Genomic DNA, 72,089 nt, shown 5'->3' on the forward strand with positions numbered 1-72,089 from the left:
TGCCCCTGGTGCTTGCAGAGTAGGGGAAGCTGCCACTGCTGATGCGCAATGTGCTTCTCCTAGCCTACAGCACCTACAGCCTCCTTGCCTGCCTCATTGTCTCCAGTGCCAGTGGGCTGTGCCTGTGTGGTGGAAGGCGGGGGCACCGCCCAACTATAGTACTGTACTGTATGGAAAAAAAGGGTCCCTGGAACCTAACCCCCCATTTACATTCATGCTTATGGGGAAATTCAATTTGCTTAACATCGTTTCACTTAAAGTCACATTTTTCAGAAACATAACTACAACGTTACATGAGGAGTTACTGTATCAGATTTGATGGAACACTGGCCCATTTTAGTCTGGCAATCCAATAATCCTGGAGATAAAATCTGGTAAGAGAAGAGAGAGAACCACTCACCCCTCACTTACCTGTACTATGTATTTTGTAAAGGAACCACTCATTAGACAAGAACCACTTTACTTACAATACCGCAGTCTGGGAACATGGTGCTTTATTCACCTACAGAACAGTGAGGTAGGGATACACATTAACTAAACAGAAAATAAGGGAGAGGTGGAATATGGCTCCAATCCATAATACTGAGTAACCTAGTTAACCTCTTGATGATCACTTTACTTCAAGAACAAGGAATAGAAACACTAGAAGTCCATGGCCCATAAGCAAGAAAGTTTTTTATTCACTATGGATAAGTGAGTAAATGCATTTTTCAAGCCCAGCATTATAATCCTTCCTTTTCTCACGTGATCTTAAGAAACAAAGTTTACCAAAATCATAAAATCCTGATGAGGGCTGGCTTCTACTTTCCAGATTTGGGAACCCCACATGTTGTGTTAAATGGAAACAAGTCAGAATTAGGCTAAATATTGCATCAGAGACCCGAAAATGATCATAAAACCAACAGTAAAAGGTTCTATAGCCATATAAACAAGAAGAAAACAAAGAAAGAAGAAGTGGGACCACTAAACGCTGAGGTTGGAGTGTAGGTTAAGGATAATCTAGGCATGGCCCAATATCTAAACGAATACTTTGCCTCAGTCTTTAATGAGGCTAATGAGGCACTTAGGGATAATGGTAGGATTACAAATGAGAATGAGGATAGGGAGGTAGATATTACCACATCCGAGGTAGCAGCAAACTCAAACAGCTTAATGGAACAAAATCGGAGGGCCCAGATAATCTTCATCCAAGAATATTAAAGGAACTGGCACATGAAATTGCAAGTCCATTAGCAGGAATTTTTACTGAATTGGTAAACTCAGGGGTTGTACCATATGACTGGAGAATTGCTAACATAGTTCCTAGTTTTAAGAAAGAGAAAAAAGTGATCCAAGCAACTATAGGCCTGTTAGTTTGATATCTGTAGTATGCAAGGTCTTGGAAAAAATTTTGAAGGAAAAAGTAGTTAAAGACATTGAGGTCAATGGTAATTGGGACAAAATACAACATGCTTTTACAAAAAGTAGATCATGCCAAACCAACCTGATCTCCTCCTTTGAGAGGGTAACAGATTTTTTAGACAAATGAAAGGCAGTGGATCAAATTTACCTTGATTTCAGTAAGGCATTTGTTACGGTTCCACGTGGGGAATTATTAGTTAAATTGAAAAAGATGGAGATCAATATGAAAATTGAAAGGTGGATAAGGAGCTGGTTAAAGGGGAGACTACAATGGGTCATACTGAAGAGTGAACTATCAGGCTGGAAGGAGGTTACTAGTGGAGTTCCTCAGGGATCGGTTTTGGGACCAATCTTATTTAATCTTTTTGTTACTGAACTTGGCACAAAAAGTGGAAATGTTCTAATAAAGTTTGCGGATGACACAAAGCTGGGAGGTATTGCTAATACAGAGAAGGACCAGGATATCATACAGGAAGATCTGGATGACCTTGTAAACTGGAGTAATAGTAATAGGATGAAATTTAATAGTGAAAAGTACAAGGTACTTTTAGGGATTAATAACAAGAATTTTGATTATAGATTGGGGGAACATCAGTTGGAAGTAACAGAGGAGGAGAAGGACCTTGGAGTATTGGTCGATCACAGGATGACTATGAGCTGCCAATGTGATATTGCCGTTAAAAAAGCTAATGTGGTTTTAGGATGCATCAGGCGAGGTATTTCCAGCAAAGATAAGGAGGTGTTAGTACCATTATACAAGGCACTTGTGAGACCTCATCTGGAATACTGTGTGCAGTTCTGGTCTCCCATGTTTAAGAAGAATGTATTCAAACTGGAACAGGTTCAGAGAAGGGCTACTACAATGATCTGAGGAATGGAAAACCTGTCTTATGAAAGTATCAGAAGGATAGCCGTGTTAGTCTGGATCTGTAAAAGCAGCAAAGAGTCCTGTGGCACCTGTGATAAACTCAGACAGGCAGCTGCAAGGGAGGGGTAGAAATCAGTCTCAGAAGGTTAAAAGACCCTTCTCCCTATCAATTGGGGGGTAACTACGGGTCAATCAGGTTCAGCTGAGAAGGGATTACCAAAGTATCACTTAGAATCAGATGAGAAGGAGCTACCTGAGGTTAATTAGGATCAGTTGATCCCAACTAAGGGCTGCCTGAGACCTTTTTAAACCCTCCCCTGGGGGGAAGGAGAGGAGGAGACAAGAGAGAGAAGGAGCCCTGCTGGCAGGAGGTTAGGAGCAGCAAGACAGTGAGCCTCACCAGGAGGAGAGGCAGTATTCTCTCCCACAAGGGAGAACAATACGCTAAAAAGAACTGGTGGAGACAAGGAACAGACTTCCCCTGTGTCCCAAGGGGGACCATATTACCCAGGCCTTTCTCACCAGGGCTAAAAGCAGCAGAGGCTGAGGAGACTGAGAAGGTGCCTTGCTACACATGGTGTTAGGGGTGGGATTTGTGAGTGAGACTTCGTGGCAAACCATCTCAGGGCAGGGTAAAACACCCCCTATATAAAAAAAATGGAGGATATAGTGAAGGCATTGGTGCAGGCCACTGTGGCCCAACAAGAGGCTACCAGGGTGCAGATAGTTGCCCATCAGGAATCAGTGCGAATACAGCAGGAGACAAATCAACTACTGATGAGCCAGGCGGCTCAGGATTGAGCCACCCTGCATGAGATTGTGAACCAGCTAAAGGCCCTGACCACCCTAACGGACGGCCCCCATAGGACTCGGCCCCTGCGGGTAAGCCACTACTTACAGAAGATGATGATGGATGATGAGGTAGAGGCCTATCTCCTTCAGTTTGAGAGAACGGCCCAGCAGGAGGCCTGGCCCCAAGACGATTGGGCCAGTATCCTTGCTCCTTTTCTATGTGAGGAGGCACAGAAAGCCTATTTTGATATGACAACAGAAGCAGCTTCAGATTACTCCCAGCTAAAGGCAGAGATCCTGGCAAGGTCTGGCGTGATGATAGCTATAAGGGCACAGCGGTTCCATGAGTAGAAATACTGCGTCAGCAAAGCACCAAAGTCCTAGCTGTTTGACCTGATCCACCTAGCCAGGAAGTGGCTGCGCCCCAAGACCCACCGGCAGGAGAAAGTAGTGGAAACCATAGTTGTGGACAGATACATGAGAGGGCTACCACTGGACATACGAGGATGGGTCAGTCAAAATGATTCCTCCTCTTATGATGAGCTAGTTGCCCTCATAGAGAGACGTCTAGCAGCCCAGGAACTTTCTCGGACCACCGGCGAAGGGAGGCACCAGAATAGGAGGAAAGTCTATGTACCAAGGGTCTGAGTTGCTGTAGCTCCGGCCGAACTATGGAGGGGAGGAAGGAGGCCGAAGAGTGGCCAGAGTTCTCGGAGGGACTAGGGGACTGGGGGAGAAAGAATCGGCGGGTAAAGTCTAACAGCCCGAAAAATAGGGGGCTGCCCCAAGCAGGGTACCAATGTTATGCATGTGAAGAGATAGGGCATATAGCTGCCCAGTGTCTAAACCTAGAAGAGGCCATGCAATGCGACCTGGGAAATCTAGAAGAACCATGTGACCTAGTAGGGGTTGTGATGCCCCCTCATAGATATACTAGGCCAGTTAAAGTGAAGAGTATAAAGAACACTGTGTTAGTAGACTCAGGAAGTGCAGTCACGCTGGTCTCAGGAAAGTTGGTGGGGAAATATCAACTATCCCAGGCCAAGCGCATAGGAATATCATGTGCACATGGGGATGTCAATTACTACCTGACCAGTAGGTAGTAATTGACTACCTACTGGTAGTAATTGACTACCAAGAGAGGTCCTGGGAAACCCCACTAAGGTGACAGTGGGGGTGGTCCCGAAACTCCCCTACCCAGTCCTCATAGGACAAGACTTCCCAGGGTTTCGCGGTCTACTTCCTGGAGAGGAGTCAGAAGAAAGTAATAACCCAGAGAGCAATGGGATGACCAAGGCCGGCGCTTCCATTTAGGTGACCTAGGCAGTCGCCTAGGGCGCCAGGATTTGCGGGGGCAGCATTTTGCCACCCTCAGCAGCAATTTGGCGGCAGGGGCTCCTGCCACGCTCTGGGTCTTCGGCGGCAATTCTGCAGTGGGTCCTTCACTTGCTCCAGGACCCGCCGTTGAAGTGCCCTGAAGACCGGGAGGGTGAAAGGACCCCTCCCCCACCGCAGAATTGCCGCCAACTGGGAGCGTGGAGGGATCCCCGCCTAGGACGCCAAAAACCCTGGCGCCGCTCCTGGGGATGACCTCGATAGTTAGCACCACCCCGGTCTTCCATGAATTTGCCCAGGATTTATTCTCACCCCTTGGGAAGACCAGGAAGACTCAGCGAGAAAGGAGGAGAGATAAGAGGAAGGGAACGAGAGTCTTGACCCAGAACCAGAAACCTATACTCGTAGGGGAAAGAGGTGGCCCGACTGACAAGGGGACTAGGCAGAAGGTCGATGAGCCAGCAGCCGGGCCCAGTTCCCCAGGTACCTCCCTCGAGAGGGAGAGGGAAATAGAACCCCCTGAGTTTGGGCAAATTGGACCTTCACTGCAGAATTTTGGACAGGATCAGGCCAATGATCCAGTATATAACAATATTTGCGACGAAGTAGTTGAGGTGAATGGGGTCCCTGTAGAAGGAAGAGCCAAGGGCTAAGGGCCATATTATATGATGAAGAAGGATCTGCTATACAGAGTAGTCCGGGTCCAAGAGCAAGTCGTGGAACAGCTCTTAGTACCACAGAAACATCTGAGGGATGTGATGGAGCTAGCCCACAGCCATCTGTTCAGGGGGCATCTAGGGGTAGATAAAACCCTGGATTGAATTCTGCAGAGGTTTTTTTGGCCTGGAATAGATGCGGCAGTCCGACAATATTGTGCCTCCTGCCCGGAATGCCAATTACATGGACCCCAACCACACTTAAGGGCACCTTTGGTACCTCTGCCGATTATTGAAGTCCCCTTTGAGCAAATAGCTATGGACTTAGTAGGGCAGCTAGAGAAATCAGCCTGAGGCCATCAGCACATACTGGTGGTGCTAGATTATGCCACCCGACACCCTGAGGCCGTTCCCCTACGGAACACTACGTCCAAGACCATAGCTAAAGAATTAATCTAATTTTTTGCTAGAGTGGGAATACGCAAAGAGATCCTGACGGATCAAGGAACCCCCATGGTATCTAAATTAATGAAGGATTTATGTGCAATGCTCCACATACGAACCCTAAGGACATCAGTCTATCATCCGCAGACCGATGGCCTTGTCGAATGTTTTAATAGAACATTAAAGAACATGATATAAAAGATGGTGAGCTGGGACGGGAAGAACTGGGACACCCTGCTACCGTACCCAATGTTCGCGATAAGGGAGGTGCCTCAGACTTCAACTGGATTTTCCCCATTTGAACTATTGTATGGTCGCCACCCCAGTGGCATACTGGACATTGCCAAAGAGGGTTGGGAAGAACAGCCAAACCCAGGGAGAAATCTCATCTAGCATGTGTTGCAGATGAAAGACAAGATAGCCCAAGTCACCCCCATAGTGCGGGAACACATGGAGAGGGCACAAGGAGCCAAACAAACATACTACAATCGCCAAGCGATGATCTGAAAATTCCAGGTGGGAGATCGGGGAATGGTGCTCATACCCACAGCGAAGAGCAAACTCCTGGCAAGATGGCAGGGGCCATATGAGATAATAGAAGCCATTGGAGAGGTCAATTACAAGGTCCAACAGCCTGGTAACCGGAAACTGGAACAAATCTATAATATAAACCTGTTGAAACCTTGGCAAGACAGAGAAGCTCATGTGGTCACTCTAGGGTCACTTTCCCTCAAAAGCAACCTGCCTGGCCAAGTGAGAATATCCCCAGAATTGACCCCTGACCAACGAACTGAAGTGATCAATATGATCAAATGCAACCAGGACGTGTTCTCAGAAAAGCCAAGCAGGACTACTGAGGTTCACCATCACATCCTCACAGAGCCTGGAGTGAAGGTGAATGTCAAACCATACCAGATCCCGGAGGCGAAAAGAGAAGAGATCAAGACAGAAGTCAGGAAAATGTTCAAGTTAGGAGTCATTGAAGAGTCTCATAGCCAAAGGTCAAGCCCAGTGGTCCTAGTACCTAAGCCTGATGGCAGCATGAGGTTCTGCAATGACTTCCAGAAACTGAATGAAGTGTCCCAATTTGATGCATACCCTATACCCCGGATAGGTGATTTAATTGACTGACTGGAAAAAGCATGATTTTTGTCCGCCCTTGACCTGACCAAGGGTTATTAGCAAATTCCCTTGGCCAAGGCCGACAAAGAGAAGACGGCCTTTTCAACACCAGAGGGACTGTATCAATACAATGTCCTCCCTTTTGGTTTACATGAGGCTCCTGCAACTTTCCAATGGCTCATAGACAAACTGTTGTGTCCACATGGCAAGTATGCAGCCGCCTATCTTGATGATGTCATTATACATAGCCCAGACTGGGAGATGCACTTGGGGAAGGTGGAAGCAGTCTTGGACACCCTGAGGAAGGCGGGGTTGACTGCAAATCCCTCCAAATGCGCAATTGGACTAGTCGAAGCCAAATACCTCGGGTATATAGTGGGGAGGGGCGTGGTGAAGCCCCAACTCAATAAGTTAGAGGCAATACAGAATTGGCCCTGACCAGTCCGGAAGAAACAGGTCAGGGTGTTCCTGGGGCTGGCTGGATACTACAGACGGTTCATCCCCCACTTTACCACCAGGTCATGCCCATTAACAGACCTAAAAAAAGCCAGAGGCCCAGACATAGTAAGATGGTCTAGTGCGGCTGAGGAGGCTTTTGCAGATCTGCAGACCGCCCTCTGCACCGACCCCACGCTGGTAGCTCCAGACTGGGAGAAAGAGTTTATCTTGCAAACGGATGCCTCTGAGGTTGGCTTGGGAGTGGTTCTTTCACAAATGGTTGGAGCAGAAGAACACCCAGTCCTATTCCTCAGTAGGAAATTCCTGCCCAGGGAACATAAATACGCCGTAGTAGAGAAGGAATGCCTGACAATAAAATGGGTGGTAGAAAGCCTTCGCTACTACCTACTTGGATGGAGGTTTACCCTCGTCATGGATCATGCCCTCTGAAGTGGATGCACCAAAACAAAGAGAAAAATGAGAGAGTGACAAGGTGGTTCCTGTCGCTACAACCCTTCCACTTCAGAGTACAACATAGATCCAGAATCAAGTATGGCAACCCGGATGACCTTTCAAGGGTACACTGTTTGCCAACCCAAGTAGCCCAACCCTGTAGTGTTGAGCGGGGGGAGGAGGGGATATGTGATAAACTCAAGACAGACAGCTGCAAGGCAGGGGTAGAAATCAGTCTCAAAGGGTTAAAAGACCCTCCTCCATATCAATTGGGGGGTAACTATGGTCAATCAGGTTCAGTTGAGAAGGGGTTACCAAGGTATCAATTAGAATCAGCTGAGAGGGAGTTCCTGAGGTTAATTAGGATCAGCTGATCCCAACTGAGGGCTGCCTGAGACCTTTTTAAACCCTTCCCTGGGAGCAAGGGGGAGAGGAGAGAAGAGAGAAAAGGAGTCCTGCTACCAGGAGGTTAGGAGCAGCAAGACAGCGAGCCTCACCAGGAGGAGAGGCAGTATTCTCTCCCACAAGGGAGAACAATATGCTAAAAAGGACTGGTGGAGAGAAGGAACAGACTTCCCCTGTGTCCCAAGGGGGACCATATTACCCAAGCCTGTCTCACCAGGGCTAAAAGCAGCGGAGGTTGGGGAGATCGAAAAGGTGCCTTGCCCACACCTTATAGACTAACCAGACGTATTGGAGCATGAGCTTTCGTGGGTGAATACCCACTTCGTCGGATGCACCAATACGTCTGTTAGTCTATAAGGTGCCACAGGACTCTTTGCTGTCTTATGAAAGGAGACTGAAAGACCTTAGCTTGTTTAGCCTAACCAAAAGAAGGCTGAGGAGAGATATGATTGCTCTCTATAAATATATCAGAGCGATAAATATTAGGGAGGGATAGGAATTATTTAAGCTTAGTACCAGTGTGGACACAAGAACAAATGGATATAAACTGGGCACTAGGAAGTTTAGACTTGAAATTAGATGAAGGTTTCTAACCATTAGAGGAGTGAAGTTCTGGAACAGCCTTCCAAGTGGAGTAGTAGGGGCAAAAGACATATCTGGCTTCAAGACTAAGCTTGAAAAGTTTATGGAGGGGATGGTATAATGGGATAGCATAATTTTGGCAATTAATTTACCTTTGATTTTTAGCAGGTAAATATGCCCAATGGTCTGTGATGAGATGTTAGATGGGGTGGGATCTGAGTTATTACAGAGAATTCTTTCCTGGGTGCTGGCTGGAAAGTCTTGCCCACATGCTCATGGTTTAACTGATCACCATATTTGGGGTCAGGAAGGAATTTTCCTCCAGGGAAGATTGGCAGAGGCCCTGGAGGTTTTTCACCTTTCTCTGCAGCATGGGGCGCAGGTCACTTGCTGGAGGATTCCCTGCACCTTGAGGTCTTTAAACCCTGATTTGAGGACTTCAATAACTCAGACATAGGTTAGGGATTTGTTACAGGAATGGGTGGGTGAGATTCTGTGGGCTGCATTGTACAGAAGGTCAGACTAGATGATCATAATGGTCCCTTACAACCTTAAGTCTATGAATCTATAATCAACATTGTAAAATTTAATAAGCAGCTGTGGAAACAGAGAAATTATAGAGGTTAGCAATAGACATATACATAGTAGTATGCAAATATTATTCATTTCCTTTGTTGTCTGAAGTTCATGAGCTGAGACTAGAGATCAGGGCTGCAATTTAAAATGATATATCCTTCCTCATCTTCCATATCCAACATTTGGGCTGTTCTTTCCTAGTATATTCATCTCCAGGGGCAGGGACACCCTGATTGTCCTGTAAGGCTCATGCGGAGAATAGAAGCATTGTTCATTGCAGTGTTTCCACAAAACCCACACAGGAAATTGGCACTGTGCTCGTCTGAGTACTCACAGAAAAGGGACTTGCGGCTTGAGGAATTAAAGTGACACTGTCTAGGCTAGAGTCTTCTTTCCTTCTCCCTGTATTTTAAGTCCATGTAATTTGAAAGGTGCAATTATGTGTCTGTATAAAGTTAAGAAACATTACATTATATGTCACCTTTTATCTAGGTATCTCAGAGCTTTTAACAAAGGTAGGTCTCATAAGCCACGTTTCACAGGTGGGAAAATTGAGGCACACAGAGCTGAAGAGACTTAGTCAGAGTCTCACAGTGAGTCAGTGGCAAAGCCAGGAACACAGTCTCAGCCTTCACATCAGTATTCATCAACACTGTCCACCCGGCCACAAAGGCTCCTTGTTAATATCTATTTAGATCTTAAGAGAATACAAGGAGGGTGTGATGGTGCCTTTCTTTAAAGTTACTCCATCTTTTATGCTCACACTATAATTGCCATCCCCTGTGTGGTACTGTCACATGCCCAGGCCACGTCCCAGTTTCCCTGTGGTGTTATAACTCAATCCTGAGTGCAACTTTTACTTTTAAGAGCCCCTCCAGAGGATTTTATTCATTAATAACAGAAACTAATACAAAGAAATAGTTTCAGTCTCCAGTCCATCTCATCTGACTGGTTTATCTCTTGCTAGAAACTGTTCTCATTCCCTTGCTTTCTGAGCATCAGCTGCTTAACCCCAGCATGGACAGGGAGATGAGTCTCTTGTTCGTTTGCTCTCCCAGAAGCTAGGCCTTTTATTACATATGCCCTCACCAGGAACCCACTCCTACACAGAGGATTTCAGCGCTTCCTCCTCAGGAGCCAGCATCAAACTGCAGACCTCTTCAAAGGCACCTACCAACTCTCTTCCCAGACCTAACAAACAGATGCCCCCTCCTATCTCCCTTTCCAAAGGCTCTGATAATCATCCCTTCAGGGCTCTCTGTCACCTCCAAGCCATAACTCAGGGCTCCTCCCCAACAGCAGCCAGCTCTGCTTTCTGTGGGTTTCCCCTCTAGCCTATAGTCCCAGGTCTTTCCCACAGCAAGAACTCTCCTCCTTTTTTTCTCTTCCTGATCTGCATAGGTTCTTTTATATACTGCTCAGGCAGTCTCCTTATTGAGCTCAGCTGCTCCCTTGCAAATTGGCTAATAAGCCACCACCACGAGCACTTACCTGCTCCTAGGTATAGTTATGTAAGCAGGGAATGGTCCTGCTATTGTGGGGATCTTTCCTGGCTTATACACTACCCTAGCGAAATGGGCTAACAAAAGGATTTGAGTCCTCACTCCCATTTCATTTACCCAGAGCCTAACCTCAAGGGCTCCCCTTCCACTCTCCTGTGTGGCAGAGTCCTCGTAACCCCAACAAGGCTGGGCCCAGGGTCCCTGGGGGGCTTGACCTCCAATCTTGTTGTGGTCACTTAGGGCAGGGGTTAGGATGTCCCCACTCCAGGGTGCTTTCCTTGCACTGGATGCTTCCCTGACCCACTGATCATTTTATACAGTTTAAAACAAATGTAATTTATTAAACAGCAATCAATTTTTAAAAAGTAAGGGAAAAGTGGGAACGGTTAAAGGAAAACACATCACCCTGCTCTGTGGCATGGGGACATCACAACTAGCATCTCTGGATTGTAAGGGAAATTCAAAGTCTGTTCCTCACATGTCCCAGGCCATCTTCTCAGGCCCTGGCTGTGCTGCAGAGATGCTGCGGGAAGGACACTTGCTCTGGTGGTGGCCACACGCTCTCAGGCTCTAGGTGGCAGGACCCTTCTTCCCAGCATCGCCCTGTCCCTGTGGGGTTACGATCCTCCTCCAAGTCTGGCCTGCAGGGCCTCTTGGCTAGGGGCGTCTCCCTGAACTGGGACCACTGCCCAGAGTCCCCCTTGCTTTCTCCAGCTTTTCACCGCACCCGGCTCTGAAATGCTCCAGCCCCAGCTCCAGCTCCACCACTCTGCCTTAGCTCCAGCTCCACTCTGCCTCAGCACGGCTGCTGCTGCTGCTCTGCCTCCAGCTCCCTGGGCTGCTTCTCTGGCCCCTCTGGCTCTGGGTGCTACAGCTCTGCTCCCAGCACAGGTCTGCTCTGTGGGCTGCTTCTGTGACTCTACTCCCAGCACTGACCTGCTTCCTGGGCTGCTTTTCTGGCCCCTCTGGATCTGACATAGCTCTGCTCCCCAGCTCAGCTTGGGCCCTGGCTTTCTTCTTAGCTTGGACCCACTCTGTCTAACCCAGGCAATTCCAGTTCACATGGACCTTGCTGGCCTCCTGACTCCCTGATTAGCCTGCCCGCCCTGTCAATCAGGCTGATCTGGAGCATTGGCCTCTCCCCATTGTTCCTGGGGACTGTCAGTCTCAGAGTCCTGATTTCCCATCGACCCTTTCCCTTTCTTTTAGTGGTAGGAGCTAGCCAACCAAAACACCCCACTGAGTTTTAGTAAGAGGACAATAGTCCCCTTACAGTTACATGGTTGTCATGGGCAAGTTGAGCCCTAATTCTCTCTGAAGAGCCACTGGCCCAAGATATTCATCTTCAGAGAGCTGAGAACTCTACCTCTCTTAGCTCTTGACTCACATTTACACGCTACTCTCATCAATATTTCTTCTTTCCAGTAAGAAGAGAGTTGACAGTCTCTGTGAAAGCATCTGACAGTAATTTTCTCCTTGAAAATCTCACTCCAGCTGGCATTATGGTTTCCCTAAAGAATTGAGGCTTAAAATATTCAGCAAGTTACAGATGAGACAACACAGATTAAGAGATATTATTCAGGACACTATCCCAGTTCTTATACCTCACCTATCCCTGTGGTATCCCTGAGCACCTAACAAAGTAGCTTCAGTGAGGAGTTGTATTATCACCAAAATGTCAGTATGGAAAATAAAAAGTAAAATATGCATAGGAGAAGAAGTTAGTTCCCTCTTTAGCAGTTACCTCTTCTTGTAGCACAAGCATCTTTGCTTCTTTGTGTTCCTATTAGCCACATGGCTAGTGACAGCCACTTGGGAAGAAAGAGTATGCCTTGAGAGACCTTTCAGAGATATAGGCCAATTCTCTTTCAGAGCACAGGTGATGCATATAACAGAGTGGGACCAACACTGGGAGTTATCAGTATACCACCAACATAAGGTAGTAAGTGGGGTTTGTTTGTTTTGTTTGTTTTGTTCTTTTCTGAAGATCACACAATAGCTTTACTGACAATCACTGGAAAAATGAAATGATGAAGTTATTTATATCCAAACAGATATTAAGATGAGGAAGTTGTGGGTAAATGATACTTTAAAGTGCACGTCTGCTCTGAAGAACAATTCTGTTCATGCACACAAAGGGATAAAATCCAGTTCCCTTTCCTGGAGATGGTCTGTTTCTGAAATTTGAACAGGACTGAAAAACAACAACTTATATCTGTTCCTTAAGCCAGCGGACATGGCTCTAAATATCCACAGGAAGCAGGTGCTCTGAGTAAGAAGTTGTCTTCTCATACTTAACTTTCAAAGTAAACCTGCACTTTTAGAAAATTAGTCCTGTGTAGCAAAGATAATATAATGGTCTTGCTGATTACATCTTAGCCTATATCTCTGTCAGTACAGAAAAATAACACTTGAGATTTTCACACTGATATAGGAGAATTTAGATACACATCTTCCATTCAAATCTGTGTCTTTAAATCCCTAAACTGCTTTGAAAATCTCAAAATGTTTTTTTCCAGTAGAATCTTATTGTTCAGAATGACGAGAGAGAAAAGAGCAATTTAGACATATTAAAGGCATCAAAATATAATCACAATCTAGACAGAGTAATCTGAAAATACATGGAAAATCAGAACTGAATAAATGGAAATAGACATTATGGAGTCAAAACCCACATGCGTACAGTATGCCTTCTGGCTAGACAGTAAATATTGGACATACAAAGGGCAGGTCATAACTCAATTGATTCAGTACATTTTTCTTGGGATGACCTCACTTGTCAAACCATCAGAATTTGAATAAGTGGATTTCTTCATTCTCCTTCACTTTAAGCCAAAAAAAGACAAGGGTGGAAGATCAGAGACAAGAGTCTAAAAATGGCCCCTTTTAAGAGTCTGCTATTTTGTTACAGAAAAGACACACTAGGTGTTGGTATTCATTATTGTTCTCTACAATCCCCTCCTTGCTAGAAAATAATTCACTTGTACCAGTGCAGCTATCAAAAGATCCCCTGTACTCTCATTTTTAATGCATAGTTTCTGATGCCTAGTGTCAGCAGGAGGATATGTGAACAAAATGGAGTACATCTCATGTGATGTGATGTAACAAGAGGTATGGATTTGACATGACTCACAGCCATCTTGTATGCTCAACCACCATAATTTGGAAACAAAAACCATAGAGTAAGAAAATTTGGCCTTGACCTACACAGAATAAAATACCAACTGCATCTGCATTGTTAGTAACAGGGATAGATACAGTAAAATCACACATTCATGGGAATGGAATGGAGTATGGACAAGCTAACGCTGAGTTTCTGCAGATTTCTTATTGAGCACCTGTGTGGGTTTTGTTAAAAGTAGCTTTTGCTGATAAGTAGATATTGTAAAGTTTTGCTGTTGCCAGAGAAATTGTTTTAGCCTATTAGGGATTATGATTGGTTAAAATAATATTGTAAGTAAAATATTTGGTTAAGGCAGAGAGAAGAGGAATGCTCATTTTAATTATATAATGAGGGACAAAAGACAGTCTCGTTGGAACTTAACTCTGGGATACAGCTCAAGACCAACGCTACTAGGACTTTTTAGCCCCTGTACAACCAGACTGTGCAGAAGCTGGAGCCTCAGATGATACAACCCTGACTCACCATTGGGAGAAGTCCATCCCTTTTACTGGGAATGGTGAGCACTAGACTATTGGCATGTGTATTCTGTTGATTAATGGTTGATTGTTAATAAATACATGTTCATATTTAAGAATATTCATTGTGTAATAAAGGCTCTTTCACTGGGAAAAGATTCCGTTAACTATAGAGACCAATTACACCCAGAGAGGGAGGAGAGAGCTGTACATTGTTTGAGTAACAGTGACACATTTTCCTGTTGTTGTTTAGTTGAGGAAGATGCATACTGTAGTTCAGGAGTGTCAGGCACCTGGCCTGTGAATTGGAACTGGCCCACTGGCACTGGACGTATTTTTGTGACCCTTGTGGTATATGCAGATTCTGCAGAGTCTAAACTTTTTTTATTTTTAAAATTAGGTTTCCAGTCCCAAGTTTTGCAGAGAAACACTTGAAAATCTGAACCACCAAGTATCAATTGAAACAGTGTTTTACAGAGTTTGCAGAGAGCCTAAAGTGATCACTGTGAGTTTTCAATTCCACCACATCCCCATTAATCTTATTAAGGACAATAACCATGAGCCTGTTGATGACATTCTAAATATGAGAATTAATATTTTCCTTTTAGATGGAATGCGACAGTATATAAGAATGAAGCCCACAAGAGTGAAAATTAAGAGTTGTTCAAGGTAGGGAAATATATAAGATAGGAGGAGACAGAAAAGAGAGAGAACAGAGTAAGGAGGATGGAAAAGGAAGAGAAGTGATAGGCAAAAATTGCCATGGTCCTAAAGGGGAGTATAATTTACTACTAAGTGATTCTGAATGTGACAATTAGGCATTGAGAAAATGAAAAAATAGTAATAGTAATAATAATAATTAATAATATGCTTAGTTAATGTGTAGAGGCCAAATTCTATCCTTGATCTTTGTGTAAAACTCCAAATGGCACCACTGGGCACTCCATTTTGGACTGACAGGGGTTTTGAGTACTAAATTTAAACACTGATCTATGGACCACAGTGTGTGTGTGTGTGTGTGAAAGAGAGACAATTCTCAGGGTACCCAGGACAGAAAGCCACCTTGTTAGCTCCAGTGAATGGTAGCCTTGCCCAAGTTGCCTGTGATGGCTGGGTGTTAGCTCCTGACACCACCAGCCTTTCAGCCACCCAAGCACTCTTCACTGGGCAATGCCAGCCCTGACTTTGCTTGTCAGGTTAATAATAGGTGCACCCCATTCCCCAAGTCCCTTTGAATTCTTCTCCAGCCCCTGACACTGGCTACTCAGAAATCCCAGATCCTCTATCCCCAAAGGAGCATTGTACCCCAATTTACCAGTTTTATTTAACCACCTCTCCTGTAAACTACATTTATAATAAAACGAAAGATGGTTTATTTAAGAAAGCAGACACATTCAACTACACACAAAAGACAGTGATAGAAACAAATGGTTACAATAAAAAACAAAATCATATAATGCAAACTAGGGCATATGCTTATTATAATAAGTTAACTTTCCTATCTAATAAAGTAGGTTTCTCTCACAAAGTTCAGCCTGCTGCAGAGCTGGCTGGATTCAGTGGAACTAGAATCTAAACTTTTATGAAAAACACCCCAGTGCCATAAGATGTTTCCTCAGTGAATGGATCCAAAGTGTCCCCTCCTCACTCTGTGTTATACTTAAAGACTTAGACAGATCTGGGCAACCCCATGAACTTCACAATAGTAACTTATTGGAACTCAGCAGTTCTAGTGATGATGCACATAGGGGATAGCTCCCACTCCTTCTGCAGGGTAAATAGCTGTAAAAATTCGTATTTTCTGTCTCTCAGATGAGAGGTTCTGATGCTCAATATGCACAAGTTGTAGGGCTTGTCAAAGCAGACTCTCCCTAAGGGCACTAACCATGTGTTACAATCCAATATAGTGCCATTACTGATTCAGTATAAACATACAATTTGTTTGTTTCTGGTGACAGAAGGGAACAATAACATGTTTCTCCAGTAGAATCACATTGTTCAGAGTGAAAGACAAAAAAAGAGGAACTAAGATAGGTGGACGGAATCAACATCTGAGCACAGCCCAGACATAACTGTCACCAGCAGGCTGAAAATATCTGTATTTATTGAATAGAAACTGGCTTTATGTGGTCAGATCATATAAGTAAGTTATGTCTTTTGATTGGAAACAGATGTTGGATATATGAAGCATACTTCTGATCTGATTGCTGCAAGCCTGTTTTCCTGGTAGGATCACAGGAAAAGAGATGTCACAACACCATCATACAGAATTTTATACAAGACAAAATGGGAGGGACCTTCTTTGTTTTGCTGCACCTATAGTCAAAGAACATTTTAATGGAGACCTGAGAGACCTGATGCAGTGAGGTCCTCTCAAGATTCTGTTATGTTGCAATATCAGTACATCAACTGGGGATGTTTGCCTTTTTCAAGATGTACCTGTACCCTCTTGTACCTTGAATCACAGTGGGAATTTGAAACCTAGGACTCTCATATACCAGCTGAGTATCAGCAACCTCTGGCCTGTTGGCTAGCCTCAGGGATCAAGCTTCCCAGACTTCCTACCCCCTGGTTTTGACCAGAAATTCCATCATAGACACGAGATCCCTTCCAATGAAAGATTTGTCAAAATATGATTTTTTTTCTTGCAAAAAGTTTCAGTATTGACATTTGCTGACAAAAAGTTTAATCAAAAAATTCTTGCCCAGCTCTACAGCTTTACAGATTACATCAGTGGGAGCTCCCCTATGGATTGAGGGGTGTTTGAAGTCCTAAATGTATACTTTGATTCATGGACCACAATTAAAAAAGGAATCCAGCCCTCTCCACAGAATAGGTGTGATGGGTATTCCCTAATCCTTGTGTGTGCCCTAATCCTAGTTCTGTTGCCCCATCTGAAAAAGGATATAGTGGAAATGATTTAGAGAATGGTAACAAAGATAATCAAGGGTACAGAATGGCTTTCATATGAGGAGAGACTAAGAAGTTTAAGGCTGTTCAGCTTAGTAAAAGAGATGACTATGAGGGGATATGATGGACGTCTACAAAATCATTAATGGTATAGGAAAAGTGAATGGTGAAATGCTTATCCTTTCACACAATTCAAAAAACCAGGGGTCACCCAATGACATTAATAGGTAGCAGGTTTAATACAAACAAGAGGAAGTCCTTTTTCACACAACCCACAATTAAACTGTTTTTGCCATGGGATGTTGTGATAGCCAAAAGTATAGCTGCATTAAAAAAATAACTAGATAATTTCATGGTGGATAGGCCATTAACGGTTAAGATGGCCAAGGATGCAACCCCATGCCTGGGGTGAATCTAAACCTCTGATTTCCAGAAGCTGGGAGAGGAAGTTGGGGTGGATTACTCCAACCTATTTGGTTCATGTCCCTGATGCTCTGCTATGGGCCACTCTCAGAAACAGGATCCTGGGGTAGATGGACCATTGGTCTGACCCAATATGGCCGTTCTTATCTTATGTTTTTAAAATGAGAGGAGGAGGACCTCCCTCATGACTTTTAGTCCACTGATTATAGGGTTGACAACCCTCCAGGATTGGCCGGAGTCTCCAGGAATTAAAGATTAATCTTTAATTAAAGATTATGTCATGTAATGAAACCTCCAGGAATTTGGCCAACCAGAACTGGCAATCTTAACAGGTTAGGATGCTCATCCTGGTTATAAAAGACTCCTGATTGTCCTGCACCTGAATCTTCCACATCCTAGGTGAGTGCACTAACCACCAGACTAGAGCAATTCTCATGGTTGTGCATGCTGTCTGGCACAAATGTCTCTTTGAGAGGGAGGGTATTGACCCAGGATATGGGACACCACGATACAGTTCCCCTGCTCCAATGGCTCATTATTTATCCACAGTAGGACAGCATCAACAGGAGATAATCAGGGAGCCCCATATCAGAATATCCCATAGACGAGTAAATAGGGCATTCACCTCAGAGATGGCAGACCTCTTAGATGGAGGGGGGACTTGAATTGGGCTCTCCCTCATCCCAGATGAGTAACTAACCTCTGGGCTAAAAGTTACAAGGGAATTCAACCCTTCCCTGCACTTCTTGCAAAAAATAGCATAGGTGCCTAACCTTAAAGAGAGTTTCCAGATGAGAATAAGTAGCAGGGCTAGGCACCTCCCTGCAGCCTGGATTTAGGTGCCTATCTCTGTGAGAAGGGCAGGACTTGCATATACCTCTACTCAGCATCTCCCTTTGGCTAGCTTAAATGGCTCCCTGCCTATCATGCTGGCTTTTGTGTGTCCTATTCTAAGGCTCCTATCTCTCCCCATGCAGTGTATATTAGCCTAGGTGCCTATCTCAGACTTTGTGAATCTCAATGATTTTTCTATGGACTTAAAAGTTAGTGTGACACTGAGCATTGCCATACCAAACACCTGTTTTACATCCAGGCCCTAGAGAATGTACAGAAGTATTGTGACCTGGGCTTCTGGTCACGAAATGTGTCCTAACAGGTCTTTTTATCTCTTTTTATTTCTTTGGTTCTATGATATAGCTGAAGTTCCAAGTTTCAATCTGACATCTGTTACACTCTTCAGAATTGGACTGATAGATTTTGTGTGTTATGTCTAGTGCATGGCAGTAGTACTTGATGCTCACAGTAGCTTATTTTTCCAAGGTACATTCTCAGATTCTTTCCAGTTAGTGTTTCTTTTCCCCAGGTTTCAGTTGTGAAAATCAAAACACAATGAATTCTGGCTTAGCGTCTAATGGAATGCCAGTTTGAACCCCCACTTTGAGAAGTCTGAAACCCCCCCAAACAAAATACTGAGTATATGTAATTTCATACTGAAAGCGCCAATGTGCCTTTTCGTGATATTGCTGTAGCTTAGCTCAACAGCTGCTTTCTCACAGATCCAGAAGTGCTTCTCTGTGCAGTAGTTATTAATAGAGCTGTCAAGCAATTAAAACAATAATTGTGCTTAATCGCGAGATTAAAAAAATTATTTGCAGTTAATCACGCTGTTAAAATATAACAGAATATCATTTATTTAAATATTTTTGGATGTTTTCCACATTTTCAAATATATTTATTTCAATTACAATACAGAATGCAAAGTGTACAGTGCTCACTTTACATTTATTTTTATTATAAATATTTGCTCTGTAAAATAAAAAATAGTATTTTTCAATTCATTTAATACAAGTACTGTAGTGCAATCTATTTATCATGAAAGTTGAACTTAAAAATGTAGAATTATGCACAAAAAAATAACTGCATTCAAAAATAAAACGATGTCAAACTCTATCGCCTATAAGTCCACTCAGTCCTACTTCTTGTTCAGCCAGTTGCTCAGATGAACAAGTTTGTTTACATGTGCAGGAGACAATGCTGCTCGCTTCTTGTTCACAATGTCACCTGAAAGTGAGAATAGGTGTTCGCATGGAATTGTTGTAGCTAGCGTTTCAAGATATTTACGTGCCAGATGCACTAAAGATTCAGATGTCCCTTCATGTTTCAACCACCATTCCAGAGGACATGTGTCTGGGCTGATGATGGGCTCTGATAGATAACATACAAAGCAATGTGGACTGATGCATGTTCATTTTCATCATCAGAGTCAGATGCCACCAGCAGAAGGTTGATTTTCTCTTTTGGTGGTTCAGGTTCTGTAGCTTTTGCATTGGAGTGTTGCTCTTTTAAGACTTCTGAAAGCATGCTCCACACATCATCCCTCTCAGATTTTGGAAGGCACTTCAGATTCTTAAACCTTGGGTTGAGTGCAGTAGCTATCTTTAGAAATCTCACATTAGTACCTTCTTTGAATTTTGACAAATCTGCGGTGAAAGTGTTAAAAAAAACAATATGCTGGGTCATCATCCGAGACTGCTACAACATGAAATATATGGCAGAATGTGGGTAGAACACGGAGCAGGAGAAATACAATTCTCCCCCAAGGAGTTCAGTCACAAATTTAATTAACTCATTGTTTTTTTTTAATGAGCGTCATCAGCATGGAAGCATGTCCTCTGGAATGGTGGCCGAAGCATGCAGGAGCATAGGAACGTTTAGGTTATCTGGCATGTAAATACCTTGCAATGCTGTCTACAAAAGTGCCATGTAAACACCTGTTCTAACTTTCAGGTCACATTGTAATTAAGAAGTGGACAGCATTATCTCCCGTAAGTGTAAACAAACTTACTTGTCTTAGGGATTAGCAGAACAAGAAGTAGGACTGAATGGATTTATAGACTCTAAAGTTTTATATTGTTTTGTTTTTGAGTGCAGTTACGTAACAAAAAAAATCTACATTTGTAAGTTCCACTTTCACGATAAAGAGATTGCACTACAGTACTTGTGTGAGGTGAACTGAAAAATACTATTTCTTTTGTTTATAATTTTTATAGTGCAAATATTTGTAATAAAAATAATATAAAGTGAGCACTGTACACTTGTATTCTGTGTTGTAATTGAAATTAACATATTTGAAAATGTAGAAAAACATCTAAAATATGTAATACATTTCAATTGGTGTTCTATTGTTTAACAGTGTGATTAAAACTATGATTCATTTTTTTAATCACGATTAATTTTTTTGAGTTAATTGCATGAGTTGACTGATTAATCGACAGCCCTCGTTAATAATAATAATTTTAATTCCACATAAGTAGCCACAATTATAGGATGCATACAAGTCAATCCTAGAAAATAAAGCATTTTATGATGTCCTGACATTAGCACTCTGCATGTATTCAGGACACTGTATATTTACCACTTTCCCCGGGGTTAGTAATCTGCACCTACGCTACAACTGGTTCAGATTACTTTTCCCTGCATGCCAGCTCAGCTGTGCCAGCCAGTGCTCTTCAGGGGCAGGGCCAATAGTAATGCTCCACTACTGCTTATACACTCCCTCCTCACCACACAGAATGGCCCTTTGTAGTCACAATTTAGACAACACAGGAGAGTTAAGTGGGTATCATATGCTTCTCCTTTGTGCAAGCACACAGGACAGGCCACAATTGGTAAGTTTTGAATACAGTATTTAGGACCCAGCCTGCTCTCTGTGTCAAAATAGCTGAGCCATCCTCCCAATAGCAGCTATTCCTTTCAGATGTACACAAACCAATCCAGTAATATTGTTTATAGGAGTATTTTGGCGGTACATGGTTCTGTGAGCAAATCACAACATTATTTCCAAAAAGAAACCAAATTCTTATCTTTCATCATTTGTATAAGCTAAAAAACCAAAAACTAACATAAATCAGTAACAGGAGAGCTTCCAGCCAATGACATCCACCCATGCCAGCCAATGACATCCTGATTTTGATGAAATACCCCTGACTTGTATGACAGGACTGTTCAAGTGTCTCAGATTATTGCTATGTTGCAGGACAGATTTAAGAGTCACTGTTCTGGCACCAGGGGACAGATTTTCAAATATATTTAGGAACCTAAAAGTTGCAGATAGACACTTAGTGGGATTTAAAAAATGCTTAGGCACCTATCTGCCCTTGATTTTATTGGGAGCTAGGTACTTTTAAAATCATACTAGCTGTTTATCTGTACCTGTAGGCACCTAAACAAGTGAAAGGTGACAGACAGAGCGCTTTGAATCCAGGGATTTACCATGCCTTATGGCTTCATCCTTGATTTTGAAATGTTTTTTCTGGGCCAGACGATATGGAACCAGACACATTGACTATCTCCATTACCGTGTCCTGAGCAATTCCTGAGATGTGCCTCACATGTTCCTAACGTTTCCTGTCACCACGCGCAATTTCAGTCTCATCCTTCTTCTGTTTTCTGTCTTTCTGGTTTTGTATCTTCTGTCTCCTAAGAGCCTGGCTTAGCCAGCCAGGACAGCACTTTGCTGTGACTGAATTAGCAAGCCATAAATAATACAGAAGTAACATGATCCATGGAAATTTTGCTCTCTAAAATACGTTGAGAATCAGGATAACCCAGTCAGATGTTTTCCTGGTCCAGGGAATTGCAGATGAGGTCAAGGAGTGTCTAAATGACCCAAGGGCCCTAGCAGTCCCTGTAGTCTTCCAGTACCCAACCAGCAACTCGGAGACAGAAGCTTTTTCTTTTCTCTTTTCCCCTTTGTGTATCTGTCTGCTTTTCTCTTAGGCAAATATAGGATCAAAATTTAATGACAACTTAAGATTTGTGAGCTCCTACCTAAAATAGATTTTGTTTCTTCCACCCTGACCCTCTCCCAAGTTCAGCGGATATTATTTAAGAAACTTTTAAGGAAGAGTTTTCTGTTAATTCTCTGTGTAATTTCTGTGCTTCAGGCTCTGGAGTGGTAAAAAACTGAAGGATGGAATCTAAGGTGGGATACCCACATGGCAACTTGTAGATCACTGGATACAGCTGCACAGCATTTCTAGGTAGATAGAGACATAAAAGCAGTGAGAGACTGGGAACAAGGAATTAGGCTCTATTTGCTTGGATGGCAGCACACAGTACTCATCCCAGACTTACCATTCACATCCTCCACAGTGCTCTTCTCCTCAACTGTTGCCAGGGAACTTGAGAGACTGGTGTAGATAGCTTGTTAACAAAGAGCTCTGGCTGGAATTATTTAGTTGGGGTTGGTCCTGCTTTGAGCACGGGGTTGAACTAGATGACCTCCTGAGGTCTCTTCCAACCCTAGTCTTCTTCTATAAGAAATGTATATTTTTCCATGGCTGAGGATAAGGAGTGGATAAAGGGAAGAAGATTGAACTGGAGCATACATTGTCATGGGGCAACTGTGGCATGATTTTGCAAACAGGAGGAGCTATGTGGGGATGCTTGTCACTGATGGATGTGGTACCTACCCATGCCCTAAATTTCGCCCAACTTTAGGCATCCATTGTTAATCTTAGTCCTAAATTATAAAAAAAATTGCCAGTCTTTTTGTGTGTTGCTAGTCCAATAAAATTTATCTGCTTTTATACAGACAGAGATATTCCTATGAGGACACTTTAATAGAACCCCCACTTCTTAGTGATAAGTCAGTAGGTTCAGAATCACTGATGACACCATTGAAAGAAGATGAGTACCACAGTACAGGGTGTAGTTCACCCATTGTGATATCTGTGAGATAGCCCTGCTCTTATGCTTATAGGACCATTAAGTGCCATACGAGAAAGTTTAGAGACATCATTTTGAAATATGATTCTGGTATATCTGACACAAATATGTATTTTGTTTGGGAAAGTGACAGGAAATGTGAAGTGATATATATTTTTGTAGTTTCATAGAACCACACATTGTGAAGTTGGAAAAGCCCTATATGATGCCATCTCATTTACCCATGCCCCATCTGAACCATTGCACATCATACAGGGGTTTGGAGAGGCTGCTTCATTCTCGAATGTTTGTACTTCTATGGCACCTTCAATCAAGATACTGTAACATTATAGAAAGTTACAAATCTAAAAGAAAAATTATGTTTACTTTCACTTGGTAAAAGTCACCTGTCCAAATATCAAGGCACATCTACAAACGAAATCAAATGTATAATTTTAATTAGATACTCGCATTTTCAAATGCATGGAGGACAGTGCAGTCTCTGGTGTACAAGGTGTTATTGTAACACTAACAGACTAGTCAACTGATGTGTGACCATAACAACTTAACAGGAGGTATTAAAATGGTGAATAGGGCCATTCCTTGTAGATAGTTATCAAAGCCATATTAAGAAGTTTCAAATCTTTAAAGTTTGCTGTATTATTAGAGAATCAAGACTAGAAGCTAAGCATATTTGTCTGTTTACTTATATCTTGTTAGAAGTTTACCCATGCAATCTAATTAGCTTGTAGATGCTAAAATCTTATTCCTGTCTCTTAATGATTCATTACTGTATTCTATTGATTCAAAAATCAGATGCAAGATGCTATAGGACATAATAACATTACTTACATTGTCTTCAGCTTAATTATCTGATATAATGAATTGTTTTAGTAATTTAAGAAGTTACTGCTTAATGTATTGTCTGAGAAAGGATCCATTGAATAGAGATCAAACTGTTGACTTGCTTTCATCAAAGCCCACATGGTGGGATTACCTGTCAGCACCCAGGTTGCTTCAGAGATAAAGAAAGCTTCAGACCTGAATCTCAAGTCTGCTTAGACTTTGACAGGGAAGGTCTAAGCCACAAGACTGAGGTCTCCAGATTTACCCTGGAATGCTCATGGAAGAACTTGAACAAACTCTACATCTGAACTGCCTATTGGACTGTAATCTTTTAAAATGATTCCAGAAAGACTTTTACAAATCAGCAGTCTCACCATCTCCATTATGAAACTGACCTAAGGAATTTACACACATTTGTATGTATATTGATCTCTTAACCATATATAACTCTCTTTTATTAATAAATCTTAGATTTAGTTAATAAGGATTGGCTGTAAAGGTGTATTTGCGTAAAGTCAATGATCTTTTAGGACTGTAGAACTTTAATTATGGTGAATAAAGTTTTCAATAACCTCTCACTATATTAGCGTTGGCTGTCTAGATAGCAGCCAAAGATTGGATTGCTAAAAGGGGATTGAATTTGACTTCTCCAGTGTGGTATTATAGAAGCTGTTTTGTTACTAGCTTGCTGAATCTAAATTGTAGAATAAACCACCAGTTTGGGGGATTTTCTGCCCTATTCCTTGCTGTTTGTCCTGAATAAGTATTCTCAATGTGACCCTTCCAGGCACGAAAACCACAGTAATATATATGTATAATAAAGGAACACAACTAAGTAATCAGGCAGCTGCAGTATGCACTATCTTAAGCTTAAGTAGTCTTCAAGTGTTGTCCCAAGTGGAGCACATCACAGCAATCTAGATATTATCCTTGTTTTGAAGTGTAAAATTACAAAGGTTATTATAAGCATGAAATAATCCAGGACAATTTGAAATCCAGTCACAGTATATGATTCTGATTTCCTGTGGCAATATTTTTAATGGTTTTCTATACTCTTTGTAAAAAAGGTCTTCTTGTTTCTAATGTATCTTACAATAACAAGCTGTCTGTCTTAAATAAAAGAAACTTTGTAGAAGTATCAGATGAGTAAAATCACCAAGGAGAAACAGGATAAAGGCCTAGCTTACAATATAGAGCTAGGTCGACACAAGGTGGCTTACGTCAACCTAATTATGTCAGTGTCTACACTAGAATGTTGCTTCTGCCGAAGTAAGTCACCCGCTACACCAACATAATAACTCCACCTTGAGTAGGGCTTACAGCTGGAGCTCCCCCAACCCTGGTGCTGACAGCCTGAGTTGTCATCAGTCACTGGGTTCAGAGCTGGAGCTGTCAGCACCCAGGCTGGAGGAGATGGCTTCAGCTGTGAGCCTGGCCCCAGGCTGACAGGTTGGGCTGTCAGCACTGGAGCAGGAGGAGGGGAGGCTGACAGTTGAGGCTCTCAGTTCCAGTCAGTGGAAGCACTTCTAGTTAGAGCATGCACCACTGGCAGATGGAACATAGAGTGATGTGAACCACCACTTTAGTTATTGTATTGGCTGTACATTGACTTAACTTAAGTTGACTTAATTTTGTAGTGTAGGCAAGCCTTTAGTTTATGGTGGTCTGAGGAAAATAAATGAAGTGTGATGGAAATTTAGAAAAAAATACTTTCAAATTGGAACTCAGGATTTAATTTTAACTTTTTTGTAAAATTGAGATCTGTGATATTCTAGAATTGTCTCTCAAAGAGAAGTGGTTAAATTCTCATCACTCCAATTACAATATTTAAAACTAGAAAAAGCTCTGGTGTATCTCCTATTCAGGAGAATTATGCCCCAGGGTCCTGGTCACAAGAAGTAACTCAACACATTTATCTCAGTTTCTCTGGTTCCATGCTATGCCTGAAGTTCCCAGTTTCAATCTGGCATCTGTTACACAATTCAGAACTGCACTGATGGATTTTGTGTTCTCTCTGGTGCATGGCAGTGATATTTTGATGCTAACAGTAGCTTATTTTTGCAAGTGACTTCCTAAACTTTCCAGTTATTGTCTTGATATCATAACTGAACCCTAGGGGGGGAAAAGAAACAAGAAGTTCTGGTGTCGCATATAATAGAATGTAGATTTCAATCCTCATTCTGAAAATTCTGAAAAAAGTATAAAAACCTCACATGAAAATGGAATACACTGAGCATATGTCCTGTCATACTGATGGAGCCAGTGTTCTTCTGATGCTGTTTCTTTATCTCAGTGGGACAGCTGCTTTCTCGCAGATCCAGAAGTATGCCTGTGAGCAGTTGCCTTTAACATATTTCTTATCATATAGGCATACACAATGATAGTGTCCACATCTGGGGACCCTGAAATAGGTTAATGTAGTTTGTAATTTTGAATATTGGTTCTTTATTGTATAGATCTGTGTTAATGGTAACATAGAATCAGAAGGGACCTCAGGAGGTCATCTAGTCTAACCTTCTGTTCAAAGCAGGACCAATCCCTGATTCCCCCATCCCTAAATGGTCACTTCAAGGATTGAACTCACAGACCTGGGTTTAAGCAGGCCAATGCTCAAACCACTGAGCTATTCCTCCCCCTCATAATGTCATAAGAAAAATGGGAACTGCCCCTTTAAGAATACGGTGAGGGCATAGTGAGTGAGCTACTACAGAAGCTAGCATTCATTGTGTGCTGCTGCTGGAAAAGGAGAGTGGCCTGTAGCTGGGCACTGGGGAGGTCTCTGTCTGCAAAAAGCTCCTTAAGAGAAAGATTGGAAACACAGAACAAACAATGTTCTCTTTAAAAAATGATTCTAGTAATTAAGGGTGTAGCATACAGAACTTCATCCTAGAAAATGAAGCATCATTTCACGGTGTCCTGATATTTGCATTCTATGCATATATTCAGGACCCTAGTGTATTCACCAGTTTCCCTGGGGGTAAATAATGCACACCTGCCCTGCAACTGGTTCGGATTACTGTCCCCACCCTGCAAGCTCATCTGTGCCAGCCAGTGCTCTGCAGGGCCAGTGCCAAATCTCCAGCCTTGTTTGCACACTCCCTCCCTGCCCTGTGCAGAATGGAGATTAGCAGCTCACAAAGGCTGTTTATTGTCCCTGTGCGTCTCTGTCAGGTAGGCAGCACAGGAGAGTAAGGGGGCACCCTATGCTTCTCTCCTGCAGGGGTCCTGAGAATGGGCCACAATCAGGCCCTAAATATTCATTACCAATCAGTTCTCTGTGCTGAAAAAGCTGAGCCATCCTCCCAATGCCAAGTGTTCCCTTTAGATTTACGTGATAATCCAATCCAGTAATAGTCTCTAGTCTCTCTTGGAGGTACATGGTTCTGTGAGGAAATCATAACAACACTACTTAAATAAAGAACTCCAATTCTTGCCATTCAAACAAAAACACTAATATACCTCAGTGATGGGAGAGAACTCCCAGCCAGAGGTATGGCATCCAACCTTCCTGATATGATGATATGATTTGTATTACAGGACTGTTCAAGTGTCTCAGATTATTGACATGTTGCAGGACAGATATAAAAGTCATGACTGAAGCACAAGGAGTCAGATTTTTAAAAGGTATTTATGCAGATAGGCACTTAGTGGGATTTTCTAAAGTGCCTAATACCCATTAAAATCAATGGGAGATAGAATCCTAATGAGATTTTCTAAAGCACTCAGGCACTTATCTGCATCTTTAGGTGCATAAACACCTTTAAAAATCTGCCCTAACCGCCACATTTTAAAAGATATTTAGGCATCTATGCTCAGTTTTGCAACACCTAACTAACTTAGGAGCCTGTCAAGGTTCCTTCCCCACTCTGAACTTTAGGGTACAAATGTGGGGACCTGCATGGATACTTCTAAGCTTAATTACTAGCTTAAATCTGGTAACTCTGCCATCCAGAAATTTCAGTGTCTGGATCACTTCTTGTCCCCCACAAAACCTTCCCCTCCCTGGGCAGCCTTGAGAGGCTTCACCAATTCCCTGGTGAACACAGATCCAAACCTCTGGGATCTTAAAACAATGAGAAATTAACCATCCCCCCTCTTTTCCCCCCACCAATCCGTGGTGAGTCCAGATCCAATCCCCTTGGATCTTAAAACAAGGACAAATCAATCAGGTTCTTAAAAAGAAAGCTTTTAATTAAAGAAGAAAGGTAAAAATCGTCTCTGTAAAATCAGGATGGTAAAATACTTTACAGGGTAATCAAATTCGTATAGCCCAGAGGAACCCTCTCTAGCCTTAGGTTCAAAGTTACAGCAAACAGAGGTAAAATCCTCTCAGCAAAAAAAGGAATATTTACAGGTTGAGAAAACAAAAATAAGACTAATCCGCCTTGCCTGGCTATTACTTACAATTTTGAAACATGAGAGACTGATTCAGGAAGATTTGGAGAGCCTGGATTGACGCCTGGTCCCTCTTAGTCCCAAGAGCGAACAATACCCAAAACAAAGAGCACAAACAAAGACTTCCCTCCACCAAGATTTGAAAGTATGTTGTCCCCTTATTGGTCCTCTGGTCAGGTGTCAGCCAGGTTTACTGAGCTTCTTAACCCTTTACAGATAAAAGAGGCATTAACCCGTAACTATCTGTTTATGACAGAGCCTAAACCTCATTTTTAAAAGTAACTTGGGCACTTTGGAGCCTAAATCTGTTTGAAAATGAGATATAGTTTCCTAATCAGTTAAGCATTGCATAGTTGAGCACATAAGCAGCTAAATACCTTTAAATATGTGGGCCTAAATGCCTTTGGTAATCTCGGGATAAAAGAATATTCAAGCTAAATGCAATGATGGACAATTTCTATGAACTCTTATCTTAATCTTTTAGAAATATGACAGATTCTGACGTATGATACAACATATAATAGTTGGGAAAACTGACAAGAAATACTTAAGAAATATTATTCTATTTTCATAAAACCACAGAAATTAGTTAGAAAAGCTGCTACCTTGTCCACCCATAAATGCAAGGTGTTTTTCTTTATTTTGTAATTTAGAAAATGCTCTCCATACAAAGTTTCTGAATTCATGTGCTCCAGTTAGTAGAACATGTGACTTTTAAACAAAAGTAAAAAACAATAGAACTCTATGCCCAATCCAATTATAAACTTTAGACCAAACACCTGAACTCCAATTCCAATAACCAACATCCTGAAGAAAGGCATGGGATCAGCCCTATGGCCTAAAGATCCACAAATTATGGCTTTCTTGTAGCAGCACAGGAAGTGAATTCTATACCCCAGCTTCCTCTGCTATCAGGCCCTGCCTCTCCATCCCCAGACATTTGAATTTAGCAATGTGTGGTGTTTAGATGCTGCTTGTATTATTAGAACTGGGAGCACTGGCTGTTGGGAGTCTGAAAGAATAGGAAACGGGGAGAAGTTGAGGAGGCTGAGTGAGCGTTACACTCAACTTGGTAAAGAGGTTTCCAACTGTAAAAATAAAGTCCTGTTGAAGCTTGTTACTACCTTGCCTGGGTAATAAAACATTTTGGCAACGAGGATGGATCTTCTGCCTCTGAACCTACCTGCACCCTTTCTGCAAAGCCCAGGTGAGCCTCCAATTGCTTTTACTGTCTGGATCCATATGTTTGAAACTTACTTGCTTGCAATCAGTGCTACAGAGATTTCTGAAATAAGAAAGCATGGTCTGCTAATCCACTGCCTTGGAGCAGAAGGGCAGTGTATATTTTACCCTTTTCCTCTTGCAGATGATAAATATGAGACTGCACTCACTGCATTAAAAACAAGAAAGAGTCCTGTGGCACTTTATAGACTAACAGACAGACGTATTGGAACATGAGCTTTCGTGGGTGAATACCCACTTCATCGGATGCATTAAAGAATTTTTTTGTGCCAAAAGTGAATGTAGTAGCTAATCGCTACAGATTTCGCCAGCGTGAGCAGAAACCAGGGAAGACTATAATTGCTTCCCTGAGGATTGTAACTTGTGACTTTGGGAATATGGTAGATGAGATGATTAGAGACCAGCTTGCTGAGAAAACAACCATCCTTCGTGTAAGAGAACGCTTACTTCTAGAGCCACAACTTATATTAGAAAAAGCAATAACTATTGCTACTCAGATTGAGTCAGCTACAGCTGAAGCCAAAATAACGAGCAAAGATACAGGAGGCACAGTCCGGGCTGTGACTCCTTTGCAGAAAAGTTCACTATCGCTGCAGACAAAAAATTGCAAAAAAATCACTGAACCAGCAAATGCAAAATAGAGTAAAAGCATGCTTTCACTGTGGATCCCCACAACATCTTGCAAGCTACACAGGGTGTGCAGCAAAAGTAGCTCAGTGCAATCATTGAGCAAATGATTGGGCATTTTGCTAAAGTATATTGCAGTAGCCAGTTCAATCAACAAGTGCATGGAGTTACAATACCAGATTTTACTGTGCTGAGTGTGGACAAAACCACTAATGCACATATTCCAGAAGAGATAAAGTGCACTGTGAATGTTTCTGCCATACCCTCAGGCAAATCCACGGGCGGCTCTATACATTTCGCCGCCCCAAGCACGGCATCATGCCACGGGGAGCGCTCTGCCCCTCGCCGGTCCCGTGGCTCCTGTGGACCTCCCTCAGGCGTGCCTGCAGAGGGTCCGCAGGCACGCCTGCAGGAGGTCCATTGAAGCCGCGGGACCAGCGGACCCTCCGCAGGCATGTCACCCCAAGCACACGCTTGGCGGGCTGGGGCCTGGAGCTGCCCCTGGGCAAATTACGCTCTATTCAGCTAATGTTGGACACTGGCTCAGCAGTATCTATACTACCTGATTCTATTTATTTGCATTACTTTAAAGATGTGGCTCTTACTGAACCCAAACTTCAGTTGATGTGCTATTTGAAAAACCATATTTCAGTACATGGTTGCCTGCCACCAATACTTACTTTTGGTGATTGCTGTGTAACTGCAGAGTTCTACATTGTCCACAAAGGCTCTCCTATCCTTGGCAGAGATTTATTGGCTGCTTTAAATCTCAGGGTAGTTAATGGATGAATTGATCTTCCTCAGCAAAGCACTCTTGCGGTACACACACCAGTTTCAGCTGGGACTCAACACCAGGTTGAAGAGAAAAGTGGCTGTGCTTATGGGTTTCTGCATAAAGTTAAAATGCAGAATAATGTGATGCTGTACTACAGAAATTTACGGCCAGGGATGGACTCTCATACTGAAGTACTCATAAGATACTGCATCACTTACCAAATGCATGATAAACCAGCAGTGACATGTACCTCTCCATTACAGCCTGTTCCTCTTCCTGAATCTGCATGGGAAAAAGTGGCAATTGACATTGTAGGACCCTTTGATACTGCTCCAATTAACTGTTGTTATGCCATCACTTTAATAGACTACTTCAGTAAATGGTCTGAGGTAGCGTGTACATCACAAATCTCTTCTGCTACAGTAATTAAGTTCCCCTCTTCAGTTTTTAGCAGGGAAGGTAACCCAAAGAATTGGTTTCACGTAATGCTAGTCAATTTACTTCCCTGGAGTTTGAAACTTTTCTAGCAGAGAGGAACATTTTACAGAGAAGGTCATCCCAATATTACCCTCAAGCCAATGGGGAAATCAAATGGTTTAACAGAAGTTTGAAAGAGTTTGCAAACAGCTGAACTGGAAGGGAGATTGTGGATACCCTTCACTACTGATTTCTTGCAAACATACTGAGCTACATGACATGCCACAATGCAAAGATCACCTGCAGAGTTACTACATGGGAAACAGATGAATACTAAACTGAACATTGCTGGATTGTTAAAGGCATGACCTGATGCCCCAAATAAGGATGATGTGAGAAAAACTGTTGAACAGAACCAAGCAAAGTCTAAGGCTTTCACAGACAAGCGGCGGGGTGCTAAGGAACCAAAGTTTGAGTGTGGTTTCTTCATTAGAATACGAAAACCTGGAATCTTATGCAAAGGGGACCATAAATTTACAGCTCCTCCTAAAATCATAGAGAAGAAGAGACCTTACACCTATTGACTTTCTGATGGGCGGGTATGGAATGCTTCTTATCTTGCACCTGCCTGTGCACCAAGAGGAAATTATGCCAACACTCAGTCTGCATTGGATGATTTCACCGTAGAACCAACACAACACGGCATTGCACTGGAACTGGGGCTTGAGAGATGGCCTGTCAGATCCGTACGACCACCTGCCTGGACTAGAGACTATGTTATGTAGTATCCACAGTGTTTTCAGTGTAATATTTTTGCCAATAGTATAGTGCCTTGTTTCATATATGTTCCTGTGGTTAGAACAATGCTTATTTTATTTGGGAAAGTTTCTTAAGAGAGGAGGGAATGTGGTGTTTAGATGCTGCTTGTATTATTAGAACTGGGAGCACTGGCTGTTGGGAGTCTGAAAAGACAGGAAACAGGAAGGAGGGGGAGGAGTTGAGGAGGCTGAGTGAGAGTTACAGAGGGTGCAGCTGCAGCTTGGTAAAGAGGTTTCCACTGAACAAATAAAGTCCTGTTGAAGCTTGTTAGTACCTTGCCTGAGTGATGCAACACAATGGTTAACTCTACCTCCTCAGCTGGCCTCAATTGCTTTGTGACAATCCATGGCAGAAGAATTTAGCTACCAGGGAGCTAGAGCACAAGTTACATAGGGCTTTAGACAGCTAATCCAAATAACCCCTTGTGTTGCGTATGGCAGCTAGGAGTACAGCTGTTTCTGGAAGTTGTCTGAGCAATAACAGATCTTTGGTGGACTTCTGCTGTTGATTCCGTCTTGCTGCTCCTCAGTGCATCTTGTCTTTATCCCATGCTCCTGGCTCTCAACCTATGCTTGGCTCCCAGTCCTGATTTACTGTTCTCAGTTTAAGGCGATTGCTGACCTCAGTGAAAGACCGTGGTCCAACCTAACTCAGACTCTCATCTCACACACTCAATCTGGTAACAGTATCTGACCATGCGCTTTTCAGCTGGCCTGGTTCTGGACTGATCTCTGGCCTTCAGCTCCAATACTGAGCAGCTCACTTCAGGTCCATAGGCTGCCCGTGACCTGGCCCCGACAATAGGGGCCTAATTTCCAGTTGTCCTGTGCCTTCTGTTGTCATTTACATGGTGTAAACATCTACCAGATCAGATTGCTAACATTTTATGTTGACTTTACCATATTGTAAAAGTAGAAGTGAATCCTGCTCTCTCTCTGCCCATCTGATGTGGAAGTGTGGAAATCCTGCCCTTGAACCCCTCCAGCAGCCACAAGAGCAGGACAAATGTTGTCCCCATAGAACTGATCAACTACTCCTTAAAGCACCCAGAAGGCAATGCCCTCTGTGGAAAATCCATTGTTCATAACCACAGCAGGATCTGAGAGACTCACATCTACCCTTTGCTTTAAAAATATCCTATGGTGGTAAGTTCCACAAACTATTTATCCAGCGTCTGACAAAGGCACTGTGCTCTGCAATGTACCACACCCTGTAGATAGGAGGCAACAGAGCTATAGTAACCAAATTGCTTTTTCTGTGTTGGGGGAGGGGGAGCTTTGAGAAATTTACATCCAGATAAAATAAAAGAGGCTGGGATAGGAGCCATACCAGCTTCTACTTGTCCTGTAGCATGAGAAAGGTGGAATTCTGTAAGGAACAGAACTCTCAACTCTGCTTCCAGGACCTTTTCTCTCTTGAAATGTAGAAGCAGGTGTCACCTCCCATCCATTGCCAGTTTGCAGGGCAGAGTGTACAATTTGGTCCTAAAAAGAGAGAAATTGTCTTTGTTTCTCAACCTAAGCAGTTCAGAATACAAGGGCTACTGCCATTGACTTGAATGCACATAGAAGTTGCAAAGCTGTCATGTATATGGCATTGATCCTCCATGGGCCAAGCCCAATATTATCACTAGCCTGTGTGAAATGATCTGCTGAGTCTCAGTTCTCCTGAAGTATGATAAGATCTCATTGAGAAGGGCTGGATTTTGCACTGCTGAGAAGGTAAAAACTGTGTTGAACCCAGCAATGGAGAATGTTGTTATATCAGGAGTCACCAGATTGAGCTTCTACACATAGTCTTACAGGTTCTGCTCCTCAGCATGAGAGCAATGTGCAGTCTCTGACGAGATGCTGTATTATTGTTAGGTTTGTGATTCAGGTTCTTTTTTACAGAGCTGTTACAAGCAGCAAGAGAATTTGCTCTTTTCCTTAATCTTTGTAACTAGAGTTCATTTGTGGGGCAGAGTTGCCTCCTGGGACCCAGACATTTAATATGTGGGCTGAGATTCCTGAAAACAAGAATTGCCTGTATGCTGTTTGTGACCACCTCTGTTCCAAGTGTATTTAGTGTAAACAAACCAATTGCACTAAGAATACCCAGACTCCTCATGATTAATTTCTCTTCCAGTAGAAAAACTGACCCTACCAGGCCCTGAAATCTGCTGTGACTCAGCAAAGAGGCCACTTTTTTTTTTTTTAAGTGAACAATCCTGCAGCGGCCAGAGAATGAGAACGGAGATGGAGAAGGTATGAATTACCAGGAACAAGTCTTTTTCCATCTTAATTGATAACATTATTATGAATATGAATGTCCTTTATGTAAGGCCCCTTTAGACCACTCTGACAATGTAATGGTGCTTTAAAGGGGGTGTAAATGGCTGCCATAGCAGTGTAAAGGAGAATCTGCTCCTTTACTATCTTTAAAGGATAGTCCATACATAAAATACTTAAGGCAAAAATCACAAAAGCAAGGTGGTTAGAAGTCAGGGCATCTAACAGGACATATCCTCTACTCCAGTGGTTCTCAAACTTTATTTTTGCCTGCAGACCCCTTGAAATTTGTTGAGGCTTCACTAATTAGGTGGATGACCCTTCATTCTCTTGTGTGTGGCCGCCCAGGTGCACATCTTAGAGGAAACTATCTGCGGACCACCTGATTGTAGTTTGCAGGCCACTGGTGGTCTGAAGACCACAGTTGGAGAACCTCTGCTCTACTCCTCAACCTAGGAAAACACATCATTACTAGAGCAACCACCCTACAATACAGATTACACTCTATCATCTTAACTCTGCCCTAGGGGGGAAACTAGACTTACAGAATTGCCCATCCAAACTCTCTCTACCCACAAACAGACCTGACTTCCCCCAAGCACTGTTCCAATTATTCCTTCTGAACAGTTCTGGAAAAAGACACACCAAGTCAACATTCACAAAGGGGCTGGCTGTTCCACAGAGAAGCTTCTCTTTGTGAAAGTAGCCTCTGCTTTGCTGAAGACCTTCCTCCCATAAATGATGCTAGATTAGAAAAGCCCATTCATGCTCTGTGTTAGGTTCCAGTTTCAGAGAGAGGGGACATTACTGGAGGCATGTGAAAATTTCTTAATCTTCCAATATGATCAAAACTAGTGCTGGTGAAAATGAAAATCCATTGTTTGTTTCAAAAACAAAATGTGTTCATGTTTTCCACTGGTGAACCATTGTGCTTAAGGATCTATTTATAAAATGATTATCAATCCCTCTTCCCCAGAGTCAGACCACTGCTAGCCTTAGGCACTAGAGCCAGGGTTAGAAATAAATCACTTTTCCCATCTCCCCAAGATTCTGGACATCGCAGTGAAAGACTCTGATGATCTTTCCAGCTCCACTTATTTTCCTAGTATTTTACAAACAACTACTGTACTCCACCCTTGAGATTCCAAAGTGAATTCACCTTAGAAGCCAATCAATATTGCTCCTGAATTAGCCAAATTGGGCATCGCAGAGTAAAGCTAATCAAACCATTTTTTTTAGATTAGAGTCTGAACAAAAATATCTGAAAAATATGGTAAGTTTCCAATCAGAAGTGTTTTGTTTTTTTCCCCATTTTCTCTCTGAAATTAAAAATTGAAAAAAATTCCCTTGATGTTAAATGAAACCACATTTAAAAATGAAACAATTCATTTAGAAATGAAAAGTTGTTAGTTTAGAAAATATCAAACCAATGGAAAAAAATTGCTAAATAGTGAGTTTGGGTTTGAACAAAATGTTTCTTTTATCCCACAGTGTTTTGTTTCCAGACATTTTTAAAGGACTAGATTGCGAAAATGGCCAGAGGAGGAGGACTTCTTAGAACCTTTACCTCAGCAGGTAGGGCACTCATTTGGAGGGAATATTTGGGTTTCCTGCACCGATGCATTGATATGAAGCTCTATCTCGTCTACCCCAGGGGAGTGAGCTAGAGACTATTCCTGAATGAGTTTCTCTTAGTCTATTTTGTTGAAGCCATTCCACTTTGTATAAATAATTTAAAAAATATTTGGAGCAGGGACTTAAACTACATCATCATAGGTGAGGGCCCTAGCACCTAAACAGTAACCATTCTCTCAGTCATGCTCTGCTTTTGTGAATGGCACCTAGATCCTTTTGTTTATCTAGCCTGAATTTTTTTTTTTTTTTTTTTTTTTTGCCAAAACAATTTGGGAAATACCTGTCCAGGCCACTTATACTTTCTGGACAGGTATAAATAAATAAAAATAAACTTTTTTATTTGACTTTTTTTTTCCTTATTTTTTAATTTGGCTGAATTTCATCTAAGTTGGTGAGTAATTTTGGATACTCCTTTGATTTACTATTCAAAAAAAAGTTGCCCAGCTCTGTTGCTGAATGATATAAAGTATTCCTGCTTCTCCAGACTCTGAACATGCTTCTTCTTTCACACTGCATGACCCAGGGTATGTCTACACTACGGGATTATTCCGGTTTTACATAAACTGGTTTTGTAAAACAGATTGTATAAAATCGAGTGCAGGCGGCCACACTAAGCACATTAATTCGGTGGTATACGTCCATGTACCGAGGCTAGTGTTGATTTCCTGAGCGTTGCACTGTGGGTAGCTATCCCATAGCTATCCCATAGTTCCAGCAGTCTTCCCCACCCCTTGGAATTCTGGGTTGAGATCCCAGTGCCTGATGGGGCAAAAAAATTGTCACGGGTGGTTCTGGGTACAGCCTCACCCCTCCCTTCGTGAAAGCAGCAGACAACCACTTCATGCCTTTTTTTCCTGGGTGAACTGTGCAAACGCCATAGCACATCAAGCATGGACCCTGCTGAGCTCAAGACAGCAATCATGGACGTTGTAAATGCCTCGCACATTACCGTGCAGTCTATGCTGAACCAGGACCTGCAAAACCAGGCGAGGAGGCGGCGGCTATGGCAGCGCGGCAACGAGAGTGATGAGGACATGGACACAGAATTCTCTCAAACTGTGGGCCCCTGCACTTTGGAGATCCTGATGGTAATGGGGCAGGTTGTAGCTGATTTTAGGCCCAGGAAACAAGCACAGACTAGTGGGACTGCATAGTGTTGCAGGTATGGGACAATTCCCAGTGGCTGCGAAACTTTTGCATGCGTAACGGCACTTTCATGGAACTTTGTGACTTGCTATCCCCAGCCCTGAAACGCCAGAATACCAAGATGAGAGCAGCCCTCACAGTTGAGAAGCAAGTGGCAATAGCCCTCTGGATGCTTGCAACGCCAGACAGCTACCAGTCAGTCAGGAATCAATTTGGAGTGGGAAAATATACTGTGGGGGCTGCTGTGATGCAAGTAGCCAAAGCAATCATTAAGCTGCTGCTACAAAAGGTAGTGACTCTGGGAAATGTACAGGTCATAGTGGATCGCTTCGCTGCAATGGGATTCCCTAACTGTGGCGGGGGGGCGATAGATGGAACCCATATCCCTATCACCGGAACACCAGGGCACCCAGTACATAAACCTCAAGGGGTACTTTTCAATGGTGCTGCAAGCACTGGTGGATCACAAGGGACGTTTCACCAACATCCATGTGGGATGGCCGGGAAGAGTTCATGACGCTCTCATCTTCAGGGACACTACTCTGTTTAAATGGCTCCAGCAAGGGAATTACTTCCCAGACCAGAAAATAACAGTTGGGGATGTTGAAATGCCTGTATTTATCCTAGGTGACCCAGCCTACCCCTTGATGCCATGGCTCATGAAGCCATACACAGGCAGCCTGGACAGTGGTCAGGAAATGTTCAACTACGGGCTGAGCAAGTGCAGAATGGTGGTAGAATGTGCATTTGGCCATTTAAAGGCGCGCTGGCACACGTTACTGACTCACTCAGAGCTCAGCCAAACCAATGTCCCCTTTGTTATTGCTGCTTGCTATGTGCTCCACAATCTCTGTGAGAGTAGAAGGGAGACCTTTATGGCGGGGTGGGAGGCTGAGGCAAATCACTTGGCCACTGATTACGTGCAGCCAGACACCAGGGCAATTAGAAGAGCACACCAGGAAGTGGTGCGCATCAGAGAAGCTTTGAAAACGAGTTTTATCACGGGCCAGGGTACGGTCTGACTGCTGTGTTTGTTTCCCCTTGATGAACCCCTCCCCCTTGATTGACTCATTCCCTGTAAGCAACCCACCTCCCCCTTCGATTATAGCTTGCTTAAGGAAATAAAGTCACTATCATTTAAAACTCATGTATTCTTTATTAATTCATTATAAAAAGAGGGAGAGAACTGACAAGGTAGCCCGGGTGTGGTTTGGGAGGAGGATAAGAGAGAAGGAAAAGGCCACTAAAAAAATTTCAAAGTAATGACAGCCTTTTGGTTGGGCTGTCCACAGGGATAGAGTGGGCGGATGCACGGAGCCTCCCCCCACGCGTTCTTACACATCTAGGTGAGGAGGCTATGGAACATGGTGAGGGATAAGGGTGGTTACACAGAAGCTGTAGCGGCACTCTGTGATCCTGCTGCTGTTCCTGAAGCTCCACCAGACGTCAGAGGATATCAGTTTGATCACGCAGCAGCCCCAGCATTGCATCCCGCCACCGCTGATCTTCCTGCCTACTCCTCTGATCTTCCTGCCACCACCTCTCATCTCGAGTGTCCCTCCTCTCCTAACGTTGGTACCTCCTGTCCTCATGTTCACTGACATCTTTCCTGTAATTTGATACCATGTCCTTCCACTCATTCAGATGAGCTCTTTCATTGCAGGTCACTTCCATGGTTTCCGAGAACATTTCATCTCACGTCTTTTTTTTTCCGCCACCTTATCTGAGATAACCTTCGGAATGGAGTAGGGAGGCTTGAAAAATTTGCAGCTGCAAGAGGGAGGGGAAAAAGGGAGAGAAGTATTTAAAAAGATACATTTTACAGAACAATGGTTATACTCTTTCACGGTGAACAACACTATTCACCTTACATAGCACATGTGATTTCACTACAAGGTTGCATTTTGCATCTTAATATTGAATGCCTGCGGCTCTGGTGTTAGAGATCTCACAGACGCAGGTCCGGGCAGCATAATTCAGCTTGCATGTGGCCATAGTAAGCCATTGTCTTTTGGCTTCTGCAGCCTTCATATACACAGTGCCCTCCTTTCCCAAATACCAAGCAAAGCCCGTTCAGTGCTGCTTCCTTCCTGTTAAGATGCAGCAGCAAAAACTACCCCCCATCCAATTCTCTGGGATGATCGCTTTACCTCTCCCCCCACCGCGTGGCTGGTATCATGGAAGATCCCTGCCAGCCAAACGCGAAAAAGCTCAGCGCCAATCACCCCCCTTCCCCCGCTTGGCTACCTGCAAGGAAGGATTTCCTTTAAGCAACAGGCAAACAGCCCAGTAGGAATGGCTATGTCTGTCCCCTTAATTAAATTCCTGAATTTCAACTAGGTTACCATGAATGATATCACTCTCCTGAGGATAACACAGCGAGATAAAGAACGGATGTTGCTTGAATGCCAGCAAACACCGGGACCATATGCTGCCAGGCTTTGTCATGCAATGATACCAGATTACTTGCTGCATGCATGGCGTGGACAAGTGTCCTACCATGGAGGACGGAATAAAGCTGCCCTGCCCAGAAACCTTCTGCAAAGCCTTTTGGAGTACCTCCAGGAGAGCTTCATGGAGATGTCCCTGGAGGATTTCCGCTCCATCCCCAGACATGTTAACAGACTTTTCCAATAACTATACTGACCGCAAATGCATCCCAAGTCCTCAGGGCAAATTAATCATTAAAAAAAGCTTAGAGGAACTGAATGAAAGTTGAGCCTTAATCTTCCATGCTGTTATGCAAATCACTAAGCAACATCATGAGTGGACAGTTACCATCTGATATTATTTTATGGCCCATGTGAAATCAGTTGGATAGTACCAGTTCAGTTTCTAGGAGGCAGGTGTCAACATCACAAAAGCACAATAATAACTAGCATTATTAATTATTTGCTTTCGTAGCCATTTGAACAGAGAAGATAAGGACTGAATGGATCATGAAGGAGGAATTCCTTTGTACCTCACCTCTCTGATAATTGCATACAGTTATCTGTGGTCCCTTTCAATGCAGATGTAGAGCTCATTTAATGGGGTGTGATTGGAAGAGAATAGGTGAAATTGTACAACCATTGCCCAACCTGTATCTATTCTGGAAAAAAAGAGTCCATTTGAATAACAATCCTATTTACCATTATTCTTATTTTTATCTTCCCCTTTCAGACAAAAATTGTCTTTCATGTCTTGCAGCCTTTTTGAGGAACTTGTTTGCAGAGTTTCCTGGTTTCGCTTGAGGTTTCCAATCTGTTTCTGGAAGTCACTGGAAACCTGAAAAATTGAAATTCACAAAAAACATTTTGTATTTGCATAGTTTACAAATCAAAATTATTCCTGCCTCTGTCCTCTTTTAATTTTTGTATCAAGGGTAGCTATGTTAGTCTGTAGCCACAGTAACAACAAGGAATCTGGTGGCTCCTTAAAGACTAACAGATTTATTTGGACATAAGCTTTCGTGGGTAAAATACCCAAAGAATCTGAAGAAGTGGGTTTTTTACTCACAAAAGCTTATGCTGAAATAAATCTGTTAATCTTTAAGGTGCCACCAGACTCCTTGTTGTTAGTTTTTTTTTTTAATTTTTGGTTATTCTATTCATCTGGTTTAAATTTTTTGCCTTGTTTTGGGTAGTAACCCATAGTATTGACATCACAGGTTTAGTGTAATTTTTCTATTTAAAAATAAATTTTAAATAAAATGAGCTTGCTTGTTAATGGGAAACAGAGCCTTTCACCATTTGTTACCAATTGATATCCAGCGCAGGTCAGTATTAACTGAAAAACATCCCCACATTATAAGTGTTCATTGTGAAATGAATTAGTGGATGTCATCCAGTTCCTAATGGGACAGGTTTCCATATCACAAAAAAACAGCATCATAACTTGATGGCACAAGAAGGCTTCCCTTTGGTAATTTAGGTAGAGAGGTCAAGGAGTGAATGGGCTACAGAAATTGCCACTTGCAGCAATACTTCTACTCTGGAGCTCAACCAAGTAAAGTACATTAATGGGTGATAGTGTGTCTGGAAAACTTGCATTATCACTGCCCATGCTGTACCCGTGCAATGGATAAATCAACAACTTCAGACTACAGGGGATGGATAGCAATCTGGCATCATTTATCTGTATCAAATTCAACAAATAAAAAGTATTGATACTTACACACAATCTCCAGCCCTACCAGCAATGCCAAGCACAATGTAAGGGAAGTCAGGGCAACCAGACGCCATGTGGGAGATGAAGCGGGGTGCCCTGCAGAAACAGCAGAAATAAGTCCAGACCAGGAATATATATAATTGCTGCTTTAATGGCGCCAATTTCACAATGCTGAAAACAATTATGAGCCAAATCCAAACCAGCTGGAAGGAAGAATTTAATAATAGATAAAAAAAGAATGATAATTGGGAATCTTTAAACAATACCTTATTAGATGTCTCCAGTGCCATAAGCCCACAACTGAGGAAGAAGGCTGTGCTAGTTTAAAAAAAATAGTTTAGAATAGAATTAAAGGCAGCTGTAAAAAATAATAATAATTAAATATATAACCATTGGAATAAAGGGGAAGTTGATAGCAATGAATATAAATCAGACACTAGGAATTGTAGAAAATTGATAAGAGAAGTCAAGAGACATAGGGAGACAGCTATGGCAGCAGAATTAAGAACAATAAGAAGGAGTTTTTTAAATATATTAGGAACAAAAAGAATTCTGACAGTGGTATTGGTCCATTGCTAGATGGAGATGATAGAATTATCAATAATAATGCAGAAAAGGCAGACATGCTAACATATATTTATGTGCTGTATTTAGGGGAAAAAAAGATGATGCAGTCTCATCGTATGGTGAGAACCGATACCCGCATGAGGAAAAAAGGAAACAGATCAACAGAGCCAGACATGTCCCCAGAAGCCTCCTACTACAAGACAAGCCCAGGAAAGAAACCAACAGAACCCCACTGGTCATCACATATAGTCCCCAGCTAAATCCCCTCCAACACATCATCAGGGATCTATAACCCATCCTGGACAATGATCCTTCACTTTCACAGACCTTAGGTGGCAGGCCAGTCCTCGCCCACAGACAACCCGCCAACCAGAAGCATATTCTCACCAGTAACTACATAGTGCACCATAGTAAGTCTAACTCAGGAACCAATCCATGCCACAAACCTCGATGCCAACTCTGCCCACATATCTATACCAGCGACACCATCACAGGACCTAACTAGATCAGCCACACCATCACCGGTTCATTCACCTGCACGTCCACCAATGTAATATATGCCATCATATGCCAGTAATGCCCTTCTGCTATGTACATCGGCCAGACTGGACAGTCCTATGTAAAGGATAAATGGACACAAATCAGATATTAGGAATGGCTATATACAAAAACCTGTAGGGGAAACTTCAGTCTCCCTGGACTCACAATAGCAGATTTAAAGGTAGCCATCCTGCAGCAAAAAAACTTCAGGACCAGACTTCAAAGAGAAACTGCTGAGCTTCAGTTCATCTGCAAATTTGACACCATCAGCTCAGGATTAAAGACTGTGAATGGCTTGCCAACTACAAAACCAGTTTCTCCTCCCTTGCTGTTCACATCTCAACTGCTAGAAGAGGGCCTCATCCTCCCTGACTGAACTAACCTCGTCATCTCCAGCCTGATTCTTGGTCACATATATATATACCTGCATCTTGAAATTTCCACTACATGCATCCAACGAAGTGGGTATTCACCCATGAAAGCTCATGTTCCAATACTTCTGTTAGTCTATAAGGTGCCACAGGACTCCTTCCTGCTTTTAAAGGATTAGAAAACATGTCTTCTAGTTATATAATCAAGGAGCAAAATCTCTTAACAAAGGAGAGGTTAAGGGGCGACGTTTATAATCTATAAGTACCTCCATGGGGAACACATATATAATAATGGACTCTTTAAACTTGCAGAGAGAGGTATAACACAATCCAATGGCTGAAAGTTGAAGCTAGACAAATTCAGACTGGGAATAAAGTGTAAATTTTTAATGGAGAGAGTAATTAACTGTTGGAACAATTTACCCAGGGGTGTGGTGGATACTCCATCACTGACAATTTTTGAATGAAGTTTGGATGTTTTTCCACAGCCATGTCTATGCCAGTGAGTTTATAGCAGCACATCTGTACTGATGCAGCTGCACCACTATAAAATCGCTCATGTAGCCACTCTATCCTGAGGGGAGAGCGCTCTCCTGTCAACTTAATAGAAACACTTCCATGAGTGGTGGTAACTATGACCGTGGGAGAATCTCTCCTGCCAACAAAGCGCTGTGCACACTACCACTTATGCCAGCAAAACCTATGTTGCTCAGAGGGTGTTTTTTTCACACCCCTCAATGACATAAGTCATAGCATAGACATAGCCTAATAGATTTGCTCTAAGAATTATTTTTGGAAAGTTCTATGGCCTGTGCTATGTAAGAGGTAGACTAGATGCTCATAATGGTCCAATCTGGCCTTGGAATCTAAGAAAACCAATAGTGAATTCAGTGACTAAAAGCTGTGCATTCTGGAAAAGCCTTATTTTGCTGCTTCATTCTTCTTCCTTCCTTTCTTCTTGGTTCCCACATCCCACAAAGACACTGAGACAGCTTCTGATAGGGCAGACTCTGCTGCAGGATCCTGAGTGGTGGGAGGTCTGCTTGGAAAGGGCTGCAGCTACACAAGGTTCCAACAGACTCTCTTCCAATGCAGGGGCTACAGATGGTCAGCACAGACCCCAGAGTCGGTGGGATCCCCACTGCAATCTGTCTGCAGAACTCTTATTGAACCCTAATTAGAGATGAAAACTAAAAACATTACCTGCCCTCCCCAGGGTAAATCCTTCCCAGGTCACAGTGGCAGCCCTTGCTGGTGAAGGTGGTTATAATTCCCCTTGCCTATAAATGTGGGAATGAAGCAAGCACACTTTGTATTATTGTATAACAGTTCAGACTTTGTATAATTTATTGTATATCCTCCTTATTGGTCAACACCATGGCTACAGAGGAAACAAGAAATCCATCTACCACTCCAGCATTGGTATGGCCTCCATCCAATAGCCATTGGCCTTCTTCTCCTCCAGCAATGGCATGTCCTTCTTCATCATCAGCTTGCCTCCCCTTGGTTTGAGCATTGGCCTGCTAAACCCAGAGTTGTGAGTTAAATACTTGATGGGGGCATTTAGGGATCTGGGGCAAAAATCTGTCTGGGGATTGGTCCTGCTTTGAATACGGGATTGGACTAGATGACCTCCTGAGGTCTCTTCCAACCCTGATAGTCTATGATTATCCACTCTTCCACTCCAGACACCATCAATTCCCCCTTAAGTGTTTTTTGTTCTTTTTAAATGACAATCTTTGTAATGGCAAAATATTTTAGAAGCAGGATTTCGACCAAAAGGATGTAAAGAGTGAACAAAAGGGTAGAAAAGTGAAGCAGAATTCCCTAAACAAAATGTTGAGAACACAGGGTTAGAAATGTATATGAAAAAAGAATATCATCTACTGTTACACTAGCTAGGATAAAATTACAAGGGCCATTGATCCTCATGCTTCAGGGCATGATCACTAGCTAGGATCAGGAAGGTTTCATTACATCCCTATGTAATAGTGCAAAGTGGTGTTTGATATTTTGCTGCCTGATATGAGGTGTATTTTTAAATGAATTTAATATGATGTTTGATTAATTATGCTATCTGATAAACAGCCAAGAAACAAAGACAACTCTAATGATGAAAAAGATTTTAACTTTCTAATAGCTCCAGTCCCCAGAAAAGAACGTTTACACAGACATGACAAAGGAGTTGTCAATCTCTTTTGTAGACCAACAAGATGTAAGAAGTCAATTTTATGAATTCTTTGATTGGATATTATACACTGTGAACCTGATCCTCAGCTGGTGTGAATTGATGTGGTCCACTGAAGTCTGTGTAGTGACACCAAGTATTCACCAGTTCTAGCCACAAATCAGTTAACTCCCCAACCAAATACTATCCATTCCAATTTGGAGTGTAGATGAGACAGTAACTTTGTCCAAAGTTCATATTAACACTTTGCACAAGTCCAAGGCTGGAGCACAGACTGAAGACCCAGTTAAATCTACTGTAGTTCCCAACTTCACTTCAAAATAGAATGGTGGTGTAATTGATCTTGTAAATGGGCCTCCCAAATTGGATATTTTTGTAATGTAGATAGACCCATGGCCCACATCCTCCCAGAGAGAGCCTGGCCCTGTGAAGACAGACAGCATGCTGTAGTGGGAAGAAATAAAAGGACTTTCTGTAATGTAACAGTTTTTAGTCTAGCTGTATTTCTAGTCTCCTTATTGAGCCAGGTACTGCTTTGTGCTGTTCTGACAATGTGCTGTTCTGGCAAAGCACGAAGAAAGCCTGCCTAACCATCTACTTGGGAATCCCCATGATAGGGAAATCCCTAGCTGCAGTAGCCAGCTCTACATCACCTGGCCATACCATAAAGAAAGTGTCTAGAACATGGCTGTGGAAGGGACCATGGCGAGAGTGCCTCTGCACGCAGTGAGCACTGCTGTGAAGTGGCCTCTTGGGGACTGTTGCAGCCAGGCATAATTTAGAGCAGGCCTAAGGCTGATATAAATTATGCTAAAAGATGAGTCAGTCTGTAAGTGTGCATCTCCATCTCTAGGGCACTCCCCGCCCCCAGTGCACAGATGCAGCACTGCATAGGACTTTGCTTCTCATACCTACTCTCGTGGGTACTTCCTTGGCTGCAGTTGCCAGTCCCAGACAAAGTCTTCCTCCTACTCCCTGTGTGGGTTTTCCGTGCCTCGGCTCTCTGGCCATGTCCATAAGAGTTCATCCCTTCCAGGGTAACACAAACAAGTTCAAACAGAGCCTTAAACTAACACCCTTCTGCTCCTCTTAACTTTTGTAGTTCCCTTGTTGGCCTTCACACAGGGTTTCCCCTGCAGAAGCCTAACCTGCTCCTGTATTGTTTTTCCACCATTGTACTCTATCTGTTAAAACTTATCCCAGAACTTTTCTCTTCTAGAGAGACCTGCCTCCTCTGCAGTCTCTTCCCCCAAGTGAACTTCCTCAGTCTACTTTTAAGGCCTAGCTAGTTCTGCCTCTTCTGGGCAGGAGACAATCAGTTAATCATCCTTAGGTGTGGAGCTGACTAACTAGGGTTCTTTCCCTTACTTTACAGAGGATGGGGATGCTCTGGCACCGGCTAAACACCATGAGCCAGCCCCCAGGTACCCTGGCCTGATTCCAGAAAAAAAATTCTGGAATTCTTTTGGTTCAAGCTGCACTGCGTCTCTGTGGGGGTCCTGAGTCTCCTTCTAGGAGAAGGTGGACAGGATCTGCCCTCCCTTCACAGTCAGATCTATGTCTACCACTTTCAGGCCCTGCAGAGACTCCTTTATGGTGCAGGTACTCTGGTGTAGAGTTTGCTGGTGCACACCTTCCTCCACCATCTCTGAGGGCTCCTATACAACCTCCATCTCTTCTACCTCCATCTGAGGAGTCTTCTGCAAGACCTCTCTCAGCTGCCAGTCTTCTACTGGGACATCCTCAGGACCTGGAAGCTGGTCTCAGCAACCAGGTCCACTGTGGCCGCCGAGAGGGAGTACCTCTTTGCAGAGCCTCTGGTACACAACCCCTAGCTCAGTGTTGAGGTGGTGGAGTTCCCCTTGGTGTGCTGGAAGTTGGTCCTAACAGGTATCACCAGAATTGGGGAGACCTTCTGGGGTACAACAATTGGAGCCCCTGTTGCTTGGCCAGTACATGGGGCTCTCCTCCCTCGAGTCCGATGGCATATAAGAGCGACCATACAAGGTCAGACCAAAGGTCCATCTAGCCCAGTATCCTGTCTTCTGATGGTGGCCAATGACAGGTGCCCCAGAATGAATTAACAGAACAGGTAATCATCAAGTGATTCATCCCCTGTCGCCCATTCCCAGCTTCTGGCAAACAGAGGCTAAGGACTCTATACCTACCCCTCCCAGCTAACAGCCTTGATGGACCTATCCTCCATGAATTTATCTAGTTCTTTTTTTAACCCTGTTATAGTCTTGGCCTTCACAACATCCTCTGGCAAAGAGGTCCACAGGTTAACTGTGCGTTGTATGAAGAAATACTTCCTTTAGTATACTCCAGGAGGTGAGGGCAGCCTTACTGCTTGTCTCTCAGGCCTTCCTTGAGTGGGTTCTTCAGGAGGGTTCTCCTCGCCTGCCCTTCCCTCTGGGCCTCTCCATCAGGCCCCTGCCCTGCAAGCCTCCCCTCCCCCAACTGCTCCATCCTCACCAGATGAGCTGGCTGAGCGACTTGCAATGGGTCCATCTCTAAACTGTTGCATTGCCTTCCTCAAAAGATGCTGGAAAGAATCTGGCTACACTTTTCAATACTTAAATGGCCCAGATCCTTAACTCTGCTGTGACCCTTATGCACAGCACCTCTGTGATACAGTGGCATAACTAGCACAGGAAGGTCATATCAGTGTAGTAGCTCTGATGCTAACTTCCTTACCTATGGCTGGTGTAAAGCGGTGGCTCCAGAAAAGATGACACCACTGGAGTTTCCCTGAACTCTGGTGATCCCCAACTGCTCTGCCTCCAATGACCATTTATGGTCACTAGCACCTGCAGCAAAGTTGAAACAGTCTTCAGACTGCTTTAATTGATACCAGAGGACTGGCTTAGAGCACAAATGGCCCAGGATCGGGGATAGGACAAAGATGGTTTACAGCCATTCTTGCACATTCTCCTCCTGAATCATGCTGTGTGCTCCTCTGCCTGAGCCAGGAATCAGGGCCTGCAACACACTGATGCCATTGGGTGATTTCTACTTTCCTAAAAATGGCAAAACTGCTAAATAATCTGGCATTTATCTGAATGTAAAGGCAAAATAACTTACCAACTTCCCTACCGAGGTACAGCCCCAAGCTGGAGCCTGATGGCATCACATGTTGTGGTCTCTGACAGATATGTGTTGTCAGTAGCTACCAGTGTGGTGCTCTGCTCTTGTTCAATGATGATAACAGTTGGCTGTGTGTGTGTTCCCTCTGTGTGCTGCCCCGGCTCTGCAGATCGCTGACACAGCAAACCCTGAGAGAACCCCCAAAGACCACAGATGCTAGTAAGGTACGAAGGAACCTGAGCCAGGTTTATAGTCAAACAAAGCACAGTAATAGTTTTCTATAGACTCTTCAGGACATACTGCAAATATGTGCCCCCTGGCAATGGAAACAGCTCAGTCAGCCCTCGTCCAGACTAACCCGCGGCATCGGCGGGTTAAAATCGATTGCTCGGGGATCGATATATCGCGTCTAGTCTGGACGCGATGTATCGATCCCCGAGTGCGCTCACATCAATTCCGGAACGCCATCAACCCGAACGGAGTTCCGGAATCGACACGGAGACCCGCGGACATCGATGCAGCACCGTCCAGACGGGTGAGTACCTCGATTTTAGAAATTCGACTTCAGCTACGTTATTCCCGTAGCTGAACTTGCGTATCTAAAATAGATTTTAATATCTAGTCTGGACGTGGCCTCAGTGGTGGGACTTTCCACTGCCCCCTAGGCTGGCCAAAGATGCACACTCTGGGACCTACTTTTATACAGTTACAGGACAGATTACGCAACCCTACTGACATACTGAGGTACAGCCCCTTGGCTCATTAGGATGCTGTCTCCCCTTTGATCATGTTTTTCCAGGCTTACAGATCTATCCATCATGCTGTCCTGTCTTTAAGATGCACCTTCCTGTTCCTTGTTATGTCTGTGGAGTGTCCTGATGTTATATTGGCACAAGTTCCTCTTCTCGCTACTTCTGTGAGTGAGGCCTGTCTCTGGCTCACAGCCCAGCTTTAGCTTAGCAATGCCTGGAAGTACTTTGGTTCAGGCTTCAGACCTCAGACTAGGCCTCTGAAACAAGAGTTTATGTTTCAGGGCCTCATCTTTCTACAATAAGGAAAAAAGGAAGCGGTTTCAGTTTGATTCACTCGGGATCTGAGGTTTCCCTAGCTGAATACAAGCCCTTCTGCAGAAGACAGCATTGGGCTCTGACGTCCAAACTGGTCAGGGAGCCAGAGCAAACAAAAGCACTGTCTTAAAAGTTTTTTTTAACTAATCTCTCATTCCATGTTTCAGGAAAAGGCTCCGTGAAACAGAGTTTGTGTTTTGAGCATTTTTTTTCTTGCATTTACATATATTCCCATGGTCTCTTTTTTTAAAAGGACCTTTGACTGTTTAAAGTATTTCCCTCTTCTCTGGCTCTGTTCACCCTCTCACAGGGAGACATCACAAATGCTCCATACTGTGAAAGTGAGTTACCATTTGTCACCGAATGTTACAACCTCTCATGAGAAAGAAGCAGGTCAAAAATGAAAAAGAACTAAGATTCTATTTCCTCCATGGACCAGAGTTTGACAACTATAAAATCCTAATCTAGGGCAACATCCTGCCATTGTTGATTCTGCCAAAATCCCCATGGATGGCACAATATGTCCTCTAGACTCTCAAACTCTACTCTAGAACCTGATCCCACAAACAGTACCTTGCACACCACTCACTCCCAGGGGTAGTCCCATTCAAATCAATAGGATTACTCATGGTAGAAAGCACTCTCAGCAATTAGTGTTTTCATGGGTCCTTACATTATGAAAATATTCCGGGGAGGGACAACATCTCCCTCCATGCTTTGAACCGCACAATGCATGCTTCTGTGCTTCTGTTAATTAATAAGGACAATAAAACAAAAGGAGAAATTCACCATTGGTGTAACTCTATTGAGAATAATGGATTTAGAGGAATGAATTTGTCCTATTCTGCCTAAGATTAGGTTGACAGAACTTCCCAGTCCAGCTAATTTAAGCACAATAACTAAAAAAGCCCCTTAGACATTGTACCTGGGATATTTTCCAGTGCATAAGATTTATTAAATTCCAGATCCGCATATGTTATTTCCTCTGTCATAGCTGGTGAAGAAAGAAGCTTATATTTCAAGTAAAAAAGTTAAGGCACTTTCGAGGTTCTGCAGTAGAAGAGTGATGAACAAGATCTGTCATTTTAGAAAGGGCTCCTTTTTAATGCATTGTTAGATACAAATAAGGCAACCCGGACATCAGAACACAGTGGCCCAGAACCTCCCCTGAAAAGATGATACAAAAGAAAAATGTTCTCTTTTGACTGAGGAACAGTCCCCCTCTCTTCCTTCCTCTGCCTCCCTTCTCACCCATCTGCCCACCACTTATTTCTCTTTGTAACATCTGTCTGTGTAAATTCTGTGGTTTGATTTTTAAAGAGGCAACTTGTTTCTGCAGAACTGCAGGTTCAGGATTCATATGTGGGGGCAAGTACAGGATTTTCACAGCATTATGGTCATGTTCTGTTATGACCAGATGCATGTCATGGGGTTAGCACTCTGCACTGTCCAGCAGCAGGCTTGGGATCAATTCATAGTTTTTGTCTCTTGCCACAGTGTGCTGAGAGTGCTCCAGAGACTAGGCTCAGTCCCCAGGACTTAGAGTTCAGTGTGACCATGCAGAAGCCCTAAGTCCAGGTACTTGGGCCTAGATCCTTGGCTGGTATAAATCAGTGTATTGATCATTGACTTCTAGTCCAATTTATACCATCTGGCATCTGGTTTAAACAAGCTCAGGTCAGAAAGAGCAAGGGATGCTGCAGGGATTGGGGCCAATGCCTGGGAACCACTGCTTTGTTCTCTGATATGAAACGTCAGCTTTATTACTATTCCCTGAAATCTTGCTGGTATTGACCTAGGAGAATAGTGTATGGCACAAAGCCAATTTCAGGCAAAGGGACAGGTTTTGAGGCTGCACAAGAGGGTAAAAGGAGGATGCAACATGTGTGCTGGCTTTTTTGTCTCCTCCACAAGGGCCAGCAAAAATTGTAGACCCTGCACTCTTCTCAGTGCAGTGACCGCTCCTTTCTAGCACTCCCTGCAGTGAAAGGGGACAGGAAAGAGGGAAGGAACTGACTAGTCTTGGAAGGCAGTACATGCTGCATCCTCCGAGCAGACAGAGCACAAGGTGTGCATTCTGGTGCCTCAGAGAGATCCACTTTATTTCTCTGGGTCACAGTGATTCTCACTGTTCCTGACCTTACAGCATTGGGCAAGTTTTGTAACAGCCAGAACAACTGAGACACAGAAACAGACTCCTCTAGGGAAGTGGTCAGGTACTCAGTGATACAGAGAGATTCCAGAGAGTTTGGATTAGATGTGGAAATGCAGATGTGGGATGTACACGACTGTGAAATGAAACAAGTGCTACAACATCTGTATCAGGAGCAGATTGCACATGGTGTCACAGTCTGAATTGCTAACAGTAATAGGCCTGATTCCAGAGCCGGCTTTAGGATTTATGGTGCCCTAGGTGAGATTATTAAACTGGTGCCTCTGTGCCTGATCTGCTCTTAGCAACACAAACATAAGCTTACATTATTGGAAAACTTGCCACATTCACGTTATTAAAACCAGTTTAACTTAATGAAGCACACTGTAATGCTGATGGACTAGCACTAAAGAAGCAGCACTAGAGAAAAAATTCTGATATGACAGAATGATGCAAATAATATTTTTTTTAATTTATCAACATTTTATTGGAAATTTATATGAAAAGGTATTGAAACAAAGATTTGTTTTTAATTAAAAGCAATCTTTCTGGCTTTTTTGGCTGCAAAATCAGTAATAATGTCATCGTATGACAAAGACAAAGTCGTGTCTTGTTCGATTGCAAGAATAGCAAGACCAGTTAAGCGTTCCTGACTCATGGTAGAGAGGAGATAATTTTTAATGAGCTTTAGTTTTGAGAAACTCCGTTCTCCTGATGCTACTGTTACAGGAATTGTCAGTAGAATACGAGTGGCAATATACACATTAGGATATATGTCAACAAGTTTGCGGGTATGAATAAACTGTACAATGTCCATCACCGATTTTGCATGTGGCAATATTGATGACAGTGTACTCAATTCTTTGTACAGTTCAAGTCCATTTAAATCAAAACTAACACCGTGCTTCAGGAGGCTCTCTAGGTTCTTGCACTTTGTCATTAGTTGCTCTTGTTTTCCTATTTCGTTGAATTTAGTTATGTCATACAAAAATCCAAACTGTTCATGGTGTACTTGCAAGGTATTAAACCTTTCATCAACAGCAGATACTGCTTTATCCATCACAACATTAAAAAATTCAACCTCAAATTTCTTTTCTGGATCGTCTATGGGCATGATCTGCTGTACAGATTCTTCACAAAGAAGTGTCCCTGGCCTTTTAAACTCATATTAACTATGTATTTACTTTATGAAAGTTGGAGAAAACACTGTGAAAATGTAAAACATTGGCTGCCCAACTTCTGGGCTGGCAAAAGTTATACTGAGTCACAGGGGAAAAAAAAAGCTGGAGAATCTTAGTACAACATATGGTCACTTTATACCAGGGGTCGGCAACCTTTCAGAAGTGGTGTGCCAAGTTCACTGTAATTTAAGGTTTCTCGTGCCAGTAATACATTTTAATGTTTGTAGAAGGTTTCTCTCTATGTCTATATTATATAAATAAACTATTTTTATTATCTGAGGTCTTGGCCACCGGTCCTGCTCAGGCCACTGCCAGCTGAGTAAATGAAACCCCAAACTGGCAGCGGGCTGGTGGCTGGAACCCTAGACAAGGATCCCAGGCCCTGCTCAGCCCGCTGCTGGTCAGGGGTTCTGACCACCAACTCCTGCCAGCCAGGATCCCGGCCGCCAACCCCCCCTCAGCCCGCTACCAGCCTGGGATTCTGCTCACCCCGGCTGGCAGGAGGCAGAGTGGGGCTGGCGGCTGAGCTCCTGACTGGCAAGGGGCTGGCAGCCGGAACCCCGGAATAGCAGTAGGCTGAGTGCTGCTGGCACCCCAGACTGGCAGCAGACTGAGCCACTCAACCCTCCACTGGCCCTGCTCAGCCCGCCACCAACCCACTCAGCCTGCTGCCAGCTGAGTGAATGGAACCCCAGGCTGACAGCAGGTTGAGTGGTTCAGCTGGCCTGCTCAGTCCACTGCCAGCCTGGGGTTCCTTGAGGGTCCCCAGGCCAGCAGCAGGTGCTGAGTGGGGCCGATGGCTGGTATCCCAGCTGGCAATAGGGCAGCAGCCGGAACCCCAGAGCAGTGATGGGCTGAGCTGCTCAGCCTGCTGCTGCATACCATCAAAAATCAGCTCACTTGCCACCTTTGACATGTGTGCCATAGGTTGCCGACCCCTGCTTTATACACTAGTAAGAAGATGAGCATATTACAGTTGTTGGAGGGTTCTTATCAGGAGTAACAGGCTATATGAAAGTCAGTCAACATTTTTTGTTTCTCTGATGAAAACTGGCCCACTCCCTGCCTCAAACCAAACCTGTCACTAATAATTGTCAACAACTTAATTTTCTGTTTTTGGCTAAGATATTGATTTTTTTTTAAAAAAATATTGAAATTGGATTCAGGATTGTTAGCAAGAATTTTTGGCAAACAAAGTTGTTAAATGATAATCTAAATGGCAACACAGTACTGCTTTCATGCTTGGCTAACCCCCCAGCCTGCTGGTCCAACAGCTGCAATAGACCCCAAAATCCACCTCTTGGGGTGCAGAGTGGCAACAGCAGCAGCAAACCCTCAGGTGCAATCACACGCCAATGGGCACCACCACCAGCCTTACGGACCATGGTGAAGTTAGCACAGCATCTGATCTCAGATAGGTCACCCATGGAGCCACAGCAGCTCATCTTGCCTTGTGCAGCTTCCCTCGGATGAAATGGATCGCTGGCAGCTGCCAGCCCGGGGAGAGGTGCTTACCAGCTAGGGTGGCCAGATCCAGATGTCCTGACTTTATAGGGCGAGCCCTGATATTTGGGGCTTTGTCTTATATAGGCACCAATTACCCCCACCTAGAGTGACCAGACAGCAAGTGTGAAAAATCAGGACAGGCAGTGGGGGTGGGGGGAGAGGGGATAAAAGGAGCCTATATAAGAAAAATACCCCAAAATTGGGACTGTCCCTATAAAATAGGGATATCTGCTCACCCCACCCCAACCCCTTGTCCTGATTTTTCACACATCTGGCTAACCCCAGCCAAGCCCTGTGTGACATTCCAATCCTGGCTTGCTGCCCAGGAAGTGAGTTACTTTCACTTTCATTCCTCAGCAGGCAGCCAGCCAGCCTCCTCCTCTCCCCTCCCCGCCAGCACCTCACCCAACCCAGCCCTGACGGAGGGGAGGGAGGAGAGAGAGAGGGGTGCTCCTGGGGAGGAGGGAGAAAGGAGGGGGTGCTCCGTGGGGCAGGGGGGAGAAGAATGGATGTTATGGGAGACAACAAAGGATACTGGTTCCAGAGCCACAGAGCCTGCCTCACCTCACCTCAGCCAAGGGGGAAAGAGTCACACTCACAGGTGAGCTCCTTCCCCAACCCCTACCCCCTCCCCTTCCCAGAGATCCCAGCAGCCAATCCCATTCCTCAGACTGTGCTGCATTCGGCTCTCTCTAGGACCCAGCAGCCCTGCTTCTACACTGTCTGGGCTGCCTGCAGAGTAGTGCCCCCAGGCAGACTGAAGCCCTACGTGGCTGCCTATTTTGCCTATGCCTAAGGACAGCCCTGCCTGATTCTCATTTACACAGGGCCACCTCACACCACTCTGGCAGTATAAAGGGATCTCTAAGTGAGTGTGGATGAAATTAACATCTACTTTAAGATGTCTTTGCACTTTCACATTGGTGTAAACCAGCCTTAGGGTGACTGAGAATCAGGCCCTAATATGGGGGTTGTTTTGTTTCTCCCTCTAATTGACTGAAAAATATTATAGACATTAACATTCATATCAGTGCACAACAGAAACAAGCAGCATTTATAGTGGAAGCAAGTTAGATCCCCAAATACTGAGTTTTAATCATCTCAGTTGTTAGTAACACAGAAAAGGAAAATTAAATTTAAATTATCCAAATGTCAACCTGCATTTCCATAGAGCCCAATTCTGCAGATGCTTTGAACAACATTATCTTTACTCAAATGAGTAGCCCAGGTGAATTACTGATGTGCTTAAGCATTTGCAAGTACAAGATTTGGACCTTAGCGTCCAAAATATGGGGTTAGCATGAAAACCTCCAAGCTTAGTTACCAGCTTGGACCTGGTAAAGCTGCCACCACCCAAAAAATTAGAGTATTTTGGGGCAGTCTGGTCCCCCCAAAAACCTTCCCTGGGGACCCCAAGACCCACATTCCTTAAGTCTCACAACAAAGGGGAATAAACCATTTCCCTTCCCTTCTCCCTTCCAGATATTCCCTCCCTGGGTTCCTGGAGAGATAAACTGAAGCAAACTCCGTGAATCTAAACAGAGGGATTCCACCCTCCCCGTTTCCAGCCTTGGAAAACAGAAGTACTGAGATCTAATCTCTCTTCCCCCCTCACCCAGAGGGAATGCAAAGTCAGGCTAGTAAATCTAACACACACAGATTTCCCCCTGACTTCTTCCTCCCACCAATTCCCTGGTGAGCACAGACTCAATTCCCTGGAGTTCCCCACTAAAGAAAAACTCCAAGAGGTCTTAAAAAGAAAGCTTTATGTAAAAAGAAAGAAAAATACATTAAAAATGGTCTCTCTGTATTAAGGTGACAAATACAGGGTCAATTGCTTAAAAGAAATATGAATAAACAGCCTTATTCAAAAAGAATAAAATTGAAAACATTCCAGCAACTATACCATGTAAATAAAAAGAAAAAAACAATAAACTCTATTGTTTTTATGATCTCTGTACTCACAACTTGGAAACAGAAGATTAGAAAAGCAGGAAACAGAAATCCTCCCATAGCAGAGAGCGAGAGACAGGCAGAAGACCAAGAACAAAGAACAAAGGACTCACACACAAACTTCCCTCCACCCAGATTTGAAAAAGTCTTGTTTCCTGATTGGTCCTCTGGTCAGGTGTTTCAGATTACTTCTTTCCAGGTGAAAGAGATGTTAACCCTTAGCTATCTGTTTATGACAGACTGATCAAAGAAGAAAACGCTATCTGAAATTCTTTTAGTTATTAACCAAAATTCCGAGTGTCCCAACATTTAATTCTTAGTGTTTAAATTCGGCAGAGAATTCCATCTCTCTCCCTGCAGAGAGGGGTTTTTCCAGGCTGCACAGTTCTCTGTCTACACTTCCCAGCAAGCCAGATGGCCTACACAGCCAGTGTCTGCGGTTTGCTTTCTGCTCCCCAACAGTTAAGCAAAAAAAGGGGGCATGACCTATGAGAGGTTCAACCCAAATCAGGGGCCGCGTGACAGTCACCTTGTGAGTTGAGAACTCTGCCCCTCTTTTAGCTCTTGACTCACATTTACACTTCCACTCACACCCATATTTCCTCTGTCCAGGAAGAAGAAAGGTAACATTCTCTGCGAGAGCATCTGACAATAATTTTCTCCAAGAGGAATTCACTCCAGCCGGCATTATGGTTTCCTTAAAGAAGTGAGGTTTAAAATGTTCAGCAAGTTACAGATGAGAAAATATAGACAATGTGAGATATTATGCAGGATGCTGTCCAGATTCTTATACCTCGCCTATATCTGTTTGTATCTGAGCCCTAACAAAGTAGCTTCAGTGACGATTTACAACATCACCAAAATCTCAGTTTGGAGAATAAAAAGTAAACTATGTGTAGGAGAATAAATTAGTTGCCTCTTCAGCACTTACCTCTTCTGCTTGTAGCACAAGCCTCTTTGCTTCTCTTTTCCTTTCAGCAGCATGGCTAGTGACAACCACTTAGGAAGAAAGTGTCTGGATTCAGAGACCTTTCAGAGATATAGGCCTAGTCTCTTTCTGAGCACAGGTGATGCAATTAATAGAGAGGGACTGGCAATGGGAGATATCAATATATCAGTAACATAAGGTAGTGGAGCTTATTTATTCATTTTTTGGTGGCAGTCACACAATAACTTTACTGACAGTCATTGGGAAAGTAAAATGATGAAGTTATTTGTATTCAAACAGATATTAATGTGAGGAAGTTGCAGGTAAATGATACTAAGTGCACGTCTGCTCTGAAGAACAATTTTGTCGATGAACAGAAATCCAGCTGCCTTTCCCAGGGCTGGTCAGTCTCTGCAGAGTGAATAGGACAAAAAAAAATTAACAGCCTGTTTCTATTCCTAAAGCCAGGGGACATGGCTTTAAATATCCACAGGAAGCAGGTGCATTCAGCAAGAAGTTGTCTTTTTATACTCACCTTTCAAAGTAATAAAACTGCACTCTTGGAAATTTAGCTCTGTGTAGCAAAGATAAATTATAATGGACTTGCTGATTACATCTTAACCCATGTCTCTGTCAGTGCATAAAAATAATACCTGAGATTTTTATGGTGATCTAGGAGGATTTAGACACACATCTTCCATTCAAACGTATGTGTCTTTAAATTCCCTAGACTGCTCTGAAAATCTCAAAATGTTTTTTTCTAGTAGAATCTTATTGTTCAGAAGGACAAGAAAGAAAATTAAAATTTAGGCACATGAAAGGCTTCAACATCTACCCACAAGCTGGACAAAGTGATCTGAAAATACCTGGACAATCAGAACTAAATGAATGGAAATGGACTTTATGGTGTCAAAATCTACCTGCACACACTATGCCTTCTGGATAGACAATGAACATTGGTCATACAAAGGGTACTTCATACCCAGTTGGTCCAATGTAGTTCTCCTGGGAAGACCATTCTAGACAAACAATCAGACTTTAATGAGTGAACTTCTTCAGTCTGTGTTTGTGTGTGTGTGTGTGTGTGAGAGAGAGAGAGAAAGAGAAAGAGAGAGAGAGAGACCTGCAGCAACTGGTAGCCTTCCCCATGGTGTCTGGGTGTCAGCTCCCTGACACCACTAGCCTTTCAGCCACCCAGGCACTCTCCTCTGGGCAATGCCAGCCCTGATTTTGCCTTGCTGGTTAAAAATAGGTGCACCCAGTCCCCGAGTGCCTTTGAATCATTCCTCTGCAATATCCAGCCCCTGACACTGGCTGTAAGCCACACAGAACTTGTGGTCACTTATAATACAACAAAAGAAGGTTTATATAAGAAAGGAGAAAGACTCAGCTAGAAACAAGAGAGTGATAGAACCAAATGGTTACAATAAAAAACAAAATCACACAATGTGAATTAAGGACTACACTTATTATAGTAAGTTAACTTTCCTATCTAATAAAGTAGGTTTTCCTCCCAAAATTCAGTCTGCTGCAGAGCTGGCTGGGTTCACAGGAACCAGGTATGGCATTATGCCCCATATTCTTCATAGTAATATTAATATAATATGATTATGGCATAGCTATGATGCATTTTATGCAAGATAGGTCATATAGGATATCATTGGAAAGGTTATGATTCACTGAATATAGTTATCCTATTTATATGTATGTAACATTTTGGTATCTGAAGTTAGGAATATGCAATCAATATAGATGGCTGGCTGGGAAGGGCCATTAGGGAAAACAATAGGTTGTGACAAAGTTCCTCCTCTACCTTGGTGGGTCCTGCGCTTACCAGCAGATTTGCTCACCTCACAGATTCACCCTGTGGGTCAGAGAACAGCCCAGAGTACTTCCCCTCTCTTAGAAGCCACAGTCCAGGTCAATTCCTCCTGTGTTTGATCAGGAGTTGGCAGGTTTGGGGGGAACCCGGGCCCGCTCTCTACTCTGGGGGGGCTTGAGGGCCTGTCATTTAATCAGAGAATCACAGAATATTAGGGTTGGAAGAGACCTCAGGAGGTCATCTAGTCCAATCCCCTGCTCAGAGCAGGACCAACACCAGCTAAATCATCCCATCCATGGCTTTGTTGAGCTAGATCTTAAAAGCCTCTAAGGATGGAGATTCTACCACCTCCCTAGGTAATCCATTCCAGTGCTTCATCACCCTCCTAGTGAAATAGTGTTTCTTAATATCCAACCTAGATCTCCTCCACTGCATCTTGAGACCATTGCTTCTTGTTCTGTCATCTGTCACCACTGAGAACAGCCTAGCTCCATCCTCTTTGGAACCCCCCTTCAGGGAGCTGAAGGCTGCTGTCAAATCCCCCCTCACTCTTCTCTTCTGCAGACTAAACAAGCCCAGTTCCCTCAGCCTCTCCTCATAAGTCAAGTGCCCCAGCCCCCTAAAATTTTTTGTTGCCCTCCACTGGACTCTCTCCAATTTGTCCACATCTCCTCTGTGGGGAGGAATGCAGGTGACCAAAACTGGATGCAATGCTCCAGCTGTGGCCTCACCAGTGCCAAACAGAGGGGAATAATCACTTCCCTCAATCTGCTGGCAATGCTCCTACTAATATAGCACAATATACCTTTGGCCACTGTAATCTCCAGGTCCTTTTCTGCAGAACTGCTGCTTATCCAGTCAGTCCCCAGCCTGCAGCGGTGCATGGGATTCTTCCTTCCTAAGTGCAGGACTCTGCACTTGTCCTTGCTGAACCTCATCAGATTTCTTTTGGCCCAATCCTCCAATTTTTCTAGGTCACTCAGTACCCTATCCCTACCCTCCAGTGTATCTACCTCTCCCCCCAGCTTAGTGTCATCTGCGAGCTTGCTGATTGTGCAATTCATCCCATTATCCAGATCATTAATAAAGATGTTGAATAAAACTGGGCCCAGGACTGACCACTGGGGCACTCCGCTTGATACCAGCTGCTAACTAGACATTGAGCCATTGATCACTACCCATTGAGCCCAACAATCTAGCTAGCTTTCTATCCACCTTATAGTCTATTCATCCAATCCATACTTCTTTAACTTGCTGTCAAGAATACTGTGGGAGACCGTATCGAAAGTTTTGCTAAAGTCAAGATGTATCATATCCACCATTTTCCTCATATACACAGAGCCAGTTATCTCATCATAGAAGGCAATCAGGTTGGAGAGGCACGACTTGCCCTTGATGAATCCATGTTAACTGTTCCTGATCACCTTCTTCTCCTCCAAGTTCTTCAAATGGATTCCTTGAGGACCTGCTCCGTGATTTTGCCGGGGACTGAAGTGAGGCTGACCGGTCTGTAGTTCCCTGGGTTCTCTTTCTTCCATTTTTAAAATATGGGCACTAAATTTTCCATTTTCCAATCATCTGGGACCTCCCCCAATCTCCATGAATTTTCAAAGATAACGGCCAATGGCTCTGCAATCACATCAGCCAACTCCCTCTGCACCCTTGGATGCATTAGATCTGGACCCTGTCACAGCAGTACAGTGTAAAGGGAGCCCAGGCTGGTGAGTCAGGCTGATTAGTGGTACCCCAATTCCATGTGGCACCCCAGGGATCCAAATCTTTTATGAAAAACCTCCCAGTGCCACAAGAAGTTTCCTAAGTGAATAGATCCAGAATGTCTCTGTCCACTCTGTGTTATAGTGAAACACTCAGGCAGACATGTGCAACCCCATGAACTTCACAATAGTAACTTACTGGAACTCAGCAGTTCTATTAATGATGCACATAGGGGATAGCTCCCACTCCTTCTGCAGGGTAAACAGCTGTAAAAATTCATACAAACTAAATTTTGTCACTCAGATGAACAGTTCTGATGCTAAATATGCACAAGTAGTAGGGCTTGTCAAAGCAGACTCGCCCTTTAAAGGAACTAACAATGTGTTACAAAGGATATATAGTGGAATTACTGACAATATATACACACATTTTGTTTCTTTCTGATAACAGAAGAGAACAATAACATGTTTCTCCAGTAGAATCAAATTGTTCAGAAAGAAACGCAAAAAAGGAGGAACTAAAATAGGTGAACAGCATCAACATCTGAAATAATCCAGCACATTTTGAAATCCAGCCACTGTATAGTCTTGTAGTCATTCCTTCTAATGATTTTCCACACTCTATAAACAATCTTTTTTTTTGTTTCTACTATATAGCTATATATTAAGTAAAGAGATGGTTGTCTTGAACAAAAGTGTCTCTATCCAATATCTGCTGAGTGAAATCGCCAGGAGAAAGGGGGATTTGTTTACAGTTATCTAGCGATATAAATGAAATGTGATAAAACTGAGGAAAGGAGAAACTTTCAGGCTGCAGCTTAGAAAATATTTGATAAAAGTGAAATCTGAGAGAATCTGGAAATAGTTTCCTCCAGAGAAATGGAGAAAACTTCATCACCTGAGTAGCAGTATTTAGAGCTTGTCTAGATAAATTTCTAAGCTTGGATGCTCAAAATGAGTTAGGTACCTAAGTCCCTAGTGTAGGCACCTAAATCACAGTGTGAGGCTCCACGGAGATGCACAGCACCCCTGCCAAATCCTGTAATATGATGTGCTGAGTCAAGAGCCAACTCAGCACCCTGTCACTCTAATATCCACCAATATTAATTGACTGGGACCTAAGTGGAAGACACATAGTCAACAGTGTGTACATGAACTGAGCAGAGATACAGCTGAAGGGCTAATTGAAGGGCAGTCAACACCAGCAGGTGGGATTATATAAATTGACAGGAAGGAAGTGCTGGAGAGGAGGGAGCCTGAATGAAGGCAGAGGTAGGCATGACTGGCCACTATTGCTTCCTTCCCCAGGGGCAAGTGGGGAAGCTGGCTATAGACTGTAAATATATGTACATGACACTAGAGTGAGTGGCCTGCTGATAAAATACGGTGATGGTGAAGAAGACCTGGAGTTGTGGTGACTAACTGAGGCTGGAAAGGACAATCATGTGACCATCCAGGATAATGCCAAAACTCATTGGTGCCTGTAGCGGGGTGAGGGCTGTGGCTAGAACAAGTAGCTCCCAGACTGATTGGGGAGGCAGGCTCAGCTGTGGCCACGCCCCAATCAGGGCCCAGCTGGCCCTTAGAAGAGGGCAGTGGGCCAGGACAGAGACACACTCTCTCTCTAGCCTTTGGAGAGTAAGGGACCAGGCTGCTCGGGGAGCTGAGAAAGGTATAGAGGGTGGAGCAGTGCTGGGGAAGGGCCAGGGAGCTGGGGAGCTCCAGTCTAGCAGAGGCTCAGGCTGCAGGCTAAAGTAAGGGCCCACTAAAGGGTACTAGGGCTGCAGGGGAGCAGTCCTGTTATAGGTAAAGGCTGCAGGTCCAAACCCAATCTCGCCTGTGTTGAGTGGCTTATACTGCAGTCTGCCCCAGTGAGCGTGGGCTAGATGGCTACTGGCAGTAGCCTACAACTGAGGCAAGGTGGGGATAGTGGGTGTGGGTTCTCTTGGGTGGGGAGACCCAGAGAAACTGTGGGGGTACTGCCTAGGGGAAGCACCCAGAGAAAGGGGCACCAGGGTCTGGGAGGGACACCGGGGCCAGAACAAGGCGAGACACCGGCTGACAGAGGGCGCCCTGGAGGCTGGAGAGCTAATTTCCCTGAGAGACCAACAAGAGGCACTGCTGGGTGAGTCTGTGCCCCATTACAGTACCTAAGTAATTTTTTGGTAAAACTTCCTTTGATGCTTATGATCCTGCTTCTGGCCCTATGCACTGCTGCTTCACTCTGAGCATCTGAAAGCCTATGTCCTGCCTAAGCCCAAGAATGATTCATAAGCCAAGATAAGATAGGTGTTCAACTTCCTAAGTCATATGTGGGGCCTGATCTGGTAGGTGAGCACTGGGATTGCATGCTAGATTGGTGTCAAGTATCAGAGGGGTAGCTGTGTTAGTGTGGATCTGTAAAAGCAGCAAAGAATCCTGTGGCGCCTTATAGACTAACAAACATGCATCTGACGAAGTGGGTATTCACCCACGAAAGCTCATGCTCCAAAACGTCTGTTAGTCTATAAGGTGCAACAGGATTCTTTGCTGCTTATGCTAGATTGGGTCTCTCTGTTGAGTTCATTCAAAATATGAAATTGCAGAACTACTATTGCTGAAACAAGTCTCTACACCAGATGACTGGGAGGTAGCTAATGTAATCCCAGTCTTTAAAAGGGGCTCCAGAGGGATCCTGGCAATTACAGGCTAGTGAGCCTAACTTCGGAACTATGCTAATTGGTAGAAACTATCAGACACATAGATAGACACAATTTGTTGGGGAAGAGTCAACACAGCTTTTGTAAAGGGAAGTTATGCCTTGACGATCTGTAAGAATTTTCTGAGGATGTCAAGAAGCATGCGGACAAGTTGATCCAGTGGACTTTCAGAATGCCTTTGACAAGATACCTCACAAGAGTGTACATGGACTTCCAGAAAGCCTTTCATAAGGTCCCTCACCAAAGGATCTTATGCAAAGCAAGCAATCATGAGGTCAGAGGGAAGATCCTCTTATGGATCAGTAACTGGTTAAAAGATAGGAAGCAAAGGGTAGTAATAAATGGTCAGTTTCCCAAATGGAGAGAGGTAAATAGTGGGGTCGCCCAGGGAGCTGAAGAAGGACCACTTCTGTTCAACATATCATGAGTGATTTGGAAAACGTGGTCAACAGTGAGGGGGCAAAATTTGCAGACAAAACAAGATTACTCAAAAAAATTAAGTCCAAAGCAGACTGGAAAGAATTATTAAGAGATTGCATAAAACTGGGTGATGGGACAACAAAATGGCAGATGAAATTCAGCATTGCTAAGCGCAAAATAATGAATATTGGAAAACATAATCCCAACTACACTTATATAATGAGTTTTAAATTAGCTATTACCATACAAGAAAGAGATCTGGGAATCATTGTGGATTGTTCTCTGAAAACTCCATCTTAATATGCAACAATGGTCAAAAAGACTAACGGAATGTTAGTAACTATTAGGAAAGGGATAGAAAATAAGACAGAAAATATCATGCTGCCTCTACATCAATCTATGGTCCTCCCACAGCTTGAATTCTGTGTCTCGTTCTGGTTTCTCCGTCTCAAAAAAGATGCAATGGAACTGGAAAAGATTTAGACAAGGGCTGGCAACCTCTAGCATGCGGCTCGCCAGGGTAAACACCCTAGCGGGCCGGGCCAGTTTGTTTACCTGCCGCATTGGCAGGTTCAGTTGATCGTGGCTCCCACTGGCTGCAGTTCACCTTCCCAGACTAATAGGGGTGGCGAGAAGCCGCGGCCAGCACATCCCTCACCTATGCCGCTTCCCGCCGCCCCCATTGGCCTGGGACGGTGAACCATGGCATGTGGGAGCTGCATTCGGCCGAACCTACCAACACGGCAGGTAAATCCTGTCTCTTTCCCTGCCCATCACATTTTAGCACCTGAAGAAACAAAGGAAACAGCCACTGGACTCCAGGAGAGGGGTCCTGATCTGAAGAGTTTGGTCAGTAACATTGCTGGAAGCACATAATGAGACATTTTGCTTATATCTAATATAGATTGTTAAGTTAGGCTCTAGTAAATGTTATATCTTTATTTTTCTTATAACTGTTTCTGACTTGTAGGCCTCATTACTTATGCTCACTTAAAATTGATCTTTTTTGTAGTTAATAAACTTATTTTACAATTTTATCTAATCCAGCATGTTTGAATTGAAGTGTCTGGATAACTATTTAAGATAATAAGATGTCATTTTATTCTCTTAAAGGAATAACAGTCTTTATTTTTTTTTACTCTCCAGGAGAGGGCTGGGCAGTACAGGACAAACATTTCTGGGGGGAACTTCCAGGCCTGGGCATGTGTTGGAGTCATCCTGCACTATAACCAAGACTGGTGAGAGCCAAGGTGTGGCTGGCTGCAGCACACAGAGTGACTTACATGCTGGAGATTTTTTTGTGAGCAGTCCAGGTTGGAGGCTACAATAGCAAGCCACTGTAAAGAGCATCACAGATTGCATGGCAAGGGTGACATAGCCACTCACTAGGCTGATCTGTACCCGTGGTATGTCACAAAGGGCAAAAAATATGATCAAGGGTATGGAGCAGCTTCCATATGAGGAGAGACTAAAGATTAGTCTGTTCACTTTAGAAAAGAGACAACTATGGGGAAGGGGATATGATCAAGGTCTATAATATCATGAATGGTGCAGAAAAAGTGAATAGAGAGTGTTATTAACCCTTCTCACAATACAAAAACCAGGGGTCAATTTATTAAATTAATAGGCAGTAAGTTTAATACAAACAAGAGGAAGTATTTTTTTCACACAATGCTCAATTAACCTGCAGAACTCATTGCCATGGGATATTAGGATGGCCCAAAGTATAACTGCATTCAAAAAAGAATTAGATACATTCATGGAGGATAGTAGTCCATCAGTGACTACTGACCAAGATAGTCAGGGATGTAATCACATGCTTGGGGTGACCTGAAACCTATGTTGGCCAGAAGCCATGAAGGAAAGACATGGGTAGATCTCTCCAACTGGCTTATTTTGTACACTCCCTGTGAAGTTCTGGTACAGGCTACTAAACATGGGAGACACTTCTTAAAATTCCTTCTTCCCCTTAGTGGAGGGGGACTTGAACTGGGTGTCTCATCCCACTTGAGTACCCTAGCCAATGGGCTAAAAGATGTAAGGGAAATCATCCACTCACTTCCAGACTCCTTGCAAAAATAGCGTAAGTGCCTAATACCAAAGAAGGTTTCCAGCTGAGAATTAGTAGCAGGGCTAGGCACCTCCCTGCAGCCTGGAGTTAGGTGCCTATCTCTGTGAGAAGGGCAGGGTTTGCACACACTTCTCCTCAATATTTTACATGAGCTAGATTTACATGAGCTAGATTAGGTGGTTCCCTGCCTAGGGTGCTGGCTTTTGTGAATTCCATTCTAAGGTGCTTGTCTCTCCCTATCGTTTGAATAACAGCCTAGGCACCTATCTTAGATTTTGGTAATCGCAGCAGTATTCTAGGCACCTCAAAGTTAGGTAACACTGAACCATATCTTTGTCCTTTTGTATATCTTGGCCCTAGAGAATCTAATGTTCAGAAGCATCATGCCCTGTCTTCTAGTCACAAGATGTGACCTAACAGGTCTTTGTCTCTAGTTTCTCTGGTTCAATGATGTGCCTGAAGTTTCTAATTTCACTTTGGTATCTGTTACACATTTCAGAACTGGACTCCTAGATTTTGGGAGTTACCAGTAGTTATCAACAGTAGTACTTTGACGCTGATAGTAGCTTACTTTTACAAGTTACTTTCTACGAGTCTTTCCAGTTACTGATTCTTGAGTTTTCATAACTAAACCCAGGGGGGAAGAAACAGGAAGTTCTGGGTTAGTGTCTAATGAAATATCCATTTGAATCCCCATTTTGAGAAGTCTGAAAAACAAAAACACGCACAAGAAAACAAAATACACTGAGTATATGTTATCTCATGTTGATAGAGCCAATGTTTGTTTTGGTGATGTTGCTGTACCTTAGTTTGACAGCTGCTTTCTCACAGATCCAGAAGTTCTTCACTGTGCAGTAATCATAGTTACTTATTTTCAATCCATATAGGTAACTACAATTATAGGATGGATACAAGTCAATCCTAGGAAATAAAGCATCATTTCATTATGTCTTGATATTGGCACTCTGTGCATGTATTCGGGACACTGTATTTGCCAGTTTCCCTGGGGTAAATAATATGCATGTGCCCTACATCTGGTTCGGATTACTTTCCTCTACATGACAGCTCATCTCTGCCAGCCAGTGCATTGTGAGATCAGTGTCAACACTCTATTGCTCTGTGCCCACTCCCTCCTCACCCACACAGGACAGGGATTAGCAGCCCTACAGAAGCTGCTATTGCCCCTGTGCTTCTAATCACAACACAGACAGCGCAGGAGAGTAAGTGGGCACCATCTGTCTCCTCTGCACAAGCACACAAGACAGGGGACAATTTGGTCCTAAATATTTTATAATTTACCAATCTGCTTTCTGTGTCAAAAGAGCTGAACCATCCTTCCAATACCAGTTGTTCCTTCCAGATGTATGTAAACCAACCCAGTAATATCATGTATTGTCTCTTGGAAGTTCCTGGTTTTGTGAGGAAATCACCACATTATTTCCAAAAAACACTCAAGTTTTTGTCTTTCATAATTGTATAGCTTAAAAAAATAACAAATGTGAATCAGTGACAGGAGAATTTCTGGCCAGTGGCATAGCAAAACCTTCCTTATTTGCGTTACAGGACTGTTCAAGCATCTCAGACTATTGAAATGTTGCAGGACAGATTTAAGAGTCACCTCTATAGCACCAGGGGCCAGATTTTCAAAGGTATTTAGGTGTCTAAAGATGCAGATATGCACCTAGTGTGATTTTAAAAGTGTCTAGCTCCCATTCAAATCAATGGCAGGTGCCTAGGCACTTTTAAAATCCTGCTAGGTGTTTCTCTGCATCTTTAGGCATCTAAGTGAAAATTGACAGGCAGAGCTCTTTGCGTGCAGAGATGTACTATCCCATTAGGCCTTTACTCTGATTTCAAAATATGTTTTGACTGGATCACAGGATGAGATGTAACCATACACACTACTTATCACCATGGCTGTGTACTGAGCAATTCCTGTGATATGTCCCAAATGTTCCTGCTGTTTCCTTACCTCATATATAATTTTCATCCCAGCCATATTGTCTGGTCTTGCCTTCTGTATCCTAAGCGCCTGGCTTAGCCAGCCAGGACAGCACATTGTTGTGACTGATTTGGCAAGCTATATATAAAATGGGAGTAACATGATTCCATGATAATTTTGCTTCCCAAAAAATAATGACAATCAGGATAACCCAGTCAGATGTTTTCCTGAGCCAAGGAATTGCAGCTGAGGTCCAGGAGTGTCTAGCTGGGTCCAGGGCCATAGTGGTGCTATTGGTCTTCCAATACCTAAGCAGTGAGACAGAGACAGAAACTCTCTCTCCTCTTGTCTTTTCCTACTCTTTTCTCTTTCCCCCTTTGTGTTTGTCTGTCTTATTTTCTTTTAATCAAATGCAGGATCAGAATTTAGCAGAACTGAGGATCTGAGAGCTCCCACCTAAAATAGACTTTGCCCTTCTGACCCCCAGGTTCAGTAGATGTTATTTGAGAGACTTTTAAGGAAGAGTTCTCCAAGAGTTCTGACCGTGAGAGGATCACTGCATACTAAGTGGCTCTGGGAAGAAGGATAAAGGAGTTTGAGGCACAAATGGTGTTCTCTTCCATACTCCCTGTGAAAGGAAAAGGCCGGGGTAGTGACCATTGAATCGTGGAAGTCAACTAATGGCTATGCAGGTGGTCTTGGAGAGAAGGCTTTGGATTCTTCAACCATGGGATGGTGTTCCAAGAAAAAGGAGTCCTAGGCAGAGACGGGCTTCACCTAACAAAGAGAGGGAAGCATCTTTGCATGCAGGTTGGCTAACCTAGTGAGGAGGGGTTTAAACTAGGTTCACTGGGGAAAGGAGACCAAAGGCCAGAGGTAAGTAGGGAAGTGGGATACCGGGAGGAAGCGCAAGAGGGGAGGACTCCTGGTTTATACTGAGAAAGCAGGATGATCATCGAGTTATCTTAAGTTTCTATACACAAATGCAAGAAGCATGAGAAACAAGCAGGGAAAACTGCAAGTTCTGGCACAGTCAAGGAATTATGATGTGATTGGAATAATAGAGACTTGGTGGGATAACTCACATGACTGGAATACTGTAATGGATGGATATAAACTGTTCAGGAAGGACAGGCAGGGCAGAAGAGGCGGGGCAGTTGCATTGTATATAAGAGAGCAGTATGACTGCTCAGAGCTCCAATCTGAAACTGCAGAAAAACCTCACAGTCTCTGGATTAAGTTTAGAAGTGTGAGCAACAAGGGCGATGTCATGGTGGGAGAATAACATGAGGGGGGAAAGAGTCCAGGAGAGCTGGCTGTATTTTAAAGAATCCTTATTGAGGTTGCAGGAACAAACCATCTCAATGTGTAGAAAAAAATAGTAAATATGGCAGGTGACCAGCTTGGCTTAACACAAAAAAGAAGCTTACAGGAAGTGAAAGATTGGACAAATGACCAGGGAGCAGTATAAAATATTGCTCATGCATGCAGGAGTGAAATCAGAAAGGTGAAAGCTAGCAAGAGATGTTAAGAGGAACAAGAAGGGTTTCTTCAGGTATGTTCGCAACATGAAGAAATTCAATGAAAGTGTGGGTGCCGTACTGAATGAAGTAGGCAACCTAGAGACAGAAGATATGCAAAAAGCTAATGTACTCAATGCTTTTTTTGCCTGTCTTCATGAACTTGGTCAGCTCCCAGACTGCTGCACTGGGCAGCATAGTATGGGGAGGAGGTGACCAGCCCTCTGTGGAGAAAGAAGTGGTTCAGGGGTATTTAGAAAAGCTGGACGAGCACAAATCCATGGGACTGGATGCGCTGCATCCGAGGTCGCTAAAGGAGTTGGCAGATGTGATTGCAGAGCCATTGGCCATTATCTTTGAAAACTTATGGCAATCAGGGGAGGTCTTGGATAACTGGGAAAAGGCTAATGTAGTGCCCATCTTTAAAAAATGGAAGAAAGAGAACCCGGGGAACTACAGACTGGTCACACTCACCTCAGTCCCTGGAAAAAACATGGAGCAGGGTCCTCAAGGAATTAATTCTGAAGCACTTAAAGGAGAGGAAAGTGATCAGGAACAGTCAGTATGGATTCACCAAGGGCAAGTCATGCCTGACAACCTAATTGCCTTCTATGATGAGATAACTGGCTCTGTGGATGAGAGGAAAGCAGTAGATGTGTTATTCCTTGATTTCAGCAAACCTTTTGATACGGTCTCCCACAGTCTTCTTGCTGGCATGTTAAAGAGGTATGGGCTGGATGAATGGACTATGAGGTGGATAGAAAACTGGCTAGATCATCAGACTAAATGGGTAGTGATCAATGGCTTCATGTCTAGTTGGCAGCCGGTATCAAGTGGAGTGCCCCAAGGGTTGGTCTTGAGGCCGGTTTTGTTCAATATCTTCATTAATGATCTAGAAGATGGTGTGGACTGCACCCTCAGCAAGTTTGAAGATAACACTAAACTAGGAGGAGTGGTAGATACACTGGAGGGTAAAGAGAGGATACAGAGGGACCTAGATAAATTAGAGGATTGGACCAAAATAAATCTGATGTGGTTCAACAAGGACAAATGCAGATTCCTGCACTTGGAATGGAAGAATCCTATGCACTGCTGCAGACTAGGGACCGACTGGCTAGGCAGCAGTTCTGCAGAAAAGGACCCAAGGGTTATAGTGGATGACAAGCTGGATATGAGTCAACCGTGTGCCCTTGTTGCCAAGAAGGCTAATGGCATTTTGGGATGTATAAGTAGGGGCATTGCCAGCAGATCGAGGGACGTGATCATTCGCCTCAATTTGACATTGGTGAGGTCTCATCTGGAGTACCGTGTTCAGTTTTGTGCCCTGCACTACAAGAAAGGTGTGGAAAAATTGGAAAGAGTCCAGCAGAGGGCAAAAAAATTGATTAGGGGGCTGGAGCACATGGCTTATGAGGAGAGGCTGATGGAACTGGGATTGTTTAATCTGCAGAAAAGAATGAGGGGTGATTTGGTAGCTGCTTTCAACTACCTGAAAGGGGGTTCCAAAGAGGATGGATCTAGACTGTTCTCAGTGATAGCGGATGACAGAACAAGGAGTAATGGTCTCAAGTTGCAGTGGGGGAGGTTTAGGTTGTATATTAGAAAAAAAAATCACTAGGAGAGTGGTGAAGCACTGGAATGGGTTACCTAGGGAAGTGGTGGAATCTCCTTCCTTAGAGGTTTTTAAGGTCAGGCTTGACAAAGCCCTGACTGGGATGATTTAGTTGGGAACTGGTCCCACTTTGAGCAGGGGGTTTGACTAGATGACCTCCTGAGGTCCCTTCCCACCCTGATATTCTATGATTCTATTATTTAAGTCCCTGTGCAAATAGAGACAGGAGGAATAATAAAGCTTTTGTCCTTGATAGTTGCGTACGCATTTAATACATGTAGAAAAAGCATTTGCTATGTAATGTATAAAAAAGGAAATCGAGACCTGACAACAAATTACAGTTAATGTGGAAGCAGAAGAAAACTAACAAAATGGGTAACTTACACTTTTTAACATCCCAAACCTAACCCAGTCCTCACACAGCATATGCCTAGCAATAGGAGATAAGGGGTCTGGTCCCCTGTTGTCCTTCACCTTGTTGTTATTTACACCAGCATAAAGTGGGTGTAACATCTACCAGATGAGAATGCTGGCATTTGATGGCCATTTTATTCCAGTGTAAATAAATATGCAAATTTCAGGTCCATGGTCAATCCAGCTCTATGGAAGTATGAAAATACTTTCCTTGAATCCCTCAAGCAACTAGAAGAGCAGAACAAATGTTACCTACACAGCACTGATCCATCCTCCTCCTTAAAGGAGCCAGAAGGCATTGTAGTAGGAGGAGAGCCTGAAACATAAGTTCTTGTATCAGATGCCTGGTATGAGGCAGGACCTGCTCTCAGAATGAATGAATGCCTGGTGTGAAAAATAGAGGTAAAGATATGCCTTTTCACCTTTCACTGGAGCTGGAATTCTGCAAAATTGTAAGTCTCAATACTTACACATAACCAGCAGGGCTATCAGCCCTATGAAGAGCACCAAGCACACACACAGCAAAGTCAGGGCAATTGGATGCCACACAGGGAATGGAGCAGGGAGCCCTGAAAGAATCCAATAATTGTTTAATGATGAAAATAAGTGAAGTGACATTCCGTTTTTAATTACTCTTTTAAAATATATTGTTTTTCTTCACTCACGTGTGTTTTTAACAACTGAATATTCTGAGATTCTTGGGTCAACCATAAAGTGAACAGAGGAGAAGGAAGAGATCTTGAAAAGCAGAAATAGCT

General features: G+C 43.4%; 1 pseudogene; it reads right to left on the minus strand.

Moving 5' to 3' along the window:
- Positions 1-9,082: 9,082 nt before the first annotated feature.
- Positions 9,083-50,388, minus strand: LOC115644485 (annotated as a pseudogene).
- Positions 50,389-72,089: the final 21,701 nt, after the last annotated feature.

The sequence above is a fragment of the Gopherus evgoodei genome, chromosome 1 (genome assembly GCF_007399415.2).
Source record: "Gopherus evgoodei ecotype Sinaloan lineage chromosome 1, rGopEvg1_v1.p, whole genome shotgun sequence".
NCBI classification, from domain to species: domain Eukaryota; kingdom Metazoa; phylum Chordata; order Testudines; family Testudinidae; genus Gopherus; species Gopherus evgoodei.